This window comes from Equus caballus, chromosome 25 (genome assembly GCF_041296265.1).
Source record: "Equus caballus isolate H_3958 breed thoroughbred chromosome 25, TB-T2T, whole genome shotgun sequence".
In the NCBI taxonomy this organism is placed as follows: Eukaryota; Metazoa; Chordata; class Mammalia; order Perissodactyla; family Equidae; genus Equus; species Equus caballus.
The window spans coordinates 37,998,474-38,070,562 of record NC_091708.1 but is presented as its reverse complement, the minus strand read 5'-3'; the positions used below and the strand labels follow the sequence as shown (position 1 = coordinate 38,070,562).

Below are 72,089 nucleotides of genomic sequence, written 5' to 3'. Positions count from 1 at the left end.
AACAACAAGTAAAAAGCTGAAAACATTGAAAAATCAACAACTTTTCTTGGATCTGTAAAAGAGGTGAGGCTACAGGGGGACCTGCTGGTGAAGTTCACGGTCCAGAGGCACGGGCTCACTAAGAGACTGAGACCCATCACAGGGCTATAGAACACTTCCCCAACCGCATACCTTCCCAGAGCATTACTAAAGGCCTATTCACAGCAGTTTCTTTTACCCACTACATCATGTCTGGCTATGAATAAAAAATCACAAGGCATACCGAAAGACAAAAAACACAATTTGAGGAGACAGAGCAAGCATCAGACCCAGACCTGGCAGGAATGTTGAGATTTTCAGACCAGGAATTTAAAACACCTATGATTAATGTGCTAAAGGATCTAGTGGATAAAGTCAATAGCATGCAATAACAGATGGTCAATGTAAGCAGAGAGATGAAAATCCTAAGAAAGTATCAAAAAGAAATGCTAGAGATCAAAAACACTGTAACAGAAATGAAGAATGCCTTTGATGGGCTTATTAGCAGACTGGACACAGCTGAGGAAAGAATCTCTGAGCTTGAGGATATATAAATAGGAACCTCCAAAACTGAAAAGCAAAGAGAATAAAGATTGAAAAAATGGAAGAGAATATCCAAGGAATGAGGGACAGTACAAAAGGAATAACAGATCCAATATTGGGAATGCCAGAAGGAAAAGAAAGAGAAGAAGGACCAGAAGAAATATTTGAAACAATCACTGAGACTTTCCCCAAATTAACCTCAGACACCAAACCACAGATCCAGGAAGCTCAGAAAATGCTGAGTGATAAATGCCAAAAAAATGATATCTAGGCATATCGTTTTCAAACTACAGAAAATCAAAGGTAAAAAGAAATTCAGAAAGAAGCCAGAGGAAGAAAAACACCTTGCCCATAGAGGAAGAAGAATAAGAATTACATCCGACTGCTCCTCAGAAACCACGCAAGAAGAAGATGCAGTGAAATATTTCAAGTGTTAGGAGAAAAAAAATCACTAACATAGAATTACATACCCTGTGAAACTATCCTTTAAAAGTTAAAGACAAATAAAAACTTTCTCACTCAACCAAAAATTGAGGGAATTTGTTACCAGTGACATGCCTTGCAAGAAATGTTAAAAGTTCTTTAACTTTTTAAAAGTTCTTAAATGTTTAAAGTTCTTTAAAGAGAAGAAAAATCATATAGGCCATAAAAGGTGGGACATTAGCTAGTGCATCAGTCAGCTATTGCCACAATAATACTACGCAACAAACCACCTCCAAACTACATGGCTTAAAGCAACAGTCATCCATTGTCGCTTACATGTCTGTAGGTCACCTGGGCATTGGCTGATCTCATCTTGGCTTGGCTGTACTTGAGTCCAAGCTGCAGGTAGAGTCCAGGTGTGTTCCATGTGTCTCTCATCTTTTGGACCAATAGGCTAACCGAGGTACGTTTTTCTCATGGTGATGGCAGAATTGCAAGAAGGCAAGCACATTGCACAACACACTTCAAACGTCTGCTCTTAAAATATGCACTCACATTCCACTGGCCAAAGCAAGTCATATGGCTGAACCCAATGCCAAGAAGCAGGACATATACTCTGCCCACTAGGAGAACATGACAAAGGTGTGGATGTCTAACTGTAGGAATATTAGCAATGATGTTCCCAAAATCCTCTTTCACAACCAAGTATGATTTATCCTAAAATTTCAAGGATTGCTTAGATGTAAGAAACCCAATAACATAATACCTCCTATCAAAAGGGCCAATTAAAAAAAAGGAGAAATGCAATGAATGCAGAAAAGACAGAATAAAATTTGACACTGAACTAATTTTTATAAACTCTTTAAAAACCAGAGATAGGAGAATATTCATTAACATAATAAAGACTACTTATCTTAAAACAACAATAGAATTGAATTTATGGGGACACAATAGATGTCATGTAAAATCAATAGCAAAACAAGCCTGACTACTTCCATTTTTACCTGACATTTGTCTGTTCAATGCAATAAAATATATAGAGATAAGAGGTCTAACTATTAGAAAGGAGAAGATGAGATAATCATTATTTACAGATGATACAGTTATATACCTAGAAAATATAGAAGTATCTACTGAAAAACTCTTAGGATAAATGAGCAACCAAATACAAGATAAATATGTGAAAATCACTGATTTTTCTACATGCCAGCAATGATCGGTTATAAGATATAATAGGAAATAGATTCTATTCACAGTAGCAATAAAAGCATAAAATATTTAGCAGTAACACTAAAAAGAATTGTGTGGAAATTATATGTGCAGTATGCCACAAACCTTTATTCAGAGATAAAGGAGACTGGAAAAATAATAGTAGTGCAATAATTTAAAAAGAGTGTCATTGTTAAAGTATTTAACAGACAACCCAACAGAACATGATAAACAACTCGGAAACAGACTTTAGTTACAAGAACTTACATATAAAATGTTGCAATAACATGTAAGTTCCATTAATAGGTAAGTTGCATTGGTCGCATATAACGGATACCCGACTCGTGGGGTTTAACAAGTGCATGAGGGCATTGTTCTCTCATGAAACAAGCTGCCAAGGGTGGACAGTTCAAGGATGATGCAGCTGCCTCAGATGTCACTTCCTTTCTCCTCCGTCCGTAGTGCTTGGACTGTGTCTTCCATCCCAAGGTTGAAAAAATGGCCACTCCACCTTAAGCCATCCCGTCCACATTACAGACGTAATGAAGAAGGAAGAAAGGAAAGGAGGGAAGGAAGGAGACAGGAAAGAAAGAAAGAAAGAAGCAGCGGAATCTGTATCGAGAAGCAGAACTCCCCCCAGAAGTCTCCAGCAGACATCCACTTATAACTCACTGACCAAAACTGAGTCGCACTGCCCCCTCCTCCCTGAACTGTAAGAGAAGCTAGGAGAAATACTTTTTTAAAAAATAAGTGGGCACAATACTTTCCCAAACAAAATTAAGATTTTGTTGATAAGAAATTTAAAGTGTTGTAGGTAGGCAGCAATATCTGCCACAGAAAACATCCAGATCACTGTGAGGCAGAAGGTAAGAAGGAATAACTATTTGACTAACGAGGTTAGAGAAATTGTCTATTATGTTTTGGTAAAAAAAAAAAAAAAAAACCCTCAAGTTAAATTTTTTCCTTATACCAAATGCCAATATAATATCCATAAGATTTATACAATTAAAAGTAAAATAGGAAAACTGGAAGAATATATATGCAAATAAAGAGCACGCTTAACTTCATTGAAAGGAATAGGCCTTTCTAGGCGTATAAGCTAAGAAATAAGTGTCAAAGGAACATACTGATAAATTTCACTAGCGTCAATTTAATTCTGTAAGTTAAAAATCCCATTGACAAAATTAAAAGGCAAGCAACAAACTAAGGAAAGAATCAGAAAGGGTTACAATCCTTATTATGGATTATGATATATATATCAATAAGGGAAAAATGGACCCAATTAAAAAATGTTGACAAAGGACCTGAGCCAACAATTCATGAAAGAAGAGATACAGTTTATAAAAACATGAAATAATGTGCTATTTTGAATAAATTGAGGACAATTCGAAAATATCCCAATCATTTATTTTTTTCTAGCAAAATATAAACCATCCTTATAGAAAACTCGGAAAGTACAGAACAATATGAAGATGAAAACAAAAATCACTGTGATTCAACAACTGAGAGATGATAGCTTTTAAGTATGTGTCATTCCACTCTGGTTTTTTTCCCCCTCACAAATACCTTCTAATTAGTTCATTTGTCTCTATTGTTTTTCCCTTTGTTTATCTTTCTTTTTCTAATTGCCTCACACTTCTTTGTACTTTTGTCAGTCATTCCCCTAGCAGGGCACATTGCTGCTCCCCTCAAAATTAGCCTTCCATTGGGAAAACAAGGGCAAGGTCGGATATTGCATAAGCGGCTAGCAGTGTTCTCCACGGGAATAATGAGACGCCTGTAGCTTAACTGCAAGGGAGGCTGAAAGTTGCACAGGAGCACACGACATTTGATACGTACTTATTGCCGCTACCACACAACCATGCCGAAACCTAGCCCTTTACGGTTTTACTTTAAAGTTCATTCAGTATACATGGTGAAAGTAAAACCCTTGAGCTTTTTATTCCTACTGGACTTATCGCTTATCAACTTAAAAAACAAGTTCACCTGTTATTGTATCCTCAAAATAAGTTTATTCAGGAATAGCCAAAAGAATGGCAACTCGGGATATGCATGCTATGGCAAACCGTAGGTAAGTCCAGAAAGCAAAGGAGGGGAGCTGCTGTTATAGAGGAAGGGCAGTAGGGATGGGCTGTTCTAAAGGAAAGTCCATTGGGGGAAAGTAACAGTTCAGGGCAGCAACCCTTCTCCTTGGCTGACCTGCCTCCTTTCTCTTTGGCTCAGCTGCCTGCTTTCTCATTGGGTGGGCTGTCTCATTTCTCATTGGCTGGGCTGTCTCATTTCTCATTGGCTGGGCTGTCTCATTTCTCATTGGCTGAGCTGTCTCATTTCTCATTGGCTGGGCTGTCTCATTTCTCATTGGCTGGGCTGTTGCCAGGTGAGGAAAGAAATCTTCCTTGGCAGTAAAGTAGTTTTACATCCTGTTGAAGATGCAAGTCCCTCTCTTCCTATTTGGTGTAATTGACGATGTGTGATATGGCGTCAGAGCTCCCCCTACAGGCCTTCCCAACTCCAATTTAATTGAGGTTTCTTTTATTAATTTCTACACCGTTCACAAGTAGTAATTATAAATTTTGTACAAAATGCAAAAATCAACCACCTAACAGCACTAGAAAATGAACCATTTCAGCTTTTTTTTTCTCCCCCAAATGGCTAGCTAATTGTCCCAACACCACTTGTTGAATAAATTTTGAACTATTTGGGTCCATCTTTAGTCTGTCCCATTACTTTGTGTGTCCATTTATGCATCAGTACCAAGCTGCTTTCATACGGTAGTTTTGAAATGCATTTCTAATATCTGGTAGGGCAAATGTATCAGTTATCTATTGGTGCATGATAAACAAGCCAAAACCTAATGGCTTCAAACAAATACCAACTTATTTGCTCGTGACTATTAAAATTAACAGGCATATTTTGCTAAATAAATTCCAAAATTAGTCAATATCTTTACCCTATTCCCAAACAGTACAAGAACCTTAAAACACTTTAACTCAGATAACCCCTCATGACTTACATGCTATTTTTATCTAGTATTTTCTTTCGTTCTTTTGTAATCCTCCCAAATTTGATATTGTTCTTTTTATTGTATTATATACTCGATGTTTATTTAGATATACCCATATGTTCACCATTTTCTTTGCTTATCATTCCTATCTACATCTCAAACTTTCCTTTTAGGGTCATTTTTCTCCTTTTTTGGAGTATATTTTGGAGTAAAAGTTCCTTTAGTAAGAGACTGTTAATATAAAGTCTTTGGGGTTTTATTTGCATTAAAATGCCTTTACTTGATAATATCTCTTCAAATATTACTTCTACCTCCATTCTTTTTATTATCTCCTTCCAGTGCTTTGAATAAATGTTTTTGGATTTAATTTGCGATGTTAAGATTGACCAGAGTTCAGGCGTTGTCCACTCGATCGTGCATGAGAGAGCCCCGTCAGCTTGACTCTGATCCTTGGTTGGTTTTGTTTCAGAGGGCTATCTCAGCAGGCTTAATGTTTTGCCTATTTGCTCTTATATCTAATCCTCAGCCCTTCTCTGCTCTGGTCTGAATCAGGGCAGGGGGTGGGGCTCACCCATACAAGCTGCATTTCCCAACCTCCTGTGTCAGCAGGATTCCAGCTGGGTAAGCCGGGTGGGAAGCACTGGCAGGAGATCAGAGGGTTGTAGGAAGGTGGCCCTTCTCCCTCTGTCCTTCAGATCTGTCTGCATCATGAGCTGCATAATTTCCCTGGCTCTAGCTGGGTCACAATGTTCCCTCGGTTGCAGCCTCCTCCTGGTGACCTCTGACTTTGGTCTCCAGCAACACACCTCTTCCCTCCGTCCCTCCTAAGGTGCTAGCTTCTTGCTGTTGCCAATGTCTGGGTTGACTCACTGTCCACTGTTTGGCTTCTCAGCTCTTCTATCACATGGGCAGCCAATTCCCATATTAAATTCCCTGTTTGACACACCCAGAGTGATTTCTTTTTCCTTCCTGGACCTCAAGAAGTATTATACTGGTTTTGTGTTTAAAAAGAAAAGAAAGTTCTTCTTTTGTCTCTATGCTTCAGAAGAATTTTAAAGCATTAATATTATCTGTCTTAGCAAATTTGAATGAACTCACTTTTTTTTTAAGATTGGCACCTGAGCTAACATCTGTTTCCAATCTTCTTTTTTTTCCCCTTCTTCTCCCCAAAGCCTCTAGTGCATAGTTGTACATCCTAGTCGTAGGTCCTCCTGGCTCTACCATGTGCGACGCCGCCTCAGTACGGCTTGAGGAGTGGTGCTAGGTCTGCGCCCAGGATCTGAGCCAGGGAAACCCCAGACCACCAAAGCAGAGTGCGTGAACTTAATCACTCAGCCATGGGGCCGGTCCCTGAACTCACCTTTGAAATTATCTGAATCTCAAGCTTTTTGAAGTGGAAAGGTAGAAAATTTCTCAATTTCTCCCATGGTTGTTGGTCTATGTAACTTTTAGGTTTTTTTTAAAGAAGAAAAACAGGTTAAATATCAGATCATCCTTTAAAAGCTGGAGATACAAATACTATCTTTTTAAGATAAATAATAAAAAATACATATGGAATGTTTTTTGTTTTGTTTTTAACAGTAGATTCACCTGCCTCCAGATTTGTTTCAAGCCCAAAGCATCTTTTGGAATGACTAGATGGATTGTTTCAGGATTAAAAACTGGCATTAGATGGGCCAGCCTCATGGCCGAGTGGTTAAGTTCAAACACTGAGCTTCAGCAGCCCGGGGTTCTCTGGTTCGGCTCCTGGGCGTGGACCTACACACCACTCATTAAGCCATGCTGTGGTGGCATCCCACATAGAAGAACTAGAATGACTTACAACTAGGATATACAACTATGTGCTGGGGCTTTGGGGAGAAAAAAAAAGAGGAAGATTGGCAACAAGTGTTAGCTCAGGGCCAATCTTCCTCACCACCTGGCCCCCCCCCCCGAAAAAAAAACCAAAACTGGCACAAAAGACTCATACAGACAATCAGGAATTGACTGAACTAAGTCACAATAGTCTATGGAATTTAAGAGGTGAGTTGTGTTGGCATTGAGACTAAGTTAATAAGAGAGAGTTCTCTTAACCTGCAAGATCCCTGACCTCTTCTCCCCAGAACATTCCTTCTCACACCTCCAACTGCTAAAGGTATTTCTAGAATTCCAGGAGTAACTGTTAAGAGAATCATTATTACTTCTTGCTTCATATTGTTATATCCATAAACCAGCGTGGTCACTTGGACCAGTACACAATCTCCTTTTATGTCCTTAATTTATTCATGAACTCATGAAACATTTACTGAGCAGAGGTGGCGCCAGGCAATGTTCTAGACACCGGGGCTGTAGTGACAACCACCACAGACCCTTCTCCTGCCCTCGTGGAATTTACGATCTCACAGGGAGAAGAGCACTTGACTGTGTTACTGCAATTTTTGGTAAGTGCTTGGAAGTCAAAGGCCTGAGTGCTGGGGTGGGGGAGCAGGTCCAGGAAACCTTCCCCAAGAGAGTGACATTTATGGTAAGACTCAAGGATGAGCAGTGGCTGACCATTTCAAGGCGATTCATGGAGATTATTTCAAGGAGAAAAAAGAACTTAGGGTGAGGAGGTCCTAAATTGGAACCTGGTTTTCTCTCTGAGAGCTCTCTTTATTAAAACCATTTTTTTTTAAATGAAAAACATCTTCTTAAGTGAAAAGACCGGGAAGGAAGGAAAGAAAGAAGGGAAGGTGGGTAGAAAGAGAGAGAGAGAAAGCAAGCAAGAAAGAGAAGAACGCAAAACCAATAACATCCATCCCAGAACATAATGCAGCTCTTGCCATCAGATTTAACTGCGTGCCTTTGGCCAGTGACCCGACTTCTCTGAGCCTCAAACTCCACCTCTGTGTAAGAGGTCCATGTTAGCACTCCACGAGGCTGCCATGAGCATGGAGCCAGAGGAAGTTTATGAAAGGGCCTTACAGCTGAGGATGCTTCACCTCCTGTGCAGGCGTATTTTTTATGGCTGTTTACATTTGTTAACCCATGTCGGTGAAAAACTACTGGGGAACTGCAGCCAGAGAGTTAGCGATCTAAGGAACCCGGGTCCTGGGCCCCAGGCCGGGAGACCCCCGCCCAGGGCTCCCCGTCCGCCCCACCCCACCCCCAGCATTCGCCAGCTCTCCCCGCTCCTGTATATGAATGAGGTGATCTTTCAGCTGCCCTTTGTCTTGGAAAAAAATTAATTCTCATTTGCATTACCTCGTCTAAATGTCACCCACCGATATTTTGTTAGACATTAGCGGCGCTGGCAGGGAGGGCCGCGGGGTAATTGTGCTCTGCCTGGCGCTGGGATTTACATAATTTCAGACAGCAATTAAAGAATCCTGGGGAATTTTTTTTTCCTCTTCCAACCTCTCCTACAAAGAAAGTGTTCGTTTACATTAAGCGCTCAGCTCCTCGCTGTTCATTTGCATAAAATTAAAGGTTTTTGTGTTCCTGAACAGCAGGGTAACATTTAAAATTCCGTTTTAAAAAGCTCACCTTACAATAATAAAATGTTAATATCATTTCATAGGCAATGCGAGGTTGCCAGATGCCTTTCACTTCCAACTTGTATCCATTGCTAACTGTTTTCCCTCCCTTTCTCTCTCTCCTCCGTCTCTCTTCCCTCCTCTTTCAGTCTTTGTCCCTCTCTACCCTTTCCTCAAGTCTCCTCCTTGGTCTCACCCTGGCTCCCAACTCTTTGATCTCTCCTTTTTCTCTTTCCTCATTCTTTTTCTAAACGGAATCCAAATGTCCTCAACTCTCACCAGCCCGAGGCTGCGAAACAAAGTTGAGTTTCCGTGATCATCCCGTGAATAACGACTCCAAGCTCAGTTGCCAGGTTCCCAGGAGGTCCTGTCTCTACGCTGATCTCCAAATCACCAGCCATCCAGCCCCACATCCCACATGTCCTGGCCTCCCTGAAGTCAGAGTCAACCCTGGTTATTCTCACCTCCCCAGGAAGCGCATGTGCTGCCCCAGTCACCACAGATGTCTGTGATGCCTCATGAAGGTCACTCCACAGCCCTTGCTGCAGCACTCCAGTGTGGCCTGGGCCCCAACAGAATTGAGATGGCTGTGTGAGAAGATGCTGACAGCAAGGACCCCTGCCCCGAACTCCTCTTCCCTCTCCCTACCCAGCCCTGGGGCTAAGTCTAGGCCACCAGACAGGCTCCCAGCCCCCAGACAGGCCTCCCCCCAGGCCCTGTTGGCTTTGTCCACCATCTGGACTCCCTCAGTCCACCTCAGTCTATCAGATATAGTTTAAGAACCTCAGAACTCCTACAGGAGAGGCAAGAGGTGTTCCCGATTCTCCTTTCCTGTTAGCATTCAGGAACAATGAGTCAATTTTGTTCATTTGGAGTGCCAATGGCTTCACCTCACTCACCAGTTGTCCAACCCCAGCTGGCACTGGTTTCTAGGTTAGATATAGGCAGAGACAAAGGGCCTTGGCCAGAAATATGAAGAGAAAACCAGTTTTCTCACATGGAGAAGAGATTACTAGCTAGAAGGAGGAGAGAAGAGAGAAGGCCAGAGGTCTATGGGGCCAGAGTGGAAGAGGATGGGCCTCACCAATGATGGAGAGACAAAAGGGGCCCAGAGGGAGACAGCTGTGTAGGTTAAGGCGAGGTTTCCCACCCTCCAGGCACCATCCAGAAGGAGGCAAGAGATGGGGTGGAAACTATAGAAAGATGGAATATCCCCCCCTCCCCATAGTCCACAGATTGAGAGCTCAGGATCAGGAATGATGCTGAGATACAGAAAAATAAAGATAGTTTTATTTACTGTATACCACAGTTTTAGGACGGATATTCAGACTCACAACAAATAGATAATTTTTAATGTGATAGAGACTCTGAGGGATGAGGAAGCAGTAATTAAGTAGTGGGGTGGGTGCAATCATTTCAGTAAGGAGATAAGTATGTGCAAAGGTTCTGAGGAGGGAAGAGACATAGCTTGCTGAAGACCTGAAATAAGTCTGGGTGTAAGGAGCTCAGACAGCAAGGGAAGAGGCATGCAAAGAAATAAGAACCTATGATCCATACGCAGGGGAAAAACCAATTAATAGAAACTGTCCCTGTGGAAACTCAGACAGTGGACTTGGTAGACAAAGGCTTCTGATCAACTGTTTTAGATAGGACCAAAGAGCTCAAGGACGCCACATCCAAAGAACTAAAGGAAACCAGGAGAATGATGTCTTACCAAACAGAGAATACCAATAAAGGCACAGAAATTATGAAAAGGAATCAGATAGAAAATCTGGAGTTGAAAAGTACAATAACTGAAATGAAACATTCACTAGATGGGATCAACAGCAGATTTGAGCAGGCCAAAGAAAGAATCAGCAAATTTGAAGATAGATCAATTGAGATTATTCAGTTTGAGGAACAGAAAGAAAAAAGAATGAAGATAAGTGATCAGAGCCTAACAGACCTGCAGGACACCACCAAGCATACCAATGTATGCATGATGGGAGTCCAGAAGGAGAGGAACAAGACAGGGGCAAAAAAAAAAAAAAAAAAAATTGAAGAAATAATGGCTAAAAGCTCCCCAAATTTGATGAAAAATATGAATCTATACATCCAAGAAGCTCAAAAAACTTCAATTTGGATAAACCCAAAGAGTTCACACAGACACATTATAATCAAATTGTAGAAAGACAAAGAGAGAATGCGGAAAGCAGCAAGAGAGAAGTGACGAGTCACATACAAGGGAGCCTCAATAAGATTAACAGCCAATTTCTCATCTGAAGTCATAGAAGTTAGAAGGTGCTGGAATGAAATATTGAAAGTTCTGAGAGAAGAAATACTGTCAGCCAAGAATTCTATATTGAGCAAAGCAAAGCTCTGAAAACGAAGGAGAAATTAAAACTATCAAGCCATTTAATGATGAGAAAGAATAGTCCCTTCAACAAATGGTATTGGGACAATGGCAAAAGAATGACATCGGACCCCTATTTCACACTATATAAAAATGAACTCAAAATAGGTTAAAGACCTAAGTGTAATAGCTAAAACTACAAAACTCTGAGAAGAAAACCTAGATGTAAATCTTCATGACTTCATGGACTAGGCAATGATTTCTTAAATATGACACCAAAAGCACAAACAAACAAAAGAAAAATTAGAGACCCCATTAAAATGAAAAACTTCTGTGCGTCAAAGGACATTATCAAGAAAGTGAAGAGAAAACCCACAGAATGGAAGAAAATATTTACAAATCATATATCTGAAAAAAGTTTAGTATCCAGAATGTATAAAGAACTCTCATAACTCAACAACAACAAAATAATCCAATTAAAAAATAGGCAAAGGGCTTGAATAGACATTTCTCTCAAGAAAATGAACAAAAAGCCAATGAGCCCAGGAAAAGATATGCAACACCATTAATCATTAGGGAAAAAAAATCATAACCACATGAGATACCACTTCACACTTGTGGGCTAGCTGTAAGGATCATTCTTTTAAACGGAGAATAACAAGTGCTGACAAGGATGTAGAATAATTAGAACTCTGATACATTGCCAGTGGGAATATACAATGGTAGCACTGCTCTGGAAAACAGCTTGGCAATTCTTCAAGAAGTTAAGCATGGAATTACCATATGACCCAGCAGTTCCATTCTTAGATATATACCAAAGAGAATTGAAAACGTATGTTTGCATACAAACTTAAACACAAATGTTCATAGCAGTAATTTTCATAATGGCCAAAAAGCAGAAACAACCCAAATATCCATCAACCAATGAATGGATAAAGAAATTGTGGTATATCCATACAAGAGAATGCTATTCAGCCATAAAAAGGAAAGAAGTTCTGATACATGCTACAACATGGATGAACCTCAAAAACATGCTAAGTGAAAGAGCCCAGAACCAAAGGCCACATATTACATGATTCTATTTCTATGAAATGTCCAGAATAGGCAAATCCATAGAGAGAAAAAAGTGGAATAGTGGTTGCCAGGATCTGGGGGGAGGCAGAATGGAGAGGGACGGCTTAATGGATACAGGCTTCTTTTAGGCGTGACGAAAATATTCTGGACTTAGATCGTGGTGAGAGTTGTACAACATTGTGAATATACCAAAAACTTCTGAATTGTACACTTTAAAATGGTTTATACCATTTATAGAGAGAGCAAGCACAACGATATGATAAAGCAAAGGGTGCAAAATAAGAATGGCTCAGTCAGAGTAAAAGGTATAAAGGTGTTCTTTGTACTATTCTCATAATTTTTCTATAAATGTGAAATTACGTTTTAAAATAAAGGCTTAAAATGATGGTAAATGTATAACTAAATAAATAAGGGGACCATCAGGAGGAGCCTGGGGCCTGGGAGAAACACGCGGCTCTCTGTATCTGGGAGGAAAGAAATCAGCATGAAAAGGAGAAGAGAGAATGGGTGAGCGAGGTGGGAGGCCGTGTGAGCCTGGGCCCGTGTACTCCTCTGCGGAATGTGTACAGCAGCACACACACCCCGGGACTCGTGTAAGGAGCCAATAAGATGCAGCAGGTGCAGGGCTGGGCCCAGTGCCTGGCGTGTGGTTCAAGAGCTCAATAAATAGAAAGGTATGACGGTTACACAGACTTCGACACACCCAGCGCTGTTGTGAGCACTCCACGAGCAGCAGTTCCTTTAATGCTCACCAAAGAACCTCCTGAGGGAGGAACCACTAACATCAACATCCCCATGAGGAGGAAACTGAGGCACGAAGGGGTTGGTGACTTGCCCAAGGTCACAGAGCTTGTAAGTGGGGGCACTAGGATTTGAGCCCAGGGGGTGTGTTTCAACAGGCCTACTGATGTTTTTCTAAATGACCCTATAGCCCTGAGGGGTCTCAGTTTTGTTATTTTGATATTATAGCTTTATAGTCAGAATTACATTCAGCTAGCCCCCCAAACCCTCAAATCTTCAATTTCAGGCTCCCACGCTATGGTCTCCGAGCTCTCATTTCTCTGTTCAGATGGGACAAGAACACTGAGCAGGGAAACCGAGGCCCAGGGCCTCTATAGGGATGGCGCCGATGCTGGGGTGGAGGAGACAGAGACCCTGCTGGGGATGTGCAGGTGAGCGCCTACACCTGATGCACCAGCACTGGGCCTGGGACGGTGAGGAATGGAGAGGGGCAGGGTGGCTGCTGTAAATTCATATGTTAAAACCTAACCCCCAAGGCGATGGCATTAGGAGGTGGGGCCTTTGGGGTGATTAGGTCACGACTGCGTAGCCCTCACGAATGGGATTAGTGCCCTTTTCAAGCAGCCCGAGAAAGTTCCCCTGCCCCTTCTACCCCGTGAGGATACGATGAGAAGTCAGCACCTGCAACTGGAGGAGGGCCCTCCCCAGGACCGGCCCGCGCTGGCCCCCTGACCTGGGTCTGCAGCCTCCAGAACTGTGAGCGATACGCTTCTGCTGTTTACGAGCCACACGTCTGTGATATTTTGTTCTAGCGGCCTGAATGGACCAAGGCAACGGGCTGGCCTGAGTTGGGCTTGGCTGGCTGGGCTGGTGGGCTGGGAGGTCCAGGGTTGGCACACCCTGAACACTGATGCTGACAGAAACAACAGTCACCACTTTTTGAGCCTTTTCTCAGCTCTCAGCTCCACCTTCAGGGATTTACTGCATCATTGTACTTAACCAATCTCTCACCCACCCTTGTGGGTAGGTATAATTGTGCCCATTTTGCAACTGAGGAGACTCAGGCTCAGGGGGCTTACCTGGCTGGTTTGGGTCACCCTGTGCACAAGAGGCTGAGTGGGACCCCCAGGCTCCTGGCTCCCCTCTGCTCCCCTGCCCTGCGTGGCACAAAGCTGACACTCTGCCCCCTTTCTCTGGCATCGCTGGCAGAATGGCAAGGTGGGGGCTTCTCCGCCCCTCGGTGGAGGATGAGAGCCTGCTCAAATGCTCACCGAATTAACAGCCGTGGGGCTGGCCGTCCCTGCCCCTAATCGGCGGCCTCTGTTCCTGCTCTTGGTGGTTCCTCGCACCCTCTGGCTCAGAACAAACGGGCACCTCATTAGCTCCAGTAAGCATTCATTTCAGCCGCATGGTTCTGGGGCGCAAGTGCATGCTTGGAACGCACAGGGGTTTATTACGTTTGCAGAAATAACACTTATGTAGACAAAAGAGTCGAGCAGCCCAAGGAGGGAACCTGAAGGCAGGGAGGGCGGTCAGCACCCTGCCCACCTGGCCCCTCCCCGCCTCGCATGCCTGCCTCTTTCCCAGGGCTGACCTTCTGTGGGGACACTGCTTCCTCTCCTAGCTGCCCCCTGCCTGTGCTGACCTCTGCCACACACAGCCCCTGAAGCCATTCCCCTGAGGGGTCAGTCAGGCCAGCCAAGGCTAAGGTGAAGGGCCTTTATGCCCCCAATAATAGGTCAACTGTGCTGCTCCAGGCTGCATTCAGTCTGCAGAGCGCTGGGCACCCTCCAGGCCCCACTTCCAGTCATCCTGGCTGGTTCTCAGACTTGATACCTGCCTGTAAGATCCGTTGACTCTGTGTGTGGGGTCAGGCCCACATCTTTCACCTCCAAGGACAGTGGTTCAAACCAAGACAGCTTCCCTTCCTCCAGACACAGCCCAGGCAACCACGGTTGCAGTTCTGTGGGTCTCCGCCCGCTTTTACTGCTCCTCGTCCAACTGGCCTCTATCCACCGCTCAGTGGTCTTCACCCAGCAGCCACAGACCCTTCCCCGTCCTCTCCCAGCAAGACCCCAGGATGAAAGGACTGGATGCCACGCTTACGGGTGGTCTACTTTCACAAAGGCCAATCCAAAACTGGCTCCTGGCCCAGCTGAAGGAGCTCCCAATGGCCAAAGCTGGAATGATTCGAGCAACAAAATCAAGGAGTATTGCATTATAACCCAAAGTAGAAAATAAATATCCACAAGCCCATTCTGATATAAATAAATGATTGAATTAATAAATAAGTGGGGGAGAAGAGACAAATCTCCCATGAAGAATTCCAAATAATTTACGCATTCACCCTGTCCTCAGGGAGGTGGAGCAAAGCTTCCCGCTCCTCAGCTGTGGGCTGTGCAGAGTGCCCTCCTTCCAAAAAGGACAGCATGGAACCTTACAGGGGAGACACCTGACAAAGACACCTCAGCTGGGTGACAAGGTCAACATCAACAGTGATCAGTCATGTGGCGAGCATGTACCCTTGATATGATCTGATGAAAATAGCACTTTACCTCTGTGATCCTCTTCCTTAAAACCCACAATCCCAGTCTAATCATGAGGAAAACATCTGACAAATCCCAGTAGAGGGACATCTGAGCAGTACACCTCAAAACTGTCAAGGGCATCAGAACCAAGGAAAGTCTGAGAAACTGTTGCAGCCAAGAGGAGCGTAGACAGATGTAAGGGCTAAGTGTAATGTGGTACCCTAGATAGCATCCTGGAACGGAAGAAGGACATGATGTACAAACCAAGGAAATCCAAATACAGCATGGACTCTAGTTAATATTTATGGATCAACATTGGTTCATTCAGTTGATGCCTGTACCGTATTAACGTAAGACACTAAGAATAGGGGACACTGGGTATGGGGGGCACCAGGACTCTGTGTACTTTCTCCTCAATTTTTCTGTGAATCTAGGACTATTCTAAAATAAGACATTTATTAAAAACATGACGGGCTCCTGCATCCCCTGTGAGCTGGCTCCTCTTCCCCCTCTACCACGTGCCCCCTGCTCCCCAGCTCCGTGGAAAGTTTTCATATTAACTCTCCGTCGACACCCTCCTGGCCAGTCTGTGGAGCCCTCTGCTCATTTTCGGTGACCCTCTGTGTTCCACCCTCTCCCAGCTCACGCCTTCCTGACTCCCTCCTCCCTAGATGCAGCCACGTCAGGGAGCACTCCTGGCTCTCCAGCTACCGTCCTGGCCATCACTCCTGTGCGTCCTCTCTTGGCCTCCACGATGCACCAGCCCCACAGTCCACCCAGGGCTACCTCCTGGCCCCTCTTCTCCTACCTTCTTCCTGCTGAGTCAGACTCCACATGGAGGCTGGGGACCTGGGCGCGCCTCTGTAGCACAGGCGGCTTTGTGATGACTCAGAGCAGTGTGTCCACCTCCTTGTTCCAGAGCGTCTCCATGTGGAGGGTGGCTGTGCATCTAGATCCTCAACTGTCCCAAAGCTACACGCTCATCTTCCCCTACACACGTTCTTCCCTCTCTCTCCTCTGCCTCAGTGAGCGGCGTCACCTGCCTAGGGACCTGCTGAGTCCTCTACGTGGTCCTGGGCCCTTTCAACCCCTCATCTGTGACATCCCATCTGCTCCTGGATCCTTGGAAGCTAGCTCCTTAATGCTGGCTTCAGGCGCTCTCTTCACCCCTCTGTCACCATGCTGCTGTTGCTACTTTCATCGCTTGCCTGGGCGTCCACTCCAGCCTCCTTGTGGTCTCCCTGGCTCCAGCCTCCTCCATTCAGTCCGTTCTCTACACAGCAGCCAGGGTGGTGACTGTAAACTGTCCATCTGATGCAGTGGCCATCTGCCTGCGACGCTAGTGGATCTCAGACACCTCGATGTGGCACCCACGACCCTTTATTCTCTCCTTTCTCTGCATCCTCTCCTCTTGCCTCTATCTCCACAGCATCTCCACTCCTGCACAGCTGCCCACTCGTCACTTGCCCATGTTGTACCCTCAGTCTGGAACGCTCTTCCCTCCCATGTTCTCTGGCTAATACCTGACAGTCCTTCAGGACTCAGGGGAGGGGACAGCTCTCTCAGGAAACCTGCAGCCTCCTCTGTCCCCAGATCACCATGTACTTCCCCTGCTAGAGAACCTGTCTCTTCAAGCAGATATCATCTGCTTATAGCCAGCATCCACCTCTCCCTCGTTCCCTCCCAGCCCACGAGCACAGAAGACTGAGTCCCACACATCTCTCTACCTCCGGGGCTACCAGAGGTGCTCGAAAAAAGTTGTGATAACAGAGAACACTCATTGAGCACTTACTACATGCCAGACACAATGTTAAGCACTTTACATTGAGGAAAGTGGAAACTGAAGCACAGACGACTCAGCAACTTGCTAAGTCACACAGCGGAAGTCATGGAACTGAAATGGAAACCAACAGTCTGATTCCATCACTTGTCCTTTTAACCACGTTGGTCTTTGTTTTCTGTTCCTTTTTCTGCCTAGCAATTTAGTGACCCATACCAACAGCTATCATCCATAACATCGTTCTTATGGGTCCATAGCGTTCCATCATGTTGACGCAACATAATTTGCTTAACCGATCCAATTATTAGTGTGTGCCCAATTGTCTGACTATTTTTCAAATGGTTGACCAGTTATCCCATCACTATTTATTAAGGAATTCTTGTTTTCCCCTACTCATTTGAAAAGCCACCTTTATCATATAACAAATAGTTACACATACTTGAATTATTATGTTGGCTCATTCACTTAATTGTGCGTTCATACTGTTGCGAGTTGTTATGCCTTCACAATGCATTGTCATTCACTCGTTCACTCACTCACTCACTCACTCATTCAACAAATATGTATTGAGTTGGTCTGTGGACCAGGTGCTGTCCCAGAAACTGCGAATCAGCAGCGGACAATGGAGCAGGAGCAACATCATCCTCCTGGTACTTGCATTTTAATATCTGACCTTGGAAGCGGCTCCCACCTCGATCAATTTCATTTATTAAGACGTTCTTAGGCGTTCTTGCCTATTTATAACTCCCAATGAACTGATGTTGGCAAGTAAGAAAATACATTTGGGATTTAATTGGCACTGAATTAAATCTATGGATTAATCTTAATGGAATTGACATTTTTTATTCTTTTCCATGAGCACAGCAGGCGTTTCCATATAGTCAATTCTTATTTTTACATTAAATTTAGTCTCACATGTTTATTGCTAAGTTTGTTGCTATGTATTTTATATTTTTGTTGCCATCATGAATGTCATCTTTTTCCCATCATATATTCTAGACGATTAATTCTGGTACACAGGAAAGGTATCGATTTTTGAATATTTAAGTCAGCATCTTACTAAATTCCCTGATTAACTGTAATAGTTTCCAGTTGGTCTTTTGGATTTCTTAGGTAAGTAAGCATATAATACGTGAAAAATAATTTCCCCCCTTCTTTCTTGTAGTTTTACCACTTGTTTGGTTTTCTTTTCTTCTCCTGTTGTATTGACTGGTGCCGGATTTCCGAGGTGTGTTGGTAAACGTTTAACAACCAGCTCTCCAGGGAAAATAACCCTGATTTGCAGCGCTTGCCAATTTCCATGGTGTAAATACCCCCACCGTGGCCAATCCTAAGCTACCAAAGTGCTGTCCTTGGACATACTGGGAAGAGATGCTCACCTCTCGACGCCAGGATAAGCTCATGGTCCCCAGCCTCAGATGGTTTCACATGAACTCTTCCATGTTTCCTGGTCAGCTCCCACTCCTATTCTCCACTCTTGCCAGCTTTCTCCACTCTCCTCAAATTGTCCACCTCATCATCCTGCCTTCCCTTAGCTGGTGAGGTCGCAGCTTGCTCCCATTGAACTTATTTGCTTATCTCCATAGGGATCTTCAGGATGATCGAGGAGCGGGGCTTGCTTAGCCCTCCTTCCCCTCTTCCACTTGGGGGTCTATGCCATCAGCGAACCCCAAACCTTCCCTCTCTTCTGGAGCTTCCTCATCAACGTTTAAACAGGCTCACGTCTCCCCAATCCTAAAAAAAAGTAAAGAAAAACAATTCACCACCTTCAACCCCTCTGTATCTTGCTACTGGACCTCATGGTCAATATTCCCCAAAGAACTGTCTGCTCTGCTCTCTCTTTTCTCCCACTGATTTCTGGACCATGCAGTCTGGCTTCTTCTCCCACCTCTGTATGGAAGCAGCTCACATCGAGGTCACCACTGATGCTGCTGTTGCTAAACCCAACAGACGCTGCTGTGCCCTTATCTTCCTGACTTGGCGGTAGCTTTCAACTCCGCTCACAACTCCCTCGTCTGTGGAACATTCCTCCTGGCTGTGGGATTCTGCGCTCTGGATTCCCTCCTCCTCTCACACTGCTTAGGCTCCCTCACCAGTTCCTCTTCCAGCCCCCTGGAGGCCTCTCAGGATCCCACCTGCTCTCCTTGCCCATCGACCTATACCCTTTCCTCCTTCATGTCGATCTTCACCTCTAGGGTCTGGACTCCCCCGTCTCCCCAAGCCCAGGCCAGACATTTGAAAATGGCACTTGGTGGGCCTCTGAAGAGAAATAATTGTGATCATAATGATGATGGGGGAACTGGGGCTGTCAACCAAAGTCTAGAGCAATGAGATCATGGTTCTGGAACAACAGCAGGGCCCTCACCTCCCACATCAGCTACCTGGCCTCCGTTGGGTTGGCAGAAAGAGCTTCTTTTGGGCATGAACCAAGGATGACATCCAATTCTTCTCTGACTCATCATCAAGGGAACTGAACCCAACCTCACTGCTGCATGCAGGCCACATTTTAGGTCCTAATAGGGACCCTCCACATCAGGGACAGCAGCCAAGACAGGAACAATACGGAAGAAGAGCTGCAGGGTCAGTGCTGGTGGCAGCAGCTGGCAGTTAGCAAACCATGCAGTAGCAGCTGTGTCCTGGTCCTGCTCTCACACCCCGAGACTGGCCCCCCAAGGACACTGCCATGGGTGTGACATGGACCCTCACACTCCCTCCTGGGCATGCTTTGATAAGGATCCTGTCAGGGGGTGGGGGATCCCAGCATTTCCAGTGGGTGGGAGCTCAGAGACAAACAGGATTTGATTTTTTGTGGCTATTGACATCCCTCATTATTAATCGAAGGCCTTGAGTAAGTCAGCTAACTTCTTGGAAGCCCCACTTCTAACCTGTGAAATGGGACCCCTAATATTAATACTCTATAGGTTGTTATTCGGAGTCAGCGATATCACAGGCACAGAGGCTCACTACCTGGCAGCAGGTCTCACCACTATTACTGGTTGCCTCGAGAACCTAGAGAAAAGGAGTCCCAGAGAGAGAAGAAAAGCCAGCAAGCGCCTACAGAATCGTGGACCCCATTGAAGCTGTCGCCTCCTCTGTGGCTGGGGGAGGGAGGGTCCCCATGCATACAGATGGGGAAGGAGGAGCTCCCTCCCCGGCAGAGTGGGAACTCGGTGCCCCCTTTCCTCTGTCACCGAGGCCTATATTAAGAACACTAAATGTCAGCACAGACGCTTTAACTGCTAATGGGTGGGTGAAAGGCAGGTGGGACGCAGGTGTGTTGGAGGGAAGAGAGGAGTCAGGAGGTAGAAAAAAGCAAGGAGAAGGCAGAGTCGGGGAGACAGAAAAGCAAGATTAAATGAATTAGGGTTTGCAGCAGGAGGAAGCAGGCAGCCAGAGGAATGGCAGGACCAGTCCACGGGACGTTCATGACCAGCCCAGGGAAGCTGCGGGGTCAGGGCAGCCTGACTCCCCGAGGGTCAGGAAAGACTGCTCGAGTCTCGGCTTCAAACCCCCGCAAAGACCTCCACTTGGGGCGTGGATGGGGCTGGTGAACGGGCCTGCCTCCCGCAAAGCAGACTGTCTGCGGAGGCGGCTGTCAAAGCAAAGCGCCGTTGCTAAGGGAACCGCCTGGGAAGAGCCTCGTTGGAGATGAAGTCACCCACCTCCGGCAGCCGCGGGGTTCGGGGTACGGGAGGGGCCTGGTGCTTCCCCGGGTCTGCTGTGCTGTCCGCCCAGCCAGGCTTCGGTCCCTGGAGGGCAGAGACCCTGCCTCCTCCGACTGCTCCCAGATCAGGCCACCCATTAGCGGGATGGGGCCGTGCTGATGACTGTTACAAACAGCAATGACCAAAGAAAGCTTGGACAAAGGGTCCTGGAGCAAAGGAGCCTGGGAGGGGACAGTAACGCCTGCCTGCCCAAGGGTCCTCTGGTGCCAAAGGAGTTCCAGAACCCCAGGCCACAACCCTACAGGAGGACATGTGTGATTCCACATGAGGGTTAAAGTGACTTACAAAGGGCTTTCAACTAAATTAGGATGAGCATTTCAGTTAAATGGAGGAGTGCGGGTGGAGAAGGCAGGGCAAAAGTGTGCAAGGACTCTGAGGCCTAGGCTTGGAACCGGCACAGGGTCTCTTCTGTCACATTCTATCATCCAAAGTAAGTCAAAGACCCGAGGGGTGGGGAACCAGGCTCTCCTCTCGGGGATCTGGGGAGAGGCGAAGAATTGCGGCCATTTTTAAATGCAGTCGACCACAGAGGTGATTGAGAACGTGGATTGGACTCAAGTTCTCACTCCCAAACCACTTGCTGTGTGATCTCGGGCACATTGCTTTCCTCCTCTGAGTCTCAGTTTCTTTGTCTAAAAAGTGGTCAAAGCAAACTCCTCCTCCCCCAAGAGTTTTGTGACAGCTCAGAGAGATGGCACATTCAAAGTATCTGGCATGGTGCCTGGGACCTAGTGGGTGCCAGCAAATGTGGTTCCCTCCCTTTATCCTGGGAGACGGGGGACTTCTGCCACCTGGCCAGCCATGGATGAGGATCTGACTGTTTCTTGCTGTGCAGGAAAAGGCTGGGGGCCCGGCTGGGGGTCTGTTCCACCCCCAGCCCCTCCCCACCCTTCCTCTTGCCTCCTCTGGAGCCCTCCTGCTGAGAACTCGGAGCACCCGGGGCCTTAAGGATAGTTAAGTAGCAAACTATGTGTTCATAATAAAATTTGCCGCTTCTCACAGACATCCAATTTGCTTACCATCCAAAGAGAAGAATTGGGTGCCTGCTTCCGAAACGGTTTTAATCTCTGCCATGGAATGCTTCTGGCAGGGTTTTTCAACTGGAAAATAGGAAATGAGTTAGAAACAATGGAGGAACGTGAATAATCTCACTTAAGATGTTTGATCTTGAGATGAGATGAAGTTGAAATCGATTTCCCGGTTCACAGCCTGACACAGCGGGAGCGAGGGGAGGGGGCTGGGGGTGGTGAGACATCCAGGCCTGACTGGCCCCCAGGTCAGGCCCGGACATGGACCCTCCCACACCCCTGGCCCAGGGAACTCCCCCCAGTCCCTGCAAAACTCTGGCAAACTGCATAGTGAGTGGGAGACAACCCTGGTCCCATCGCTCTGAAGGTAGACCTGACCGAAGGTTTCTCCATAAACCAGTATCTTCTGTTAATGGTTGACAGACCAACCAGGCATCTCTTTAACGGATGTTTGCTCTGTACCTTCCATGTGCGGTGGCCTCTCCTAGGCACTGGACCTCGAGACTTGAATAAAACCCACTCCCTATCCTCAAAGAATTTACCAGCATTGGCTAGGTCCAGGATGGAGCATTAGGAGCTAATGTTTATGGAGCCTGCTCTGTGCAGGCATGGGCTAAAGATGCTGCATTCATTAACCTACTACATCCTCACAGAACCTGTGATATGGGGGTTCTTGGACTCTCTTTCCAGGTGGGGAAGTGGGCTTGGAGACAAGAGTATCTCACCCTTCCAAGGACAGGATCCAGGTGTGACTGTAGAGTCTGGGCCCTTTGCACGGGGCATACTCCGCACAGGCAGGTGGTGGAGCCCAGGGAGCCGTGAGGAGGCACAGGCAGCCTGGACCCACGGGAGCCAGATTCTAGGCAGCAGGCAGGACCTGCTGCCCCCGGCCCCGCTCATTGTGAAGCAGCCCACCCTACTTGGAGAGCCCGGCCCCTCTCGAAGCCAAGCCAGGCAGGGTGAGGGGGTACCTATACCCTCATCTTCACGCGGACACGCTCACACATCACCCAACACACAGGCCTAGACAGACACACACATTTATAAATACGTACACACAACACGCACCACCCGGCCAAATGGACCTGGATACGCATACATACGTGCATGCACATATGCACATACACGTGCTCACACATGATCTAAGACTGACAACTCCTGGGGGGCAGAGACCACGTCGGTCTTGCTCACCTCTCTGTCCCCCAGCACAGTTCCTGGCTCATAGTGGGGCCCTTATAAACAGTGATGAAGTTGAATTCGATTCCCACAAGTGTGCACACACACAGACACACATATGTGTGACTTGTGTGCAGGGCGGCTGACGCCAAGGGAGGGGTGGTTAAGACTCTGCAGCTCTCAGTAGGGTTGGACCTTTGCAGGTGGAACCTAGAGGGTGGGCTGGGCCTTGCGGGGCTCATGGCTCTCTGTTCCTGCTCTTCCAGTCTGGCTCGCCTCAGGGAGCCAGCCCATCCAAAGGCGTCTGTCCAGCCTTCCGGGCCCCGAGGCTTCATAGGGTGACCCCAAGCCCCCCATAATGGCTTCCACCAGGGCCTGGCCTCTCGGGGTCCTAGGTTGGGGGTTTAATGCATTATTGATTTCCCCACAAGGGAAAGTGCTGCAGCCATGGGTCCAGGTAGCTTATTTTGTGCGTCGATGACATTCAGGTACTAGTGAAAAATTATACCAATTATTAAATCAGCCATTATTACTTCAAAGTGCAATCAGTTGTCACAGCGGAGAGAGCTTGCACGGCGCGTTATTAGTCGGGCTGTGTGCACAGGGAAAGTGCTGAGAGGGGAGACTTTAACCAAAGGGCAAATGCATGAAATTTACTTAGAAATAGCGATTTATCACCCCTGGGTTTCCTACTGCTCAAATCCAGGCAGACACTTCGCTGGCAGGAGACAGGCTCCGCGGCCGCCCCTGCCTCCTGCAGCTCCCACCCTGACAGGAAATGAAAAATTGAGAAGTCGTTGTAACAGCTTAAAGATGCATTATCCTTTTTGATGTGCAATTTGAGCTTCATATCCAAAGGCAGATGAAATCACAGGCACCCACGCCAGGCAGAGCAGGGCGGAGGGACCCACCTTTCTGAGTTTGGGAAGGGGGCCGTGGGGGCACCCAGCCCAGGCCAGCCCCATCTGGCCCCCGCTGGCCTTTCCAAGCTCGGAGGAGACCAGGGGGCCAGGCCTGGGGTCAAGGAGAGAGAGATGTCCCGCTGGGGTGGAAGGGGAGAGGGAAGAAAGAGATATCGAATGAAGAGAGAAAGATGTAAGGAGACAGAGACACAGAGAGAAAGAGATACAAGACTGTGAAAGAGAGTGAGAAATGAAGGATGGGGCAAAGTGAGAGACAGAGAGAGAGAGAGAGAGAAAGAGAGAAGAAAGATGGACAGACAGACAGAAAACCACCAATGGAAACTAAGTGTGTGCAAATGCTGCTCACCCTGGGGAAGGTGTGTGCACCTGTGAGTGGGTGAGAGTGTGAGTGTGCACAAGTGTGAGGGTCTGTGTGTGCGTGTGTGTCAGTGCCAGTGGGTGACCCTCGACCTCCCGGTCTCTGGTCCAGGCATATGCAGGAGGAAGCAGAAATACCCTTTCTTGGTTTTTATGGATGCCATGAATCCCTCCTCCATTAGCGCACAGGCCAGTGAGGCCCCAGAGCCACCCCCACCATCTGCCAATCCCCCCCACTTACGGCATCAGGCCTGGCATGGCCCACTTACCCCCCGATAGCCCCTGGTCACGGGTCACCTACAGCTGAGGGTCGAGTGAAGCCCTCGCCTTAGCTGCCAGTAGAGGAGAAGGGAAACAGATTGATGACTCAGAAAAACCCGGGAGACTCTTGCCTCCACTGCTGTGTGACCTTGAGCAAGTGACGGCATCTCTCTGAGACTCTCTCCTTATTTGGCAGACAGGCTCAGAGTTGTGTGGAGAGCTGAGATCCTGCGTGGGCCCTTCACAGAGCTCCGGCCAGCCTCAGAGGGCCCGGTCACAGCGCGGCCACAGCTCACAGGGCCCCGAGATGGTCCCCTGTGCTTCCATTCGCCAGGTGCCTGAGGTTGAAGACCTTAGACCCTTTCACCTGACAGGATGCTCCATGGCCTTAAAACCAACCCTGATGTTTAAGGATACCAGATGGCAGGGTAGGGCTCCCAGGAGGACATCAAATGGATGACACACACAAGACCCCATTCTCTACATGCACCTAAAAAAGATGGACGGGAAGCTCTCAGAGAGAGAGAGTGTGCAGCAGAGAGCACTGGCCCGGGCCTGGCAGGTCTGGGCAGCATCCACCTGAATGGAAACTCCTCGAGGGCAGAGGTGTTTGTTCCTCGTGCCCATCACTCAAATATTTGTTGAATGAATAAATCACTTACCGCTCTCAAGCTGAGTGACCTTGGGCAAGGGACATCACCTCTCTGATCCTTCACTTTATTATTAGCAAAAGAGTTCCCACTCCACAGACCATGTGAGGCCTGGACCAGATGAGGTGTGTGCAGTCACCTGAGGAGCAAGATAGAAATGAGAGTGGCTATTTTTATTATTATCAGTAGGAAGGATAAAAGGAAAGAAGGTTCTATGTTAAGGATGTCTAGGTGACAGAATTAAGGAAGATTTTTATTTTCTTCTTGTTCTTTTCTGAATTTGTCAAGTCCGATCTAGTTTTATAATCAGAAAAAAGTAACAAGTTGACTTTAAAATATGTAAATATTTGGCATCACAAAGTTTTCAGAGAGCAGAGGGGTACAGTGTGTGGCCCCTGAGCCTGGGGACACCCTCACCTAACCTCTCCAGTCGAGGATGAGTTTGCGTCCTGGGCGCTCAGGGCTGCCCTTAGGTTCTGGTGTCCAAGGACACATGTCGGGCCCAGAGTCCCTGACCCTGTTTCCTCCAGCGGGGGATGGAGGGTCCCCCTGGCACGTGTGCAGATTAGGTCCACCTGTTCAAGGTCATGTTCCTGCGACGCAGGCTTACAAAACCTCTGAAGCCACGTCTGACGCCCTTTCTAGCTACACTGACACCAACGTGGGACAGAACGTTCTTCTCTGCCTTCCCAGGAGACTGGAAGCTCATTGCCAACACAGACAGACATGCCTCGGCCAAGACCGCCTGGCCTTTGCAGTTCCCACCTTCCTGGCTCTTCCAATCCCCAAGAACTCTTACAGCAAATCCATGAGGCAGTAGTATTACCCACATTTTAGAGGTGGGGAAGCTGAGGCCCACAGAGGGGGTGCGATTGGCTCCAAGTGCACCAAGGGTGAGGGAGGATCCACTCCAGCCCGCCCGACTCCAGGCCTGTGCCCTTTCTGTAACATCATCTCGCTGCTAAGAGATGGTGGAGAGAAAGTGGAACCAATCAACTCCTCTATTGATTCCAACTTTTCCATCGAGGAGATTGAGCTTCCCATTAGAAAGGGGCAGGCGGAGGGCGGTGGAGGGAACTGGAGGCCCGGCTCAGTGAGGCGGTTGGCAGCTGCCCTGAGCTCAGGTTACCTGACCCAGACGAGAGTGGCCAAGGCCCTGGACCAACAGGCAGCGGAGCATCTCGGAGGTGTCCCGTGCCCTGTCAGGGATAAAGGTGGGCTATGCAATTCCCTACAGTCCTGATGGGCCACAGCTCTCTGGCCTTGGCCATGTTGTTCATCTGTGGTCTATCTGTCTGTCCATCCTTCTGCCTTTTTAGTCATCTAACCTTTTATGAGCTCCTTTTCCACGTCAAGCACCATGCAAGATACTAGGTTCCCAAGGGGACTGCAGCACGCCCACAGTCCAGCAGAGGGGGGTGGGGGTGGGGCTGCAGTTTATCCCGTTTCATGATTTTATCAGTGATCTGGGTGACCTGCAAGGGACTGGCAGATCACTGAGCTGATGAGCTAAGCTCCAGGCCACAAAATAATCCAGATTTAAAATCCTCCTAGGAGTTGGTCCTTCTTCTGTCAGAAGGCTCATTAGCATTTATTATTTTCCCTGCCTTAGAATGGAAGCTTGATGAGGGCAGGGACCCTGGCTGTATTTCTCACCATTGTTCTTCCAGCACTCGACATGGTGTCTTGCACATGGTTGGGGCTCAATAACTATTTATTGGGTGGATGACGGATGGATGGATAGATGATGGATGATGGATAGATGGATGGACGGATGGATGGATGGATAGATGATGGATGATGGATAGATGATGGGTAGGTGATGGATAGATGGATGGACGGATGGATGGATGGGTAGATGGATGGATGGATGGATGGATAGATGGATGGATGAATGGATGGATGGATGGATGGATGGATAGATGGATGGATGGATGGATGGATGGATGGATTGATGACTGAAGTGTTTGTAGCTCAGAGAGGCTCCAAGTCTCATATGTGAAGCAGTTTAGAAGCTTTTCTCTTCCATGCAGTTGTTTCTGTAGCATACATATCCCTTTTTGATTTGTTCACCTCAGGTGAAGAGCACTCACTACCTAGCCAAGCAGCCCACTCCATGGCTGGATGGCTCTCACTGGTGAGTCCCTGCCTGGTCCAAGCCGGGACTGGGGAGCTGCCTCCCACCATTAAGTTTAATCCTCCATGAAATAAATTAAATTATATCATTGAAGGCAGTGACTCTTCTCATCTATGGACAAAGTGTCCCTCTGTGTCCTTCATCTGTTTTCCTCATTACGTGGACTCCTTTTGCATCTGGGTAGTTCTGAGCTCACTTGGAATTATCAAGATAGTTCTTAAAGTGGGACTCCCTGAGGAGGAAACAGTCTGGGTAGATTCCCACTAATTCAGAAATGATCGGTACTATCACCTCCTTTGTTCTAGACTCTGTATATCTATTAAAATAGCCTGAGATCAGATCAGTGATCTAACATATGGGGAGGTACTTAGTACTGTGTCCGGCACAGCATTATACAAATTGTGCTGGGAGTTTCAAGAACCATTCAGACACATTCAGAGCCAAACAAGATCCAAAGTCAAAACTAGCCTGGGATATTCATGCTGCAGAAATGACTGTTAATAAAATAAAGGAGATCAAACGGGGTGACGAGGTAGGGATGCCCAGCACAGCGTCTGGCACATATTAGGGGTGGGGCAGCTCTCTTTCCAGGCTGTGTCACACTTTAGGCACCTACTGGATTGGGATCAACTTCAATACCCAGATCTTCATCCCATGAACCAGGTCACAGACTCGCTCTCCTGCTGCCCTCCTGAAGCTGGTAACGGAGGACTTCGGATTGAAATGGCCCTTGTATGTGCAGAGCACCTGCTGCGTGCTCAGAGCCTAGCTCAGCGCCTTACTGACGTCATCTCTTGCTACATTTCATCTTGGTGGTTGGGAGTCATTCCTTCCTCTTATTCACCAGCGTTTAAGGAGTGCTCACGGTGAGCCCGGCCACGTGAGGAGATGAGGGTGAGAGGCCAGCCTTGGGTCCGGCCCACGGGTCAGCAGAAGTGCAGGGGAAGGAGGTGGGAGCCTATGCTGGGCTGTATCCAGAGAGTTCATCTCCCACAGAGATGGGGAGAGGGTCTCCCAAGTTAAGGAGGCGCCCGATCTCAGGGGTGTACAAGTGTGCACCTCCTTAAATTTCACACCTGCAGTCCCTTTCTGGCTTCACCCTAGTCCCACCCCTGTGTCACGGAGTGTTGCCCATGGAAGAAGGAATTCACTCCTGCAGACAGCCCAGTATGAGGGGCCTAGCTTGGCAGGGGTGCTCCTCCGGCTGCAGGGGGGAAGTGGGGATGAGCAGGTCAGGGGTGGAGAGGCAGCTTAGGGAGGCGGCGAGGTGGGAGGGCGGCAATCACTCACACCTTAAACGGACACAAGTCACTCAGTGGATCAGCAGCAAAAACTGCTCTTATTCGTAATAGGGAAGGACCAAACGTGCCTCTCTGGGAGGGAGGGCGGTTTCTCCTGGGCTCCCGGGCACTGGGACAGGAGATTGTGCCTGGCCTCCCAGCCGAGGGCAGACAGCCCAGACCCTTCCCCCATCTGTGAGTGGCTGGGCTGCCGAGGGAGGGCCCAGGGCAGGCGGAGGCTGAGAGGTGGGAAAGGGAAGGAGGTGTGACTTTAGGCGCAGAGGGAAGGCCCCAGAGGCCTCCTGGGCCGGGGGAGGGAGCTCCCAATTACAACCTCCATCAGGCCTTGGAAGGCTGCACTGTGAAATGAGAGCCAGAGCAGGCAATTGCCTCTGGCACAGGGAAAACTCCAGATCTATAACTTCCTGGAACATAATTAGCTGCTAACTTCAAAGATGCATTGGGGTTTGTGTAATAGGCACCGGGGCCGCTCAAGAACTGCAGGATCTGGGAGAAAAATGGGGCCGTCTGGCTTGGAAATGGAATGAGACAAAAGGCTTCCAATTCAGCGCCGTCTTCACCTGAGACCTGAGAAAAATAATAATGATGATGATAACTCCCTTTTACGGAGTGTTTGCCGAGTGCCACACGCTCTGCTAAGTGCTTCCTATTCGAGCTCTTCCCGTGTTCACGTGTCTCCAGGAGGTGGGTTTACTATCAGAAACGACAGGCGACTGTGCAGAGGTCAGCGACACACACAACTCTGACTTCAGAGTCCCAGCTCCACCCACTGTCTCTGCTGTGCCATCGCTGCTCCAGAAGCCCCGCGTCAAGTCACTCACACCTTCCTGGGGGGGAGGCTCTAGGGAACCAGCGCTTGGAAACGGCCTTCTCCTTCTCCCCTTCACGCTCACCCAGCCCGCTCGGATGGAGAGTGACACCCAGACGGAGGCAGAGAAACCAGGGGATGTGGCCCTCCCGGGCCTCCCTCCCAGGGGATGTATGAGCCGGGGGGAGCTATGCTGGCTGCTGTACCCAATCAGCTCCCAAACTGCACCGGCGTCTTACGATAGAGGTTCATTCCCACTCGGGTAAAGGGATACAGTCCACTGGCATGCGGAGGGCTGTTTCTGCTCCACGTGGTCATTCAGTGACCCAGACACCTTCTGTCTGTGGCTCTGCTGTCCCCTAGGGCCTCAAAGTTGTGTGTGGGATGCTTGACATTGGGCAGCAGATCAAGGAGGAACATACAGGGCTGCACAGATCAGCCCAGAAGTGCCTCATGTGCAGGCGTACCTCACCTCCAGGCGTACCTCACCTCCAGGCGTACCTCACCTCCAGACGTACCTCACATCCAGGCGTACCTCACATCCAGGTGTACCTCACCTCCAGGCGTACCTCACCTCCAAGCGTACCTCACCTCCAGATGTGCCTCACCTCCAGCTGTACCTCACCTCCAGGCGTACCTCACCTCCAGGCGTACTTCACCTCCAGGCGTACCTCACATCCAGGTGTACCTCACCTCCAGGCGTACTTCACCTCCAGCTGTACCTCACATCCAGGCATACCTCACCTCCAGGCGTACCTCACCTCCAGGCGTACTTCACTTCCAGGTGTACCTCACTTCCAGGTGTACCTCACTTCCAGGTGTACCTCGCCTCCAGCTACATTCGATTGGCCAGACTCCGTCACATGGCCATGTCTTTGCAATGGAGACTGGGAAGATAGAGGAAAGGAAAATAATGAAAATTATTGAAGTGCCACAAGGAGTGAAGCTTGACCCATCCATCCATCCATCCATCCATTCATTCATTCACTCGGCCATTCAAAACTTAAGGAGCCCCTGGGCCTTAAGTAGCCTGCTGGGCACTGTCTTTCGGATAGAGCAGCGAGTGAAACAGACCATGTCCTCGTACCCACAGAGTTAGAGCCCAGAGGGAAAGAGGAGCACAAAGCACAGCAACGCCGTACGTTTATTCTTACTCATGTTGTTTTAAGTACTGCAAGAAAGGACAGGGGGCTGCAGCAGCATGCGGCGCTGGGGCCTGAGCAAGTCTGAGGAATCCAGGAGGGCTTCCCCGAAGAAGTGACTGGGTCCTGAGGAATGAGGTCTAGAGAGTTCTTGCCCCTGGAAGCAGCCCCGGATCAATGAGGAGGGACATCAACACATAAACACCCAAGCTTTCCCACCATTCAGCTGGGACAACTCTGAGGCCAGCTCTGCAATGTCTCGGAAGCCTCCCAGCAGAATTTTCCCCAGTCACCCACAACGGGAACCTGTCCGACGACTCCCCCTTTGTCAGCTTGCTTCCTTCCCTCTCTCTTCCACATTCTCACACTGGTATTTCCTGGGATCACTTCTCAAATACACACTTGCTCTGAAGTCCTTCTCTCAGGTTCTGGTTGTGGAGGAGCCCAAATCAAGACAACACGTTTACTCCTTAGGAGGTTATATGACTGGTGACCCATCCTCTCGGTGGTTCTCCGCCTGGAGGATTATCGACGGCCAGTGGCTAACACCAGGCAAGGCATACCTTCCAGGTCCCCTGCAAGTCAACCAAGTGCCACACGGCTGGTGTAAACCACAGCTCCACCCCATCTAGTTTCTCCCCACCTCCCTCTCTGGGCCCAGATCTTGGGGTCTGGACCCTTCCGCAAAGGAGCATCTGTTCTGTGAGCAGTGAGCCGCTCCCCTCCCCGCCCCCCACCGAGGAAGTGGTTCTAAGCTAGCTTTCTCATAAACGGTTCTCAGATGGAAGAAAAGCAGCTGTCGCTGAAGCCACGTCAATCTGAGCGGTAAAAGGTTTGGGCAAAAACATATTTTATTGTTCTTGCTGTCAGAAACACAAAGATTTAAGGGGCATGTGACTCGGTAATTGCTGTGGACTTTTTTCTCCCTTGACAATAAACATAAAACTTAAAACTGTATTAAAATCATTTGACAATTTTTATGCTCAAAGAGCCCAGAATGAATAATGGGTTTTTTTGCATCTAAAATGCACTCTCTCGTCAACCTATAAAACTGTCAGAAATAAATTCATCAAAAGCAGATTATATAATTAAAAGTCGCTATTTGTGTCTCTGCCCGGTTGGGACCAGAGCTGTTTCTCTTTCTCTCTCTCTCTCTCTCTCATCCACCTTTTTAAATTTTTAAATTTTTTTAAGTTCTAGATGAAGGCAAACTCAAGCCATGCTGCTTTGTCTGGGGGAGATGATAAAATAAGGGATTCCCTCAACAAACCCGGATTTCCTGCTCCGGCCAGCCCTCACCCGATCCTAACCTCAGCAGACGACATGATCTCACCCAACCAGGGCAATTTTGGGGTGAGTCGGAGAGGAAAACACCTGGGGCAGCACTCCTTTTTGTGACCTGGCAACAAGAAAGGGAGGATGTGGCAGAGATTGCTAGTGGATGTCAATCTCCCATGTTCTCCTCCTGCTCACACTGAAGGATGACACCTCCCAGACCCGTTGCCATTAGGAGGACCTATGTGACTCGTTCTGCCCAGTGGGCTGTGAGCACAGGTGGTGTGTGTCGCTTCTGGGCTGAAGCATTGAAGTGCTGGTTTTCAACCCTCCAGGCCTTTCTCACCCTCCACATGTGTTCTCATACGTGCAGCTACAGGAGCGTGGAGTCTCCGACAGCCTGGCTCACTGAGTCCCTGCCCGGACGACGTGGCCCTGGGGAGGCACCTAGACCAACGACGAGATTTGTGTGTTAAGCCACGGCAACTTGGAGGTCTCTTTGCTACCTCGGCAGAACTGAGCCCACTCTGTTTTAAAATGTAGGTTTTACTATTATTCAAGTAAATCAAGAGATGGTTGCCGTTGTGAGACGGTTTGTCATACTCACGGATCCCAAGAGGAGGGGGCATGCCCCGCCATGAGGGGCCACACAGAGAAGCCCCAGGGTCCATCAGGAGGAAGAGGGAGTGAGGGGAAACATGGACAGGAGTCTTTATTGAGGCTTCCACGAGAAAGAACAGGCGAGGCAGGGTAAGCAGGCCTAGGACTGGCTAGTTGGAATAACTCAGCAGGCTCTGGGGCACAGGGCTGCCCCTAACTGTTCAGTATCTGCCCTAGGGTGATGAGGACAGGGGGATAAGGCCCAGAGTGTCAGAGCCCCACAAAGGAGGAGGCTGCGGACTGGGCTCTGACTTGGTTGGTTTGCATTTGAAAGGCACGCTCCCAGGCGAGTTGTTGACTGTCTCTAGGAATTGGCTAACCCAGGGAGGGGCGGTCCTCCCAGTGTCAGCAAGGCCCCCAACATGTCAAAGCATCAGGAAAGAGAATTAATAAAAGGCATGCTCAATGCACTGACCAAGACAGGGGATTCTGGTGATTTTCTAGCAGGGAAAGGACTAAATGCTAACTCCGATGGGCCAAGGAATACTGGGTGAGAAAAAAGAAGGGGATATGGTGTGGGGAGAGGTGTGGAGGTAGGGGAGGCATATGGAAAGTTTGGGGGCGGCGAAGAGAGCAGACTGGTGGGGCTCAGGGGACCAGGGGAAGAGAAAGCAGTGTGCAGTCAGCAGGGGCCCAAGGGCAGAGGCCTGGAGGCCAAGGGCTGGCTTTGGTCTTCCTCTGAGAAGCTATGGAGCAGTGACTCTAGACTCTGCCCCCAAGGGAGGAACCCAGAAAGAAGAAGAAATTAGCAGGAGGCTGGCCGACCCAGAGGAGCACAGAGTTCTCTTCTCCCAGCTGGTGTCTGTTCACCCTGGGACCTCCCTCATTAGGGCCGAGCCAGAAACCTCCCACAATGGGACCAGTTGTCCAGATGGGTCTCACGAGCCCCCCTGGAGTTCCATGGCTCACTGACTTGTCCCCTGGGGTGAGTCCCTCAAGCCTGCTCCCAATCAGGCCCCACGCAGCTACCTTCCTGTCCTTGGGTGCTGACCCTAGGGTCTCCTCAAATTCTCCTACCCAGTAGGCTTGGCTGGGATAAGGAGACTGAGCAGGCCAGGCCTCAGGTCACGGGGGTATGAAACAGGAGAGGAGACTCCGAGATGGGAAGAGGAGGAGAAAGAGCGAAGGGAGAGAGGGAGGGAGGTGCTAGGTCGGTCACACTCTTTGAGCCTTCACTGGGCACCAGGACTTCGCTTCCACTGCCCCACAGAATAGAGAATCTGAGCCCCATTTCACAGACAAGAAAACGGAGGCTCAGAGAAGCTCGGCAAGTGGCAGCCGCTTGTCCAACAGGAAGTCGATCTGGGTCCAAAGCCTGCTTGGAAAGCAGAATATCTAGGGCTTCTCAGGTGAGTGGAATGTTCCACCTCAACCAAGTCCGAGCCATGGGGACGTGGGGACTTACTCTCAACCTGGGGCAGAGGAGACAGTGCCTGGAGGGGACCCTCTCTGACTTCAGAAGGTCCCCAGGCTGTGCAGCCTTCCCCTTCAAGCTTGGGCGGTTTCTATAAGCCTTTCTTACCATCCTAAAGACGAATCCTCCTATTTTTATTTTGCCAAGAGAGGTTTTTCCATGAAATGGATGCTGAATGTTATCAAATGCCTTTTTATCATCCCTGTTTTTCCCTTTTGGCCTATTAATATGATGAATTAGATTAATAGAGTTCCTAAAATAGAACTGTCCTTGCTTTCCAATAAGATACCCTACCTGGTCATTGTGGAATATTCATTTAATATATTGCTAGATTCAATTTGCTAATATTTTATTTAAGATGTTTGCATCTATATTTGTAAATGAGATTAGCCTGCAGCCTTCCTCTTTTGCCTCTCTTTTGTCAGGTTTATTTAGCTTTGTAAATGAGTTGGAAGGGCTTCTGGTTCTGGAAATACTGTGGACCAGACATCTCAAAAATCTTCCTGCCATAAACACCTCGAAAAGCTCAATACAGTGTAGCGAAGCTGGAGCTTACAGAAACGTAGAGGAAATTTCCAGGAGCAAGAAATAAAGTGGGAAATGACACCAGAGAAGTAAGCAGATAAGCTGTCCTAGCAGGTGGCTGGGGACAGGGGAGAGAGAAAGGTGACGCTCACAGGGACAGGAGACAGGGCTCCGGGTCTGAGTTAGGGAAGAAGTTGGACCTGACATCCCTGGGGGCTGTGCCCTCAGAGAAAGGTGGGCTTGAAATGGTGCAGGCAGAACAAAGAGAATGGGAGAAACAGCATTCAAGGAGAGATGACTGAGGATTGTCCAGAATTGATTAAAAACATTCAAAACTCACCAATAAACACATGAAAAGGTGCCCAACACCGTGAATCATTAGGGAAATGCAAATAAAAACTACAGTGAAATGCCACCTCATACCCATTAAGATGGCTACCAGCAAGAAAACAAAAATAACGAGCAGTGGCGAGGACGTGGAGAAATTGGAATTCTGCGCCCTGTTGGTAGGAAATGGTGCAAGTATTATGGAAAACAGTGCAGTGATTCCTCAAAAATTAAAAATAGAATTACTATGTGATCCAGCAATTCCACTTCTGGGTACATATCCAAAAGAACTGAAAACAAGATCTTGAAGAGATGTTTGTACACCCACGTTCATAGCAGCATTATTCACAACAGCCAAGGTACGGAAGCAACCCAAGTGCCCATGCATAGATGAAATAGATGAACCAAATGTGGCATATACCAACAATGGAATATTATTCAGCCTTAAAAAGGAAGGAAATTCAGACACATGCCCTGACATGGATGAACCTCGAGGATCTTATGCTCGGTGAAACAAGCCAGTCACAAAAAGACAAATGCTGTATGATTCCACTTATATAAGATACCTAAAGTATCTTATAAGTCAAATTCATAGAGATGGAAAGTAGAATAGTGGTTACCACGGGCTGGGGGAGGGAGAAACGAGGGATTGTTTAACGGGTATAAAGTTTCAGTTTTGCAAGATGAAAAGAATTCTAGAGACGGTTGTACAACAATGTGAATGCACTGAATCAGACTGAACTGTACACTTAAAAAATGCTTAAGATGGTAAATTCTATGTTATGTATAATTATCATAATTTGAAAACATAATAAAATTTTTTGACTATTTACAACTCAAGAAGTCTAATGTGTCTTGAGAAGAGTAAATAAAACTGAATCCATATCCTGACACACCGTAACGAAATTGTAAAACACCAAAGCAAAGGAAGAGAACTTTACAAATAATCAGAGAGAAGAGAAAGATGATCAATAGAGAACAGAAATTAGACAGGAAGGAGACTTCTGCCAACAACAGAAGCCAGAAGACAACGCAATCACATCTTCAAAGTGATGAGGGAGCATAACTGTCAACTTAGAACCCTGTACATAGCTGAATTACCACTCAAGAATGAGGGAGAAATAAACATAATTCTCAGACTGCTTCTGAAATAACTACTAGAGGATGTATTTCAAGTAGAAGGAAATTGAACCCAGAAGGAAAGAGTAAGATGCAAGAACAGTGGTGAGCAAAGAAATTTTTAAACATGGGTAAATCTAAACAAGATTTGGGCTGTATAGACCAATAATAATGAATTTCAGAGGTACAAAAATAAAACAGGACTAAAATACTGGACGCGTATAATTTGTAAGCCTAGAGGGGATAGTAAGAGTTAAAATGCTTAAGGTTTTGAAAGAGGAGGGTCTTTATCATTGATTAGCCTTAATATTTGCTAAGTCAAGTATTAACGTTAGCAAGTTAGAGGTAAGTTTCTAATGCCTACTATTCTCCAATAGAAAGAACGAGAGGTCCTTGGAGAAATGGCTGATTCTAGGACTGTGAGAGGAAATACATAAAAGGAACCTAGAGTATTTTCTGTGCCAGAAAGGAAGAAAGGAGTACACACACACGCACATGCGCGCGCGCACACACACACACACTGATAGGACTATTTCAAAGGTATAGAGGAACAAAGTGAATAAGCTCCCAGTGGCCAAAGTTGAAACAATTTGAGCAACGAAATAAATAAAAGAGTTTAGGATCATACTCAAAATATAAAGTAAATATCTGTGAGATCATATTTATATAAATTCTTGAATTAAGAAATAAATGGGAGAGAAGAGACAAGTCTTGTGTGCAGAAGAATTCCAAATAATTTATGTCAACATTGTGCCCTGGGAAAGGTGGAATGTAACGCCCCCTCCTCAGGTGTGGGCTGCACACAGCGAATGCCTTCACATAGCGAATCTCTGCCAAAGAGTAAAGAGAATGTGGAAAGGGGGGAGAAAAAGCAACTTTACAGAGGGGAAACCTGACAAACACACCTCAGCCAGGTGGCCAAGGCCAGCATCTACAGAGATGAGTCATGTCGATACCTTTGATATGATGCGATACCAAAATGGCAATGAACTCTAGGATTTCCCTCTCCAAAATCCATAAAGCCAGCCTAATCATGAAAAAACCACCCAAAAAAATCCCAATTGAAGGATAGTCTACAAAATAACTGACCAGTACTCCTCAAAACTGACCAGTACTATCATCAAAAACAAGGAAAATCTGAGAAACGGTCACAGCCGAGAGGAACCTAAGGAGACATGAACGTAACGAGGTGACCTGGATGGGATCCTGGAATAGGAATAGAACATTAGGTAAAATCTAAGGAATTTATGAATAAAATATTTCCCTTAGGTAATAATAATGGATTGATATTGGTTCATTAATTGTAACAAATAAACCACACTAATACAAGATGCTAATAATAGAATTAAGTGTGGGGAGGATGAGAACCTCTGTTCTGTCTCCACAATTTTTCTGTAAATCTAAAACTACTCTAAAATTAAAAGTTTATTTTTAAACAAATTAAAGGTAACCACAATAAGACTAGAAATAGAACGGAGAAGGAAGAAAGGGAGTATAAATTCAACCAATCCAAAGAAGATAGGAAAATAAGCAAATAAAAAGTATTTTTAAAACGAAAAGTACAAATTATAGAACAGAACTAAATGTAGACCTATTGGCTGCTTAAAACAAATATAAATGGACTAAACTCTATCCAGTTACACGGCAGATTTTCAGACTGAACTTTAAAAATCAAAATCTAGTTCTTTGTGGACAAGAAAAATTGAAAGTAAAGGGATAGGAAAATTATACCAAGCAAATTTTAACCAATAAATGTTGGGGTGGTTATATTAATATAAGGAAAAAAAAATCAGACTCTAAGGCAAAAACTACGGTTAGGTAGAATGAGTATCAATAGCACACAATGATGAAAGAAACACTCCACCTGTAATATGCAATATTTATGTTATATTATTATGGGTACACCTAATACCACAGTCTCACAAAAAATATAAGGCAAAAAATGTAATAGATTATCTTTAAAATTGACAAATCCACTATCATCGTGGGAAATTTTAAACAGACTCAGTTAGTAATTTATAGAGGAGACAGATAAAAATTTTGTGAGGAGACAAAACATTTGAATAAAACAATTAACATGCCTAAATATAATGAAAAAACATAGGACCCTGCAAAAAACAATTATAGAAAACTTATTCTCTTCAAGCACCTAAGAAATGTTTGCAGAAATGACAGACACCAGGCCACAACACAAACCTCAACAAATTCCAAAGAGCTGCTAGCATACAAATCATCTTTTCTGACCACAATGCAATTAAATTAGAATTAACAAAAAAGATAAGGAATGACATTTCATGTTATAGCACAGTTGTAAATAACTTATGGATCAAAGAGAGAATACTTATGGATAATTCAAACAGTACATATCAAAACTTATGGGATGCAGCTAAAGTTGTACTTGGAGGGCAAGGCATAGACTTATATTACACAAGAAGAGAGAATGAAAATTAATGTTAAGCACCCAACTCAAGGAATTAGAAAAACAATAACAAAGTAACCCAAAGAAAGAAAAACGAAGGAAACAATAAAGATAAGAGCAGAAAATAATTAAATCTAAAACCAAACAATGATAAAATCAACAAAACCAAAAGCTAGTTAAGAAAAAGAGAAAGCACAAATACGTGATATTAGGAATTAACAAAGAAAAGAAACACAGAGAAAATAGTGATCTTAAAAATCACAAAACAATGTTTTGAACAACTATATGCGAACAAAATTGAAAACCTCATCCAAAATTCCCAATTTGCTGGGAAAATGTAACATACCAAAACTGTCTTAAGAAGAATTAGAAACTCTAAAGAGACCAGTAATCATTAAAGAGTTGAATCATTAATGTAAAATCGAATGCAGCCTCCACCCAAAAACCCACCAGAACCAGATGATATAGTCAACCTCTAGCAAGCATTCAATGAACAGATAATCAGAGTTGTGTGAGTCAGGGTTCATCAGAGAAACAGAACCTATAGGAGATATACATAAATAGCCAAATAAATAAATAGATTTATTACAAGGAATTGGCTCACCTGATTACGGAGGCTGACAACACCCAGGAGCTACAGTTGGCAAGCTGGAGACCCAGGAGAGTGTAATTTCAGCCCAAATGCTGGCAGGCTTGAGACCTGAGAAGAGCCAGTGTTTCAGTTTGAGACCAAAGATGGAAAAAAACCAATGTCCCAGCTCAAAGCAATCAGGCAGGAGGAGTTCCCTCTTACTGTGGGAGGGTCAGCTTTTTTGTTCCATTCAGGCCTTCAACTGATTGGATGAGGCCCACCCACATTAGGGAGGGCACTTTGCTTTACTCTGTCTACCAACTCAAATGTTAATCTCATCCAAAATACTTCCACAGACCACCCAGAATAATGTTAACCAAATATCTGGGCAATCCATGGCCCAGTCAAGTTGACACACAAAATTAACTATCACACCAGTCTTAAACAAACTATCTCAAAGAATAGAAGAAGTGCTGTTTCCCAACCCTTCTAGGAGGCTGGTGATATCTTAATTCAAAAAAAAAAAAAAAAAAGGATGACAATATGATAAAGGAAAATAGGACTTTATGTCACGAACATAGAAGCAGAAATCCTGAAATATTAATAGACAAAATCCAGCATTGCATAAAAAACGGCAAAGTCGGATTTAAACTCATAATTTATTATGAGGAAATCCATGTAATTCACTACGTTGACAAATTAGCAGAGAAAAACCATAAAGTTATTTCAATATATCTATAAAAAAGCATTTGATAACGTTCGATACTCATTCACGAAGCTTTCGTTTGCTATTTCCGGGCTTCGTTGTCTGAGGGGAGTAAGAAGGGTGCGACACCGAGGCGCACACGTCACGGGAACATCCATGCTCTGCGCAAGAACCTCGTCTCTGAGGCTGGGCTTGCAGCTCCAGGTGGGCTGGGTGGGCCCTCCCTCTCTGTCTGCACGGCTGGCCGCACCAGGACCCAGCTGAGGTTGCCACTCGCTCCACTGAGCCAGCTCCAAGGACAGCTGCATGCTGGCCCCTGGGCTCGCTGTGTAAGGCATTACGGAAGCTGCCCCCCTGCTCCCGCCCCCAGCCCACCTCCTCCCAGGCTCTGCCTCCCTGTGCTTGGCTGGGTTATGGAGTTCTGACGGGGACCCCTTACACTTAGGGAGGCCACCTAGCCTGGCAGTTGAGAACATGGGCTCAGGAGTTAGATGGGCCCGCCTTCAAGTCCTGGTTCCGCCACTTATTAGCTGTGTAACCATGAGCAAGGGACAGACTCTCTGTGCCCCGGCTTCCTCTTGTGCAAAACAGGGTCAATGACAGCCCCTCCTCCCTGTGCAGGGATGAGGGCCCACTGTGAGACGACGTGACTTTCTTGGCCCAGGACCTGGCACATGGTAGCTGCACAATGACGAGAAGTTCTAATTACTCCCAGGATGCCCCTCCTCCTGACGCAGTGTGTCCCACAAATGGCTAGGCCTGTCCCCAGGCAGCTTCCTCCTGTATTGGTAGAAATGCTTCCAGTTTCTAATGCATCAGCGTTACTCTCCCCTGCCTTCCTGGGGGTGCACGTCCCCTGCACTCCCCCATTTTTATATCCCTCAGTGATTTCAGAGGGAAGGGGAGGAGCGGAGGATGCAGTTGCAAAGGCCCAGTCCCCATCTTGTTCCACAGCCCGACTCTCCACGCCCGTTTCAGCTTGCTCAGGCCAATCTTCCCGAGCCACAGGACTTGGCTTCCCGTCAGCCCTGAGTACTGTGGGCTCCCCAGGTTTGAGACCACACAGCTTGAGGGAGAGAGTCCCCCTCTTGCAGCCTGGGCCCTACAGAACCCCACCAGCCACCTGCCCCTGCCCTCCTTCCCTCCATCCCAGCCAAGCCGGGGCCTGGGGAGGATTCAAGAGAGCCATCAGAATTTCGCTTCCCAGACCAGGAAGATATTTTGGAGAGAGGCTGAGCAAGATGATGGGCAAAGATTTAACCTGCTACCTTCTTTGGGCAGCAGCACTGGGAAAGAGCTGAAAGGTAAGACGCACAGGGTCAGAGACAGACTAGACCCAGGGCTACTCACCTAGAAGGAAAACAACCACGATAGCCAACTGCCAGTGCTTGTTGAGAGCAGGTGGTGGGCTGAGCACACGCACACCACCATTTATCCCCAGAACAATCCTGTGAGGTAAGCCTGTTATTATACCCATTCAACAGATGAAGGACCTGAGACCCAGAGAGGAGAAGTGCCTTGTCCAGGGTCACACAGCCAGCGAGTGGTTGATCTGGCACTCTCCCCAACGTATGATGGATTCCCAAGTCCACGCATCTAACCATTGCTCTAGACTGACTCCCATTAGAATCCGGAAACCTTGGCCGAATCTGTTTCTTACATTTGCCCCACCATCTGCGGGGTACTGAGAGGCCCAGACCCTGAGGAGCAGCATGGGTGTCCATTGCCCTCTCCCATGGCCAGCATCCCCAGCTCCCCCTTTCCTCCCTCCAAAGCCAAAGCTGGGATTCAGGGGGTGGCCAGCCTGGGACCACCCACACCCTCTTCTGGCAACTTCCACTCCAGCCACAGCTGCGAGGGGCAACATTTTCCGGAGTTGGCACAGCGGGCTTTTCCGATAACATCTGACTTGGCTTTTAATTATTGGGAAGTGATTGTTGATTTACGCAGAAATATTTATCCAGCAAATTGCTAATTAATGCACTGAAGAATGTCAAGTGGTGTCAAATATTTGCTTTTGTTTGCAATACCAAAATATTTTTATTTTTGGTGAGGAGCAGAATCTATGAGAAGGTACCAAGGTGTTTAAATAGGGTATGTAAAGTTTAAGCATAAAATCAAACAGGGAGGAAGGCCGGGTTTTGTGGCTGGGGCTCTGGGGTGCTGTGTGTTCCGGAGGATGCTCAGAGGTGGCCCAGAGAGCAGTGAGCCCCAAATCTCTTCTAGAATGTGCAGCCTTTGAGATGCAAAGGGCACCAGAGAGCCACGGACAGGGACATCTGAGGGACCAGGATCACCGTCACTAAGTCCCTCCCCGCCTCCCCTCCCTCAGCATCATGGTCACCTCTCCCTGCCACAGCCACCGTCACCGCCTTCTCCGTCACCGCCCATTCACTCATTCATTACATTCCATACTTTGAATCCACACGATGTGCTGGACATCATTCTGCTGCCAAGCAGCTAAGTCCCTTTGCTCACAGAGCTCCTACTGGATTTCAACACCCAGTAAGCAAGAAAATAAACGAATAAGAGAATATCAGAGGGTGGTAAGTGCTAACAAGAAAATAAATCTAGGGAAGTAATAAGGAGGAGTTACTTTAGATTGGCTGGTCAGAGTAGGTCTTTGTGGGGGGGCGGGGCGCATCTTAGCTGAATGACACAGAGGAACCAACCACATAAAGATATGGGAACAGAACTTTCCAGTAGCATGAACAGAAGGTGCAAAGGCTCAGAGGCAGGAAGGAACGTAAGGCAGGTAACCACCATGCACGGAGCAGAGTGGCCGGGAGCAAGGGAAGAGGCGATATTGGCGGGGCCGGGTGGGTGCCCCATTTCCGGGCGTGAAGAGGGAGTCAGGATTTTACTCTCCTCTCCGGGGAGCCTCAGCAAGCTCCGAGAGACGAGTGATGGGCTCTGGTTTACTTTGGAAAAGCTCCCTCTGGCTGCGGCGTGGAGAAGGCGTCACGGGGCCAAGCGTGGAAGCAGGGAGACCCTGTCAGCTGATTCCTCAAGCTGCAGAGTCCAGGCGACAGGCAGCCAGAACAGGCCAGGGTGGGACGCGGAGATGCAGAGAGGGAGGTGTGTTTGCAGGGGGGCCCAGAGGCGTGCTACTGGATCCCATATAGGGGTGCTTGGTGCCCGGAAAAGAGGAATCGCCGCCTTCACAGCCATTTCATCGTTGTCCATAACCCCAGAGCTCCTGTGTATTAAGGATTTACATGGGATATTTACTTTATGCGCTGCTCTGTCTCAAAAGGATCACCCACGCCACGAGGGAGGTATTATTGCGCCTTGTGGGACTAACCTGGCCTTGCCAATCCACTGAAAGCACCGAAGGTTGAGCTGGAACCGGCAAGCATCCCCTTATTTAATCCAGACCTCGGATGCTCATCCCCCTGCCAGGCCCAGGACCCAGCGTGGGGCTGGTTGACGAAGCTGAACTGCGTCTGCGCACTCCCGGGCCTCTGCGGGCCCCGCCCCCGGCAGGGGTGTCTGCTTTCTCTCAGGCTGGCATCATCACCCCATTTTACAGATGCGTAAAGGGGTCTCCCCGCATTTAACTTTGTTCCCATCAACTCACTCGCCGACTAGAATTCTCTTTCTGAAGCGCGCACCTGACAAGGTCGTCCCTCTGTCCCACTGGAGCTGGCTGCTCCTCCCCTACGCCGCCTCCCTGCCCCATCCCCCACCACTGTCCCTGCTTCCGAGGCCCACAGCCTGCCAAGCGCCAACTCCGGGACCTTGCCTGGACCCTGCTTCCCTGCATCCCATCTTGCCGCACTGCTCCTCCTCCCGGCCGGCCCCCACCCCTCCTCCAGGACTCAGCTCAAAGCGTCCCTCCCCGGGGGAGTCTACCTCGGCACAGATGCCAGTTTGGCACAGACCTGGTTTGTGACACTCGTTGCCGCTTGTAATCATCCGGCTGCGCTGTGCTGGGTTACGATGTTCACAGTCACTGGGAGGGTTGGGAAGGTTTGTGGCTGCCACTCTTCCCTCCCCTGTCACTGCGTGGGAGTTTTGGGGGTGGGGGTGGTGCTTTGCCTGGCCACACACCTGCACTGTGGCTTCCCTTTCTTCTGTTAACTAAACGTGCCCCAGATCCCGGACCAGTACAGACCCCCCCACAGCCCCCAAATCAGGCCCAAATAGAGTCAAGGGGGAAGAATGTGGGCATTTTGAAGTTCTGAACTTTGACCTGGTGTGTGCCAGATGTCTGGTAAGGCCTGGATGCTGGAGATCATTAAATGCCACCTGACAAGGGGCCTCCAAAGACAGAGGAAGAAGTAAGAGGTCCCAAATTCTCCTCCTGGTGAGCCCTCCCCCCTTCTTCCTTTGTCAAGGAGGAGTGGACAGTCACCTTGGTTTTGGAGGGCGTAAGATTATAATATAAGCCTCTCTCCATTACCCCATGCCCTTGGACCAGTAGGATGGATAAAAAGTATATTTACATGGTGGAATAGTACACAGCCGTGAAAAATGAACTACCAGTACACTGTGCCATATGGATCACGCTCACAGACATATGTGGTGCCATAGAAGCCAGACACACGAGAGTACAGGCTGAAGGATTCCATTTATGCAAAGTTCAGGAACAGCAGGATGAACCTAATTTGTGTAGAAACCAGGAAAGGTATGGGGGGGGCTGGCCAGAGGGAAGCTTCTGGGTGTTCGAGATGTTCTGCATCTTTATACATGGTCACGTGGGTGTTCCTTGAGCTGAATGTTTAAGGCTGTGCACTTTTCTAGAAGTTTTACCTCAATGCATTTTTTTTTTAAAATTTAGAATGAGTTGACGAAGCACTTGACTCCAGCCTGAGGAAAATCTAATTGAAGTGAGGCAGGAATTTACAGAACGTAAAGAATTATGGAGAACATTTATCAGCAGCTCCTGGTAAGAGATCATACCTAGGAGATTATGTGCCTTAAATGGCTTTCTAACTCTTTATATTAAAAACAGAGGAGCAGTAGTAGATAAAGAGATTATGTGTTAATACATATTTAAGATTCTATAATATTTAATCATCTAAAAGCAATTTATGGGCATTTTACTCTTGATTTTTATTTTTATTTATTTTTTTTGAGGCAGATTAGCCCTGAGCTAACTACTGCTAGTCCTCCTCTTTTTTGCTGAGGAAGACTGGCCCTGAGCTAACATCCGTGCCCATCTTCCTCTACTTTATACATGGGACGCCTACCACAGCATGGCGTGCCAAGCGGTGCCATGGCCGCACCTGGGATCCGAACTGGCGAACCCCAGGCCGCCGAGAAGCGAAACGTGCAAACTTAACCACTGCACCACCGGGCTGGCCCCCCTTGATTTTTATTTACTGAAAAAATATTCTTAAAACAAAAAGGAAAAATATCTCCCTGAACTTATGATCATCCTCGTGGTTCGTGCTACCATGCAAATATTTTACTTAGTCATCATATCTATGTATAATTTTATTGTTTATGTGTATTTTACACTTTGTATAACGTATTACGTTGTCTCTTTAAAATTAGTATTCTGAAAGTCTAGTAAATATCTAAATCTCTTCTCTGCTAGATGTTTCAGTATTTAGTCCTTTCCTGAATTTAATTTTTTATGCAGCTGGAGTTGTTTTGATATGAAGTATAAGATGTATCTAAATTACAAATTATTTTTTTTCAAGTTGCTAATCAGTTTTTTCAACAGCTTTTACTAAATAATTCATCACCCACTCATTGTTTTGAGGTCGTTTCTTGATCATATTTAATTTTTCCGTGTGATCTCATCTATTTCTAGGCATTCTATTCTAGTCCATTAAAATCTATTTCTTTTTTCCATCAATATTCTCACTGTCCTAGTTATTGCTACTTTACATGTTTTCATGTTCTGTAAGGCCGTATATCAATGCTGTCCTTTTCCAGGATATTCTTGGATGTTCTGACCAATGTTTTCGCCAGGTGAATTTTAGAATCATTTTCTCCAGTTCCTTTTGCGGGACCGTTTGTTATAACATTAAATCTGCAAATTAACATGGAGGTGGGCTGACATTTTTATAATATTCGGTCTTCCCATGCAGAAACATAGTATGCCTCTCCATTTATTCTGGTCTTCTTTTATTCACCAATAAAATTTTGTAGTTGTCTTTATATAGGTCACACGCATTTCTCATTAAGTTTATTCCTAAGTATTTTTCCATTGCTTCTGGGAACGGCATCTCTTTTTTCATTACGGTTTCTGGCAGACGATGGCTAGATTACAGGAGAGCATTGATTGGGGTAAATAGGTCTTGTCTCTGGCCACTTTACTAAATGATTATTTGTTTGTGCTCATTTGAGTTGCATTCTTTGGATTTTTGGTCCCAAATCACGTGGACAGTGAACACTGTTTGTCATGTTGGCATTAGACGGGGTGCTAAGTCTGGCATCCCAGAGGCCTGGGGGAGCCAGTCACAGCCACGGCCTCACCCAGCCTGGGACTGGCACCCGCCCTGAACCCCCAGCCCCGGTGGAAGGCCCTGACACCCTCTGTATAGGGTCTCCCAGCCACTGGCAGAGGTCTCCCCCCAACCCTAATGCACTGCCATGGACCCAAGGTGCAGCCGCCATATTAATCAAAGCCATGGTTACCAACTATCCAGGATGTGTCCGACCCCTGGGTCAAGCCTTTTACATAATAATTTTATTTTTAAAATCCCTGAAGGATATATATGATTACCCAGAAAGGTTGAGGAACTTTCTGGAATCACACAGCTACTAAGTGGCAGACCTGGGATTCAAACCTGTGTTCCTTCTCCTCTGCCATGTTGCTTTCCTCTGCAGTTCCCCTCGCCCTTCAGACGGGCCCCAGAGTATTAATGCCCTGCCAGTGTGGACCCCCAGAGTTCACCATGCCACCCTGGGCATTTAATGTGAATGCCAGGAGCCCTACCAGCTCTGTCACCTCAACCTGGTCCCACCTGCTCCAGAATGAGGCCTGGGATGCCTTGCGCCCAAGCCTCTCGTGTTATGAGAGTTTGATGACCACGTGGCAACCTTCCCTGATAAAGAATGTGATCATTACAGGCACCAAATCCCAGGCACCTTTGAGTGAATACTCCACTTGAACATTTATCATATCACAGGGCAATTTTACTGTTAGTAATCGTGATAACAGGAGCAGCTAACATTTACTTAGCTCTTATGGGTCAGACGCTGTGTTTGGTACATTACATACACGATCACATTTATCTTCACCACAACCCTGCGCGTCAGAAACTATTGCATCCATTTTATAGATGACAAAACTGAGGCTCAGGGAGGTAAAGTTGTTTGTCTAAGGATATTCAGCTTACAAGTGGCAGAGCCAGAATTTGAAACTTGAAAGCTTGCCCAGAAGTCCGTTAACTTTGTTCAAATGCTCTATGCCTGCACCTGAGACTTCCTCTATGGTTCAGACAAATGGTGTTATGAAGCGGTGGTCCACAAACTGGTGTGTCTTCGGCATGAGCAGAGGGGCTTTATGAAATGCAGAGGCCCAGGCCCCAGCACAGCAAGGAATCAGCAGCCCAGAGCCGGTGTTTTTAGCAAATCCCTCCTGGGTCTGGTGATCAGCCAGGTTTGAGAATGACCGTTCCAAAGAAGGACTCCTTTGCCATCTAATGATGTGGCCTTCGGTTGATTTTGTAATGGCTCCTACGACTAATAAATATTAGTACAAAGAAAGCAAATGGCTCAATAATAATCATTCAAGTATTTTTGTATGTTTGACAAAGGGGAAGGAATTTCTAAATGAAGATGACAAAATCCTACTTACTTTTCAGAAAACGGTAAATATCTATACGATTTAAAGAGTCGGTACAAACTGAGAAGAAAAACACCAAATCCTAGTAGATTTGCTGAAGGATGTGCATGAAGGCCAAGAACCTGAATAGGTCACTCACCCAGAAGACAAAACCGTTAGTAAATCTGAGCATGGAAAATACTCAACTTCATGAAAGACTTTTTAAAAAAGAGAAGATGATGAAATGCCTTTTAAAGTCTGCTAAATTATAAAATAAACATTTTCAAGACTGCCAAGTGGTAAAAAGCATGGGCTGTGGGGTTAGCCCTACTGGGTTTGATGCTGACCTCTGCCACTCCCCAGCTGTGTGGCCTTGGACAAGTGACATGACCCTTCTGAGTCCCCGTCTCCGCATCTGGAAGATGAGGACCACGGTGGTGGTGGCCTGGCAGGGCCGTTGTATTCCCTGAGGCAGAGAATGATCATGTATAGCACAGGCCATGGCCCACAGTGGGCACTGGTCAATAGCAGCTGTGGTCAGCTGCTACACTGTGATGCTAAATTGCGGTGAAACTGTGATATCCATGCACCGCCTGCCTTTTGCAAGAAATCTGTGCTCCAACCGGATGAAGGACTCACACTCAGAACCCAGGGCCCAGGCCCGCCGCAATTTCATATCAGGCCAGCCCCAGCCACGGGCAGTCCCCCGACCTCTGTCCCTACTGCTGCCTCTCCCTGGTGCCCCTTCCTGGGCCCAGGTGCATCCTTCAGATCAGGGCTCCTAAACCTGGAGGGGAATACTGACTCCCTCCAGCTGAAATCGAGCTGTTCCTTCCATTGCGAATGCAGTGTTAGCAGCGCAGGGACTGTCACTGGTATCGGTCACAGCTGTTTTCACATCACTTTACAGTGGCTACGGATTTCTCGGAATATTCTTTACACTTATCGCCACCTTGAAATCGAGACGGTTGTTAGACTCACCACCCGATCTCGCTGCTTAACGTGTTAATACAGACGCACACGTATTGCTACGTCACACATTGTTGTATTTTGATAATTATATTTTAACAAGTTGGTTTCCTTTGTAATCCTGTGTATATCATTTTATGCATTTGAAAACCATGGTTCTGAGAAGGGACTGAAGACTTCCCTAGACTGCCAGAAGGGTCTATAGCATATAAAGGGTTAAGAGCCCCTACCTGAGAACCTCTGCAGGGGCTTCCATCATTCTCTCCATTTTGCAGATGAGAAAACTGAGGCTTGGAGGGGTCAAGTCTCTTGACCAAGGTCACCCAACTGATGAGTGGTGAAGCATTAATTTGAGCTTGGCATTCCTGGAGCCAGTGCCTGACCCCTGCGTCGCCTGCTTCCCCTGCAGCCTCGTTCTGGGAGCTGAGAACAGAGATACGGTGCTGACGTGGCCCTGCACCCCAGGAGGGCCCAGAGCCGTGGGGAGACAGATCCCCCTGGAACCCCAACACGGGATCGCCAGCCTTTTTCCTTACAGGCTGCAGCAGATGCCCTAGTCTGATTCCTCTTGGGGGGGTGGGGGACCCAGAGTGAGCCAAGGCTGGGGTGGAGTGGACCCCAGCACTCCGTGGGGTGTACTGACCTCTGTGGCTGATGGCAGGTGGAACTGGTGATGAGTCCCGAGAGGCAAGCCCAAGAGAGGGCCCCAAGAGTCCAGCCAGAAAAGAGAAGACTGTGTCCAGGCCTGAGGGCTGAGGGGCTAGGGTGAGAATGGGGGTGACAAACCCTTAGCCCAGTGCCTGTAAGCCATTTCACACAGCTGTTAGGGATGCAGTAAATGTTTGTTGATTGACTGACTGAATGAATGAACAAGTAGGTTCAGCCTGGACCAAGCAAAGGCTGGTCTGGCCAGGGCTGTCCTGTATGAACAGAGCAATGCCCACCCTCCCAGTCAGTTGTTACATCATTTCTGTGCCCCTCTTGGCAGGACCTGACCTAGCTCACCCCTGTCTTCACCCCAGCAGAAAAGCTGCTCCTCTCACCCTCAGAAGGCTTAACTCCCTGGGGACTTTCCCCTGAGGGGGCAGGAAACCAGAGCTGGGGGAGCCAAGCCCCTCAGGTTGGGGTGGCAAGGATGAGAAAATAAGAGTGAGACGCCTTGCACTCCAAGAGCTGACTACATGTCCCCCAACATAACATTCTTTCTGTGGGAGCCAGTCCTCAGTGTCTGGGCTCCAGACTGCCCTACAACCGCCGCTGTCAACGTACTCATTCATTCATTCTACAAATATTTAGTCAGAGCTTACTACGAGCTAGACAGTGTTCTAGCGCTAGGAACACAGCTGTGAACAAAAGAGACATGGTCTCTGTTCTCATGGGTTGTGGGGGGCCCTCGGCAACAGGGTGGGAGCATACAGTCAAAAGACAATTGAAGAAATGAATGAAGAAAAGAGCTTTTTAGACGATGGCAAGTTCTGAGAAGCCAGTTCCCTCAGGGTGATGACATAGACTGCTCCCCACACCACCATTCACGTCTCTATTACAAGGTACACAGTTTTGCAAAACATTTAAATCACACCTGAGGCCATTTCTCCCAAAGTTTGCAGGATTAATCGCGTTAAATTCACCAGCTTTCACATTCTCTGCCTGGATATTCTTAGCCTGGAAGGAAACCAAAAATGATATGCAGGTCAGACCCAAAAAAGGAAAGACCTTGAATTGCACTGTTCTTAAAAGCACTTAAAAGGAATTGAATTAGAACGGAGACGGAAAAAAAAAAATGGCCCCTGATTCCAACTCCCACTGACACCGAGTTAGAAAAAGAGCTGAAGGAAAAAGCTGTAGCATGTCAATCAACATCTGATCGTTTCATTTTTAAAAAGTGAGAAGCCTTTTGTTTTAAGGGGAGCAGCCTGGTAATTTGGAGGCGCGGAGGCAGCGTCAGAGCGAAGAGCTTTCATATTTCCAGACAGAAAGGATGTGGCTGCTGATAGAGAAGTTGAGTGTTGCATAATGAGATCCAACTCTGTTGAGGTTCCCGTTCCCAAAGAGAAGAGGGGATCTCAGGCGTCTGGCTGATTGATAGAAATGCAGGTAGGGCATGCCCAAACAGCTATGTACAATATCTCCTTTGTTGGTAATCAAAGTCGGCTGAATGAGACTCCATCTTTTCTTTCTTATTCCTATGTAGCAATTTGAGGAGCTCAGATGAAATGTGTTGCATTACACCGGCACCAATAAGTCACACTATCTATGTTGTGACACACCGAATATTACTAATTGTCAATCACAAACCACAAGTCTTGTCAAGACGCTCCCTTCTCGACGGGCTGGTTCAAACCCGAAGTGATTTTTAATCAAGTGTTAATAATACAGCATCTGTCAGTGGACGGTGGGTATCAGGCAATCAGAAAAAGTGAACATATGACACGGCAAATTTTAATGTTTTCATTTTCCGTGCTTCCCAATTATCGGTGGGATTTCTGTCAGCCTGAAAAGTGCACTGACATTATTGCGGGTGAACTTTGCCATGGAAACGGGCTCCCACGGCAAGGGTGCCCCGCCCCGCCCTACCAGAGAGGGTCTCCCCACCCTCCGGGAAGCCCAAGGGGGCCTGCATGGGCCCCGGGGGAGAGGGAAGCTTTGGGGCTGGGGCTGGGGACCCCCCACCTCACTGCAGGCACACTTGGATATTAAGAGACGTGGTTTGTCTTCCCATCAGCGGGTAGAAATAGGCTGAAGAGGGCAGCTAAACAGAGTTCCTCATAGACACCTGCCCATGGGGTATAGATCCACTCCACTGCCTCGTGGGGAGCCACACAACCAGCGCCCAGGCAGGGACTGCATCACAACACTCTGACATGAACAAGAACCGACCAGAGCTCCAATTTTTTTTCCACACTTCCCATGACCTGTGCTGGGGACTGCGATTCCGCGTGATATGGAAGGAAGGGGCAAGGGAAAAGGGGAGGGTGTGTGAGGCACCTGGTATCTCGCCAAGGTGGGCATGACCTGGCTCCTTTCCTCCTTAAATCCTGTGGGGGGGCCCCCTGTGCTCTCAGCAGCAGGAGTCTGAGGGTTTCCTGCTCTTTGGGCTCAGCTGGCTCGTGTTGTCCCTCTTCTCATGCTCTAGAGCTCAGAGCCAGAAGGGACATTGGTGGACATCTAGTTTATTTCCTATCCGTTGCCCACTATTCTGACATTTGGCCACGCAACTTCTTGCACGACCCCAGCAATGGACACTCATTACCACGTTGGGTAGCCCTTTCCACTGTGTCTCAGCTGTGGGTGTCAGGACCTTGTCTGTAACTTCTCTCCAACCCCAAGCAGGACACGTGTGCACAGTGCTCTTGTCCCCTGGGCAAGTTGACCTGCTGTCCTGTAATGGGCTTGGGAGGTGGCCCCCGGGTGGGGGAGCTGTTGCTGAGTCAGTCTGCTCCATCCCACCAGCCCCCAGTGGGCTTCTCAGCATCTGAATGCCCACCTCCTGCCACGCCCTCTAGTTCATCCTCCACCTGGATGGTGGAGTCATCTTTCCAAAACCCAACCGAATAGCCTTCCAGGGCTCCTAGTGCCTGTAGGATGGAGTCCAAACTCCTGAGCCTCGGTGCCCCATCCACACAGTGAGGATAGTAACAGCCACTCCTCGGGATGGGGAAAGGAAGTGAGGAGATGGAGATGCAGCACCTGGAGGGGACTGGACAGTCACCCTTTCCTTCCTTGACCGCCTGGAGGGACATTTTTTCCATGCTGAGGAGAATGCCTATGTATCTTGCCAATGGATGATGAGAACTTGTCACCTCTGCGTGTCCTGACTCAGCCCAGGACGGAACTCAAGATCTCATCATATATCTTCTTGAACATCACTAGGTAAACCTCGTGCTTCAGTCTGTGGCATTTCTGAATCATTTTAGCTTTTGCCTTCCTTCCCCAAAGTCTTACCATTCTGGAGAATCTGAAGCTGATCCAACCCGCTAGCCTCATTTTATTAAAAAACGAAAACACACTCAGGACTTAGGTTATTAGTCACCTATTATTGTGTAACAAGAGTCTCCAAATTTTACTGCCTTAAAACAATGAACATCTGTTCTCTCTCCGTTTCCGAGGGTCAGGATGGGGGCGCGGCTCAGCTGGGTGGCTCCGGCTCAGGGTCAGGCTGTCGGCCGGTGCTAGTGTCAGCTGGAGGCTTGACTGAGGCTGAGGCTTTGCTTCCAGACTCACACATGTAGTTGCTGGTCTCAGTTCCTCGCCCACGGGTCTCTCTGTAGGCTGCCTAAATGTCCTTGTGACATGGCAGCTGGCTTCTCCCAGAGCGAGTGATGAGAGAGAGAAAAACCAAGATGGAAGGCACAGTCTTTTGTATGTTAATCTTGGAAGTGGCGTACATCATTTCTACCTTATTCTATTGGTCACACAGCCTGGTACAGCGTGGGAGGGCACTACACAGGAGAGTGAATACCAGGAGGTACACAGCATTGGGGGCCACCTTGAAGGATGGCTACCGCATCTAGCTTGATCCCCATGGCTGTTTCCAGGCGACATCTGGCTATTTGCAAAGTTCCGATAAATACAGCCTCAAAAGGAAGGCATTTTACCATTTGGGAAATAAGGCTCTCAGAGGAGGGAGGGAGAAGCTCTCAGAACAGAGGCCAGACATCTAGGTAGACTATGTGAGAATGCCTCTAACTCAGCACACAGCCCAGGGAAAGTCACAGCCCCTGCCAGGTCTCAGTGGCCCCATGTGGACAATGGGAGTGAAACAGATGATGCCTGAGGCCTCTGAGAGGCTGTGGTCCCATGAGTCTCAGCTCCAGGGTGGTGATTCCCAAGGCCTTGAAGGTGCTCTTGATGCTGGCAACATCATTAGAAGAAGATCTCTCCGCCAGAAAACCACTTTGCAAGGATTGATTCTGCCCAGTCTGGCCTGCTGGTCACCCTCCATCACTTTACTTTGGAGCCCCAGGCCTATAGCTTTCACATTTCTTCCCTGCATATGACCTGCTGAGCAGGGACCACAGAGGCAAAGGAAGGATCCTGGGGCTTGGGGAGGAGAGCAGAAAGTTGTCCCTGCTCCTCTGGCCAGACCCCTCCCAGTCGGGTTTGTCAAATCCTCCCCAGAGGATCTGCCTCTCTGAACCCTGAACCCTGAACCCTGGCCTGAAGGGGGCAGGCTCCCCAGAAGGGGTCTGGAGAAAGCCTTGCCATCGTGGCCACTGCCTGCTTGTCTGTTGGGTTAGATCACGCTGCTGAGTATCTGCCTCGGCCGCGCAACCACAGCTGCCTGGCTGTGCTCCAGCCCTGCCCTGCCAGGGCCCTCCTCTTGTCCCCAGAAGAGACAGAGACACAGAGGGAGATAGAGAGGCAGTGAGAGTGGCCCACCCCCAAGACAGCCCATCCTACCTCCGCTGGCTCTGGCCACCCCAGCTGCTTTCCTGTACACACAGATGCACAAGTGAACACATGTGGTCACAGACACGCATATGCATGGCACACTCCTGCCCACCCACCCCAGACCCATATGGAACCCCAAACTCCAGGCCGGCCTTGGGTAGGTGGGAAGCACTGGGTCACTTCGTGGGCAGAGTAAGCTCAAGCGTGGTGGTCCACCAAAGCAGAGGTAAATATAAACTGGTTTATATAAACTGAGTTTATAGAAAAGAGGTTTAAATAAACTGGAAAAAAATGAAAGCATTTTTAATAAAGGTAAACAAATTAGCCATCATGGGAAAAATCAGAGCTTGGTGGATTTCTTACATCCATCTTATATTTAGTTTTGTTTTTCTTCTGAAACTTATAAGCACCCTCCTCCCACCCTTTTTATTGTTCAGGGCTCTGTAAGTCCTAATTAGGTCTAGAGTGTGGCGTGAAGAGGGGCAACGCCTCACCCCACTGTGGGGCCCCAGCCTGCTGCCCTCTCCATCCTCAATCCCACACTGCTCCTGCACAGCCAGGGGGCACTCTATCTGCAGAATGGGCTCACTCCCTCCAGAGCGGTCACTCGACCTGAAGGCGCAGCTGCCATGGCTGAAGAGAGTGCAAATGGATTTATTACACTGAGAGGCAATTTTGCCACCTGACCTTGGAGGTGACCCATCATTACTTACGAAGTTGAACCCAGACGCCTCATTCTTCTGCTTGTTTGAATGAACCCTCGTAGCCGTGAGTCCGCTGGGTGAGGTGGGGGAGGGGGATTCCTTAAAGCACAGAGCCCTCCCAGGCGTAGCTGGGGACGAATCAATAGGACTCACCGGGCTGGGAGGGGCACTGAACCAAGCGGCCAGCCATGCTGTCAGGGTCTTCAGTCTAGGTCCACTACCTCCATGGTTAGGGGTGTCTCTCCCTTAATGCTTTGACCTTGGGAGGTCCCACCCCTCCCCCCAGTCCCCACAGCAGGACTGAGCCAGGCTGGCATCTCTAAAGAGACTTGGAGACATAATGACTGAGAAATAAGTACAGGTTGCAAAGAGCCTAAAAAGGACTAACTTTCCGAAGATCTGCTTGCTGGTCCTAAACTATACCCATCAGCTGGTGAAGGTTTTGCTCGGGCAAGCGCCTCCCACATTCAAGGAAGCTGCGCTGGTTGGGTCTTTCTGGTTGAAAGTAACAGAAACACACCCAAGTGAGCTTAAGTAGGAAAAGGAAATACAATTTTAGGATCCAGGGATATCTCATAGAACCCAAGAGTTTCCAGGAGGAACTAGAACCGGGAACTAGGCTTTCTCTGCCCCTTGTCTCTGCTTCTTCCTTCTCCCTCCTTGCACACAAGCCTTCCTGCTTCTCCAGGTCACATGGGAGAAGATGGCTTCCCCACTGCTCTTGAGGGTCCCGTTGCAGATGCAGTTATCCACCAACACCATCTGACCTTCCTTTGTCCAGTTCCAGATTCACAGAGGGGACACTCTGACTTGTTAAGCTGTGTTCGACTCAGCTATGGCAAGAGGGTGGGGCCAAGAAGCATCAATATGGCTCTGGGGACCCACCCCTGTGCCTCAGAGAGCAGATCTCAGAAAACTGTGTCTGCTGTGATCTGAGAAAAAGGTTCTGTGATGTCAGCCCAGCCAGGACAGAGCCCAGGCTACCGCATTGTGACCACCCCGTGACGATCCCACACCTATAGGGAGAGAAACACACTTATGTGAACAGGAACACTATTTCCTTGTGAATTCTGATCATGTTGCCAACTTAGGACACAGGGTCATCATCTCTACCATTCACTGGGAGGATAGGACTTCAATAAATATCAGAAATACCATCGCAAAGGTCCAGTTGGAGGAAACCTTAAAAAGCCATATGGATGATGCCCGAGAAGTGTAACTTATCCAAAATCAAAGAATGAGTAAGTGGCTAAGGGCTTATCTTTGCCTCTTAGTCTACATTCTGTCCACTAAAAAATGAGCCACCCCAGCAAGAAGGATTCTCTGTGACAACAGTGAACTCAGAAGGCTTGTCAGAGGCCACCCTGGATCACTGGAGGGAAACTAACAGTCGTGCATCTCTGTTGGTGGAAACATGTGAGGACATTTCAACTCCGAAATATTGGATGAAATTTAGCAGGAAAAAGGGGTGTACTTTAGCCTTGATTCCAGGATAAGCCCTGTCTTGCCCCTGTGAGCCATGCAGCAAAAAGAGAGATTGTACACACACACACACAAACACACAAACACACACACACTCTCTCTCTCTCTCCAGTTAATCTGGTCTATAAACCCAATAAGGTTGAAACCACACTATGGATACTTTAGTTGGGATAGAAAACTTAGCCTTCTCCTCTGAACTAAAAATCCATGGGAAAGTGAGGCTGGCTCTCTGGATTCATAGAAATCAGTCTGGCATCAAGGAGTCAGAAATTTCCAGAGCAAGAGCAGACCATCAAAATAGATCTAAAACTCTCAAAAGGCTCCCAGTCTCCTTCAGAACAATGGAGGTGTTCTGGGAGCTGTCCAGAGTGCTGACCAGGCTGGTCCTTTCTCTAACCAAGCCCCAGAGCCTCTCTTGGCATCCACCCTGAAACTTGCTCTGTGGGCTCCATCAGAGGGGTCTTGGTTCAGCTGTAACCCTTCAGGGTGTTGAATGGTGGAGACAATGGGCACAGGTTCTGGGCCAACAGGACTCTCTCATCCCTGACTCCTTCCAGGCTTCCCCACAGAACCATCCCCAACCTCACCCGAACAATGTCATGAATTTTTCCTCCTTGATGAACTTCAAAGTCCTTTAATGACTCTTCATAAAGGAACAGTGGGGCCAAAAGTTGAGCAAAGGAGATGATTAAAGTACCTTATTAAAAGCAGCCTTGTAGAATTCTCCACATGAAAGCAAGTACCATTATGAGGGCTTATCCTTATAAATGACGCTTCGCTTTTGCGAACATGCTGAAACCTGATTAGAGTGACAAGCACTGACTGATACTGCAAACCTGTTAATAACATGAAAATTAGAAGAGGCTCATGCAAAGAAGGGAGATTAATTTAGCCGGAGTACATCTCGCGCAAATTGCAAAGTTGTGAATATGTTCTCAGATAATGAGCCTTCCCAGCCATCAGCTCACTTGTCATTTTCTGTAATTAATGTTAAGGAAGACGCCTTCCTGATGGTTCGTATTACTCATATACCAAGAAAATTTCTTCAGAGAAATAATTTACATTTATTATCATCGGTCTGTTTGTGTGGTTTATTTCGCGCCGGAGTAATTTATTGAGGGACTGTTTGCCATGGCTTGATTAGTCGCTCGTCAGGACGGGATGTAATTTTTTTTGCTTGATGGCGATGTCTAAAACTTGACAGTGGTGTAACACTCCTTCTTGTCTCTGGGTGGGTTTTTTCACTTAAATAAACTTTGGGGCTGAGTGCCCCAGGCTGTCTTCCCACCAGGATGAGGCCTCAGCACACAGCTTGCCTGCCTGCTTCCGGAAGCAGAAGGAACTTCAACACTGGGACCCTCTGCAAGGTTCTGGGCCGTCTGCCTCATCTATGGGCCCGTCTGGAGCTTGGATTCCAGAGTTTATTTCACCCTTTTTCATTCCACTCCTGTTCAGGATGAAGAGAAGTTTGCTCTCTGCTCTCAACTCCATGCTTGCCCAGCTATTTCTCTTCTCCTTCAGGCCACCTTCTATCGGAGATTTCTCTGCAATTGCTTTTTTTTCCCCAAATCTGCTTGTATATATTTTTCAAATGGCTAAATATAAGAAGAATTGCTGTGGACAAGGTTTTGTTTCCAAGGCCAGGCAAATTTTTAATTCCACCTTGAGTTTCATTCCCTGGGAGCATAGTGCTAAGGAATATGTCTAATAAACTCACTTACCCCACCCCCATCTCTTTTTCAGCTTCCACCAAGATCCAGAATGCTCAGGGGGAGGGGGTGACTTGACAGAATAAGAGACCATTTTGGAATGGATCTGAATCCATCTCAACATAACACTTTGAGCCAGCTTTTGCTCTGGGCTCACATCCTGTGCATTCTGAGTCTTCAAAGATCAATGATGTTGGGGCCATGGCTCTCTGGGAGAACTCCTTCACAGTTCTCTCTGTCTGGCTTCCACTGAGCTTAAACAAAATGGTGCTTAGAGTACACCATCCGATGTGCTGAGCTCTTTGGGTGCATCAGCTCATTGGATCTTTAGAACCATTGGAGGTAGGTATTATTGAGATTGTCCTATCCTTGAAGAACCTGGGGCTCAGAGAAGTCAAGCAATTTGTTTAAGGGCTCAAGGCTATTGCAAAGAACAATGACCATCATCACCATCACTATCACCGTCATCATCATCATCGTTGCAAGTGACATTTACTATGTGCTGAGTACCTGGTCACGTGTTTGGGCTCAGTCTTACAGGAGATAGGTACGATTGTGATTTCTATTTTACTGATGAGAAAACTAAGACTCAGAGAGTTTAACTCATTTGCCCAGGGTCTCAGCCAGTAAGTAGTGGAGCTGGGTCTGACATGCACCAAAACTCATATTCATGCCCACTCCACTCTACTGCCTCTCCGGAAATACATTATCCCAGCCCTCTCAATATGATCCCACTTGAGCCCTTGGGCCTCCCTTTCTCCCCCTCCCTCCAACCACCTCATTTTCTTCCCCAGGTCGGAACTTGAGATGCTTCCTGCCAATCTCCCCAGCAGGGGTGGCCAGGCCGTGAAATGCACAAACAGAAGCAGTTAGCATGAGTTACTGACCCCTGCACTGCAAATGAGGCAAACGATACAGATCAGGGTTCGCAGACAGAGATAATGATTTTTTTTATTGGACGTCTTCATCCCGAACCAGTGGCGTGGCGCTGGGTCGGCCAACAGCGCACCGCCGGTGTCGGTTAATGATAATCTATATTTATAAAACGATAGTCCATCAAAGTGAGATGAATATTTTAGAAGCCATGGACAAATCAAATTGTCTTTGTCAAATGGGCGCGTGCTCTGGCGCTGAGCATGTTTTATGGCTCTTTCTGGGGTGAGAAGCAGAGGGTTCTTCTCTCTGGCTGGAGCGCAGGCTGCCTTCCTTGCTGTGGTTGGAAGATGAAGGCTGTATTTCCACTATTTTAAAAAACCCAATGAGCTGTGGAGATTGACATTAGCGCCAGAGAGTTGTACTTTGTTTGATGAAGTTAGCAAATAACGTATGAGACGACGTATGCGGTGTTTTTGTGGGAAGGAATCCATTTATGCTTGGAGAAACAAATTAGTTCTTTTGGAGGTCTGGGCAGGAAGGGAGGGAGGGGGAGAGGAGGCAGGCTGGGGGCCCTGGACTTCAGAGAGGAGCTGGAGCAGATAAGAGGAGGACAAGAGGAAGAGGAGAAAGGAGGCATGTCCTGCGCATGGCCATCACCTCCAGGGCAACAGAGCTACCGTGGCAGATCCCTTTCTCCAGCATCAAGAACTCCTGCTCTATCACAAAGCCAGCAGCCCAAGTCACATCATCTTTCTGAGCCTCAGTTTCCCCATCAGGCCAATGGAGAGAATAATACCCCTTTGAAGGGCCCCTGTGAGGACTAAATGGCCCCACCTGAGTGAAACCCCACTCATCACCAGCACGTAGTTGGAGCTTAAATGAATGTGAGTTCCCTTCCTTGTCCCATAAAGGGGCGACCATCTAGCAAGAACCAGGACACCAGCCTGCTGATATCTGAGCTCCGGCCTCCACATACTCAGGACAATATTTACAAAAGTAATAACTACCATTCACTGAGGGTTTTTCAAGTGGCAGGTGCCACACTAAGCACTTTTCACACACTATTTCATCTTCCCAAAACTATCAGCACTGTCTAATAAAATATAATAGGAGCCACAAACATGATTTTTAAAAAGTAAACATGGTTGAAATTACTTTCAATAATAGATTTTATTTAACCCAACAGTACAAAATATCATTTCGATATGGAATCAACATTAAAAGTATTGATGAGCTATTTAACATTCTTTTTTTTCACGTGAATGTGTGCATTTTACACTTACAGCACATCTCAATTCAGACTCGCCATATTTCAAGGGCTCAGTTGCCTCACGTCGCTAGCGGCTACTATATTTGACAGCACAGACATAAAACATTCTCATCATTACCAGAAACTTCTATTGGACAGTGCAGCTCTAGAAGATAGATACAATTACTATCCCCGTTTTCAGATGTGGAAAGAAACCCATCGAAGGCCAGGGTCACACAGCTGGTAAGTGGCAGAGCCAGGAAGCTGAGTCTGTCTGTCACCAAAGCCCACGCTCTTCTTAGCTACATCATCTCCAGAAACCCTGACCTCTCTCTGCCTCCCCTTGGCCCCAGGTGCTGGCCAGCTGACCCCTGACCTCAATTGCTTAAGACATCCTAGCCCTCAAGAGGTCTAGAGACAGAGGAGAAAATATATGTATCTGATCATCTATTGCTGCCTACAAAACCACCCCAAAACTTAGTGATTCAAAACAGCAACCATGTCATTTCTCATGATTCTGTGGGTCAGGAATTAAAGCGGGGCTCAATGGGGATGGCTCATCCTTGCTGCACACAGTGTTAGCTGGGGTGGCTTGACTGGGGCAGGAAGATCCAAGATGGTCAGATGGTCTCAAAGACACAGCTAGTGCTTCAGCGGGGTGGCCCGAGTGGCCGGGGGCTGTCTGGGACAGCTGAGCCTCTTTACTCGTGGTGTTGGCTGGGGCCTCAGTTTCAACTTCACATGGTAGCTCACCCTCCAGCAGAATGACCTGCACTTGTGTTCGTGGCAGCTGCTTCTTCTCTGAGTACTTGGATGCTACAAGGTCTCATCAGGCCTGAGCTCAGTAATCTCAAAACATCCCTTCTGCCATATTGGTAAAATCAAGTCAGGCAGCCCAGCTTCAAGGGATGGAGAAATAGATTCCACCTCTTGAGGGGAGGAAGGCACATACATGCAGAGATGGGAGGAATTGTCGATGGCCATCTTTGCAGACAAACTCTCACAGTATGTCTCTGGGCCAGGGGCATAGGAGCTGGAGTTGGGGGCACCTTGGCCCAGCCTCATCCCCGCTGACTGTCTGAGCACTGTGCCCTGTATCAAACAATTTATTGACATGTTGAGTGGAGAAGCTTTCCCAGAGGAAAAGAGCCATAAGCACACTGAGAAAGGGTTGGGCGGGGGGGATATGGGGATGGGGAGGTTTGCTAAGCTCCTCTCTTCGGGATACCAGAGGTGAGCAGGAGTCTGGGGACCACCTCAGAGAAGGAGACAGGAACCATAGTCAGGAGGTCAAGAGGATTCTGTAAACTTCAGGTCTCCACAAAGATCAACAATAAAACCTTTAGGATCAAAACAGTCTAGAAGTTTCTTTTTTGGCGCAGCCAAGAAAGGGACAGCTGCAGCTAAGATGACCCAGTCCTGGAAGAGAGATCCGAGGGACAGAGGGAGTGGAATAGGTTTGAAAGTAGAAAGCAAAGTGAGTATTGGGGTCCATGAAAAGAAATTTGAGGGTGACTGGAAACTGGGCTTCGGCCTGAGAAGTGGACCCCTGGACATAACTATTAGAACGTCCATTACATTCCTTGGCCCCAAGGGAGAAACATTTTAAATCAATACTTAACCCATTCTTTGTTTTCTCCATTTGAGATGTGGTTGAGCATGATCATTTCCTTTAAACTCCTTCCAACCCTCGACACGATTGCCTTCTGAGCCCAGCATTGCCCAATTCTAGAATGAGACTGGGGATTGAGAGGCAGGGAGGGACCTTCTGAACCCAGAAGCAACCTGTATCCAAATCGCATTCTGAACTTTAAGACCTGGGTGACCGAGTGACGGGGAAGACCTCAACGTAGGCCTGGAGCTCCCCGCAGTTGGGCAGAGTTCTGGGCCTCACAGAGGACCACCCTCCCTCCTCTCGCTCCACGTACGTGCCCCTGGATATCCAGCCCCTCTTACTGAGCTGCCTGCTTCCTGCTCTTGGAGTCACTTGACAGCCATGTTCATCTACTCTTGACCATAGCCATTTTGACTGTGAGTTTCCTGGTCCACGCCCTGAAGGCCCCCAGTTCTTACCAGTTGCCCTGTCTGGACTCAAGGCCAGCTGCATTTCCTGACTCCTGACCTCCTCACCTCCCCGGGGAGTGGCCATGTGGCTCCCATGGCTGACAATATTCACCACCCACTGCCTTTTGGCTGAGAAGTCCCCACCCAGCTCACACACACACAATAGGAATGCAAACTCCCTGCTGCAGGCCTGTGGCAGGATGGTCTGGTGGTCGTGAGAATGCCATGGTATAAATAGACCTTGGTTCAAATGTCAACTCATCCTTATCATTTCCTGTGGTGCCTATGCAAATCGCTTACCTTTCTAAGCGTCTGTTTCCTAACCTGTACACTGAGCAGTAGTAAGGATAGAATGCATAGCCAGTGCTCAGCCAAGCACCTGGCATAGAGCAAGTGCTCAGTAAATGTTAGCCGTTTGCACAGGAACTCCTCAGTCTTGGTTCAATACGCACTGCATGTCAGTTTGGAAAAGTTATTAGAAAGTATCTCAGCAGGGCAGCGCCCACCCAGCACAGGACCTGGAACAGGTGGATGGTCAGTAAAGGAAAGAATGAATGAGGATCATTGGAAATGTATAAGGCCCTTTCACAAGAAACTTGGAGGGCAGATAAGGGTGGGCTGGGCATCCTGAACGCTGCCTGCCAGGCTGAGAGACAGAGGACCAGCAGTTACTGATTTGTTCTGCCTTTTAATTTTTAAAACTTTCGCCCAAGTTCATTATAGAAAATTCAAAATTTACATTTTTGTCATAGAAAATGTCACTGTACAAAATTATTCTAACATAGAGAAAACAGTATAATCAGCCCCATCACCCAGCTTCCACAATTCTCGACTTGTAGGTAATCTGACTTCATCCACAACTCCCATTCCTGACTCCTGGATAAGTTTGAATCAAATACCAGACATCTTATCAACTCCTTTGTCATTTCAGTTGTATCTCTACAAGACTTAAATGACCTGATCCCATTATCACACATAAAGAGTTAACAATCATTATTTACTATGATAAAATCCAATCAAGGTTTATATTCACTAAATCACATTAGACATTTTTCTTAAAGTTTGTTTGAATTAAAATTCAATAAAGTTTGTATATTGCAATGGACATGTCTCTTTGGTCTCTTTTTTTCTTTTTTCTTTTTTTGGTCTCTCTTAATGGTTTCCACTTCATCCCTTTGTTTCCTTTACAGTGTTGAAGGAACCAGACCATTTGTCCTGTAGATGATCCCACTAGTCTGGATTTTGCTGATTGCATCCCCGTGGTATCAGTCAGCATGTTCTTCCATTCTCTATATTTCCTATAAGTTAGTAGTTGATCAAGAGGTTTGATCAGATTTGATTTTTTTTTTTTTTTTTTGGCAGCACAACTTCACAAGTGGTGTTCTTCCATTGGAGATACACGGTGTCTGGTTATCTCTTATTTTCTTTTGGGAATGTTTGCAGCTATTGAAGCTCGTTGCCCAGATCTGTTACTTCATTAGAGATTGCAAAATAGTGATATTCTAAGTTGCCACTCCTTCTTCATTTCTTAGCTGGATAACTTCTTTTTTTTTTTTTAAAGATTGGCACCTGAGCTAACATCTGTTGCCAATCCTTTTTTTTTTCTTTTCCTTCTTCTTCTCCTCAAAGCTCCCCAGTAGATAGTTGTACATTCCAATTGTGAGCGCCTCTGGTTGTGCTGGATAACTTCTATAAAGAGAAATCTCCCTCATCAATTAATTGGTTGTCTGAGGTAACATTCATATGTTAATGGCAAGATGAATACTTGACGTTTTTTCTTTATTTATCTGTTTTCAAAATAATGCTAACAACCTCCAAAGGTGACCTGTCAGAGTTGGGGTTTATTTTTTTAGTGTCATTATGAACTCATGGATTTTGACATATTTGGGGTGTTTCAATCCCTGTAGCTATTATCCTTATTTGTGTTCAGATTCCCCCATTATTGGCCACAGGAGCCTTTTTTCAGCTTTGCTTCTGAGTCCTTTTGATACAGTCTCAGGAGTCTTTGATATTCTTTTGCTTTCTGGAAAGACAAGATAGTCCAGGTTCACCTTGCACTTTCCTACCATAGACCTGGAATCAACCATTTCTCCAAGAATTTTTGAATTCTTTTAGGGGAAAATGGTATTTAGAGACCATAATCTGAGGACTAGAGGTGCTCATTGCTACTGAGTTCTTCACTGTTTTTCATGCTTTTCAGTGGGCTAAGATAGGTGGTATGTTTTCTTTTAAAAAATTTCTAGATAAAATATATCACGAGTTTATACTACTTCTAATTCAAATTTAGAACCATGAGATTTTGATTTAACTTCATATGTCTTATATCCATATCTCTTTTCTTCCATGCAAAAACTCCTAGTCCTCAATGACACCAACATAGTTCCTCACTTGCTTTATTTCACTATATGCACACAACAGCCTCGTAATGACAGGACCAACACTTCACCAACAGTGTTCTGACTGAAAGCAATTTTAGTACAAAAAGTGTACAGCCAAATTCTTATATTTTAAAGTCATTTGGGGTAGTTTCTCTTTCCATGATTATGTCACCAACCGGACCTACATTTAGGTTCATTTGTCTCATTTCACTTTCAATTTCTAGAGATTGCTGTTTTATACTTATGTAAAATATTTACATGTTTCCAAAATAAAATCTACTAGACAGAGAATATGCGAAGCAGCTTATCTTCTAGCTCTGTCCACTTCCATCCTCCATAACTTTAACTCTAAGAGATAAGTACTATTATCCTTTATTTCAAAGATGAGGGAAAATGAGGCTCTGATGGGTTAAGTTACTTGCCTAAGGTCACACAACTGGTAGAAGAAAGGCCTAGGATTGGAGGCTGCATTTCCAGGAACCTCCAAAAGATGGAGTTGTATCTATGTTATTCTCTATTGCGTCCCCAATAGCTATGAGTACAACATTTGGTGAGTCAATAAATGAAAGGTGGGTTGATTACTTTTCCATTTCAAATGGTTTCAGAAGTGATTTGGGGCTCCATGGGTCTCAAGTCAGCAGAGGTGGTTTTGATTGGCACTATCACTTCATGGAAGGCGGCGGGACTCAACCAAGACCTGGACAGTGGTCTCTGAGTGACTGGGCAGGAATGGACACACCCCTCCAGGGACACGGAATTAGAGTCCCGCTCTGACCACATTTTGTAGTAAGTGGCTTCTAAGTTTGAAAGCTCTTTTGGCCACTCAGGTAACTAGGCTTGTCTAGTAGCCTTTCATACCTGAACAGCAGGTGGGTGAAAAGCTAGCTGTCCCAGAAATACCAAGGAGAGTAATGATTTTCATTAGAGACACTGTGAGTTTTGTCCCCACGCTGCACCCACTGCCCTCTGAGCACGCAGCCCACAGTCCTGCAGCTGCCACCAGTTGACCTGTGTTCCCACTCCGGGTGCCCATTGGTTTTCCGGGGTGTTCCCTTGGCCAGCGTCCATCCTGTCCAAAACTGTTCACTGGGAAAGTGGTGGGCTGGCCAGCATTTGAAGCCAGTGTACCTAACCCTAAAGCCTATGACGACCGCTGCTCTTGGTCACGGGCACTCCTCCTGCGGAAGGAAAGGAGCCCTGTTGGCTTCTGTCTCAGTGGAGTTTTCCAGGGAGGATGTTTAACTGCATTTGTGACATTATATTCCTGCTGCTGGCTCCCCAGGATGTGGGGGCCCAGCCTTGGCATGAGAGGCTTTGAAAGTCTTGCCTGAAGCCTTGCCCCAACCATCTCCTGGAGATGCCCTCCTTGGGCTTCTCTCACTAAGACTCCCTGCTGGGAGTGTGGGGAGGGCTTGGGGCGTGGGGACGAGGAGTGGCAGGTGGGCCAGCTTTTCTCTCTTCTCTATATTTAGGGTGAAAACTGTCCTTGTGAAGGACAAGGACAAACCTCCCGTGGCCATGCTGACTCCCTCAAACTCAACGCAGGTCAGTAGTTCACACAAAATTGCTGCTCTTCATCTCCTCCTTGCCCCTTCTCCAAACCACGTCCACTGGCTGAGGACCTGGACAGTGTGGTGTAGCGGACAGAGCAATGCCAGGCAGACCGGTCCCAACCCTGGACCTTTGGGTAAGTCATTTCAGCTCCCAAAGCCTCACTTCCCTCATCTATAAAATGGAGATAAAAGGAACTCCTTGGCAGGGATGATGGGAGGGTTACGAGATGCCCCAAACATCCCAGGTGCTACCAGTCTGGGGACAGATGTGGCCCCATCAACATCAATTCCCAGGTAGATTGGCACTAAGCACCCATCTGTCATTGCAGGATCCTCACACACACACACACAAGTGCTTGCCCGAGGGAGTGACAAAGAGCACACATGTAGTGCTTCCTGTGTGCCAGCCACTCTATGAGCACTTTACAAATATCAACTAATTTAATTCTCACTGGAGCCCCATGAGGTCGGGAGTATTAACACCCTCATTTTGCGGCAGAGTACATGAAGTGCAGAACAGTGAAATGAGTTGTCTAAGGCCACAGAACTGGGAAGTGGTGGATCCAGGAGTGAATCCAGGCAGGCTGGTTCTGAAGCCCACCGTGCTGACCACTAGGCTGGCCTGCCTCAACAGTGAGCCCCCCAGGGGCACCTAACAAGTGTGCGAGCCAGTCTTCTCTGGGTTTCAGCCTCCTCACCCCCTCTGCACATGGGAGATGTCCATCGTAGGTCTCCTCTGCTGCCCACCTGCCCACATGCCCATGGCCTCCGGGGTGAGGTCCCTGCTCCAGGGCACAACAGCTTCTGCTGTGGCAGCTGCCGGAGCCCTTGGGAGTCAGGCACTGCCCTGGGCTCTCTGGTGGGGACAGGGAGGATGACAAGCCGCCTTTCATGTGGTGGGTGCTCCAATAGTGGAAGTCACATTCTTGTTGTTTTTGAAACCCCTTAAAGGGGCTAGTGAGGGTCAGAAGTGGGATTTGAACCCTAAAGCATCTGGCCTGCAAGCTCATGCCTTACCCAAGCCTGGGGAGAAGGGGAGAGGCTGTCCCTTCTACCACGACACTGGGTGAGGTGGTCCCTTGTCTCCAAAATGCTGTCACCAAGTCATTCCCTCACTGAGCAAGCATCCCATTCTCCCATCAAGAGATGAGTCTATCCTCCCACCACCTTGGAGTCTGGGTTGGTGTGTGACAGCTTTGGCCAGGAGCATCTAGCAGAAGTGATGTTGGCCAGTTCCAGGCCTGGCCTTTAAGAAGACAGCGGCTTCTAATGGAACGCGTGCTCCGGGGAAGCCAACGCCATGTAGGAAGTTGAACTATATACCCCGAGACTGCCACGTTCTGAGGAAGCCCAGAGAGAGGAAGCGAGGGCTGCCCACTTTCCCAGCTCACCGTCCCAGCATCCCAGTTCAGGTGCCCGATATGGGTAAAGCAGCCACCACGGACATTCCACCCCTGGACATTCCATTCCTTTGCTTCGGACGCAGCAAAGCCTCCAGCCCGCAGACGTGTGGGCCCCATTGAGCCATACCAGTCTCTCCAGCTGGTCAACCACCCCAGCTGAGGCCCCAGACACATGGACTAGAGGAGGACCATATCCTCTGCGCCCAGCTGGACTCACTGGTGTCTGCCCGAGTTCCTGACCTGCAGAATCCTGAACGGCAAAAAGAGGTTGTTTTATACCACTGTGTTTTGAGGTAATTGGTTACGCGGCACCCAATGGCCAGAACAGACGAGAAACAGCATGACCAGCCACACACCTGGGGCGCTGGGGGCCCTGGGAAGCAATCCCTGAGGGGCTGTAGACCTGGCCCGAACGGTGGCAGGAAGCTGAAGCCTGGTGGTTGGAGAAGGGAAGGGCGATCCCGAGGGAAGGCTCTGTGGTTTCACCGCCATTTAGTTTCATTTCAGAGCCACCGCCAAGGACTCTTTCCCAGGTGGGAGCCAGCAGGACCTAATCCAACGGGAGGAACTTGTTCCAAGAGTAAATCCCCCTTTTCAGGCTTCCCCAGTAAAGGGCTCCACTTTGTGGCTTCTACTCTCCTGAGGACAGACTTGAGAAGCCTACCAGCTAAGGGGACTCAATGGTACCCCCGTAGTGTTGGTATGGGTGGTCCCCGAGCCCCCCTCCCCAGGGTCACTGCAACCCCCGATGTCCCTCAGACCAACGCTCAACCCCGCAGACCCTGAGGAAGCCCCTCCTCCTTCACAATCACGCTGCCTCAGAGACCCAGTGGGGGCCTCGCGTCCCCTGGTCCAGGTGCACGGGACCCCCTTCCTGCCGGGTGAGATTCCTCCGGAAGACAGACAGAGATTCAAAGAGCCAGAGAGAGAGAAGCTGACCAAGACAAAGACATAGAGGCAGAGAAACAGAGAGAGATACAAAGAGAGACACACACACAAAGAGAGAGACTGACAGACGGAGAAAAAGAGAAATACAGAGAGGGACAGAATAGAGAGAAAAAAGAGAGACAGAGAAAGAAGAAGGGAAACAGAGAGACAGTGAGAGAGAAGAGACAGACAGAGAGGGACAGGTGGAAACAGAAAAACAGATGAAAGAAGCGATGACAGCAGTGAGATAAAACCATAGAGACGAGACCAACAAGGACGGAGGCCGGGGGAGGCCACTCCATTCCCACAGACTCCAGATTGACACGCTCCCCACTCTCTGCTCCCACCTTCACATCACCCACCCCCATCCCAGCTCCCCGCAGCTTGTCCCAGCTCCCTGGGCATGTTTGATCCCAGAGTGCTCCAGAGTGGCCTCGGCAGGGCCCCAAACCTCCTAGTGTGCGCTCATGTTACCCAACATACATCTTCAAGCCCCTCAAATTTCAGACAGCTGGCCCCATCTCCCCAAGAAAAGCTGCCACCTCCAGGAGACCCTAGCAAGCTGTCCCCATCTCTGGCCATCTCCACCCCACAAGGGTCAGTCCCAGGGCAGGGACCAGCCCCACCTGTCACCCAATCCACCCTCCATGGCTCCGTGGAAAGATCCCCGGGGCACGGCAGCTGTGGGCTGGGAGAGGTGGCCCCACAGCAAGGGCAGCAGGGGGTTCAGGCCTGGGGTGAGGACAGCCCAGAAAGCCACTTCTTAGGGAGGGTCTCCGCCTACTCCTCCTCCCCTCTCTCCTCCTCCCTCCAGCGGATGGAGGTGTAAAACCAAGAGAGTCCCCCTGAGCGGGCTCCATAACTCAGCCAGCCAGTGGAGGCCGATATTTAAATCATAGCTTACTTTGCTTTGTGTGAGGGAATTTATTAGCCGACCACATAAATGTTTTATTCATTAGGCCACGTAAATAATGCATGCCTGTTTCCATGGAGACTTAACCCTTCTGCTCCCAGAGCCCTGGCCTGCCCTGGCCTGCCCACCTTTGTATTATCTGGCCATTCCCCTGGTCTGAATGGGCACAACAATAAGACCACCAACAAAACACAATAACAATCAATATTACCATTATTATTATCTATCATTTACTAAACCCTCTGGAAGCCAGACACTGTGCCCAGCTCTTTACCCTCATGGTGTCATTGTCACAAGTACTGCCATCTCCCTCGTATTACAGATGAGAAGACTGAAGCTGGGGATGGAGGAGACACTTGTCCAGGGTCACGTAGGGGCAGGTATGGAGCCAGGATTCATACCAGACGTGACTGACACCAAAGCCCTGCTCTTTCTCCACCAAGCCCAGGACCCCCCTGGGATGTTCAGGGAGGCTGCCCGGAGGGGCCTGGCGGGCAGGAATTCTCCCCTGCTCAGTCTTGCTCTGCCACATCAGGTGGACTCTCTCTCTGCAGCTGCAGAATGCCAGCTCCCAAGACTGAGGTTATGGGGGTCAGCCAGACCAACCCCTGGGAACCAACGCATAAATTGAGACCCAGAGAGGCACAGGACTTGCCTGAGGTCACACAGTAAATCACAGCAGAGCTAGCCCTTGAACACACGTTCCCTCCTCATGCCTTGGGCCGTCCTTTCTGGAACCTTCTGAAGTCCAAAGGTGGCAGTGCTTGCCCCTCACTTTACAGAGACTCTGAGGCACTGAGGTTAACAGCTGGCGCAGGGTCACCAGCAAATTGGCAAGGAGAGCGTGCTGGGAGGCCGTGCAGGCCCCTCATTCCTCTGGGTCACATCTCATTGCTCTGCTCAGTGAGCGTGGTCGTGCCCGGGCCACCTCTGCCCCCTCGGCTGCTCGTTAGGCCGCTTCCACGGGTGCCTGCACGGCCGCTCGATGACAGCAGTGTGTGGAGGCCACCACGGCTCCCATGGATGTCATCGGGGGCACCCTGGCCCCCTCCACCAGCTTTCTCTGTTTTTAAAAACAGCAAAATCATACAGGAACCTGGTGCTGCTGGTGGAGAAACAGACCGACGCGCTGGTGTCTGCAAATCACGCTCTTAAGTGTTGCTCTCCCAGCTTTTCTCCAGCCCAGATAGGGGCCTAAGGCCTCCCTCACTCACCCAAGAGGACATAAGAGCCTGGAGTGTGGCCAGGACAGAGGTTAGCCCTTGACCCCTTCATCCCACCCACTCGGCAAGCAGCCCTGGGAGCAGTACCTGGTTTGCCTCACTTTCAGGTGAGGAAGTTCAGGCTCAGAGAGGTGGAGAAACCCGCCCAGGCCACACAGCTGGCAAATGGCAAAACCCTGGAGCTCAACCCAGGGTGCAGTTTCAGTCTGTCCTTGCCCAGCCCTTGAGAGCGGCCATGGGGCCTCCCAGACGGCAGAACATGGGGCACTCGAGAGCAGGAAAGCCCCCTGCATTCTTAATGGGAAGTTGTTTCCCTTTTTCCTTCAGACCGCCTGCTCCAGTCGAGAAGTAGTCTCCGGTGCTGGCTTGTGGGAGGCCTCTCCAACCCCACAAATCGCCCTTTCAACAAAGACTGCGGGACCCGGGCTGGGAGCCCTCCGTAGGCTACAGGAGCTGGCTGGAATTTAATAACCTCATTGCCATTTCATTATATTCATTTTTATAGTTGCCTCCATTTATAGCGAGTAATGCTGGTTTTCCACTTAATAACAATAATGATAATAATATAGCTAAGATATAGATAGCACTTACAACGGGTCTGGCGTTGTTCTGAGCTTTGCATATTTTAACTCGTCTAGCCCTCAGAAAACCCTATGGGGCAGGATCGTTAGTATCCCTGATGAAGAGATATGGAAACTGAGGCACAGAGTGGTTAGTGCTGTCCCCAAATCACACAGCTAGTACGCACCTGGGGCTACACTTTAAATCCTTCATAACCAGAGTGTCTCCTACAACGAGGTAAATTTTCCTCTTAAAATAAATTTTTGTAAAAGAAAAAGGTCAATTTGTAATATGTACTAAGAAAATAACCGTACAGGAAGTACAGGGATGTGCCAAAAATCATAAAGGCGTTTACAAACTCAGTGCGGCCCTGCCTGGGAGTAGACAGGACGTCATAAGCCCCGCCCCCAGGCCTGGAGCCAATGAGAACAAGGCCTGGCTTGGGACTCGGTTCTCTTCGCAGGTGGAGCCCAGGAGTCGTCAGCTCTCCCGGCTGCAGTCTGCAGAGGGCCAGGGAAGACCCATACCTGGCAGACGCCATCTCATGGACTCCTCACAGCTCCCCACAGGTAGGCCCTGTCGTTGTCCCCATTTTAAACATGAATGAACTGAAGCACAGATGGATTAAGAACTTCACCTCCCTCAACAGGCTTTGGGGCACAGAGCCAGGATCTGAAGCCTGGCCGTCTGGCTTGAGAGCCCTTAGCCGGTAACCACTGCACTACATGCTCAAGTCATCAAGCGATGGCATCATCTGAGCCCCTAGATGCAGCCGTGCCGGCAGAAGTTTCCCCCCCACTGGACTTTTCCTTTATTCCAGCCAATGAATTCCCATTCCTGCTCACTCTGCTAGAAGTGGACTCAGGGTTTTATACCTGCAAAGGAGGAATAGTCGTGCTCCCTTCCTCCCTGCGCTGGGAGGAATTGGCGCAGTGGATTCTGCACATGAGTTCAGTCCAAGACTCAGTGTCCCCAAGCATCAGGCTGAGGCAAAATGAAGGTGTCAGTGTTGGGACCAGGGTGAGGGGAGTGAGGGAGTGAGGCATAGGCGGGGCTCCTCCTCAGGTGCTGCCCGTGCACTTGCGCATGACAGAGAGCTCTTCCTTGCATTTTTCGCCCTAGGTGCCTCACTCCCCTTGCCCTAGACCCAGCCCTGCTGGGTGGACAGGTGCCCCAGGCATCATCCTGGTGTCTCGTTCCTTGGGCACGGGACCAGGAGGGCATCATTTCCCCCAACTGTGCATACCTGTCACCTGTGACCCCCAGGCCTCGACAGCAGTGGGCACCAGTC

At 48.0% G+C, this 72,089-nt stretch overlaps 1 long non-coding RNA gene across 1 annotated transcript; it reads right to left on the bottom strand.

Annotated features, from left to right (window-relative positions):
* Window positions 1-17,963: 17,963 nt before the first annotated feature.
* LOC111770599 (uncharacterized) lies at window positions 17,964-24,765 on the bottom strand. The gene is made up of 3 exons (XR_011432412.1): window positions 24,625-24,765; window positions 21,891-21,971; window positions 17,964-18,880 (listed from the first exon to the last, which is right to left on the bottom strand). It is a non-coding gene; the product is annotated as an uncharacterized lncRNA (long non-coding RNA).
* Window positions 24,766-72,089: the final 47,324 nt, after the last annotated feature.